This window comes from Ricinus communis, chromosome 10 (genome assembly GCF_019578655.1).
Source record: "Ricinus communis isolate WT05 ecotype wild-type chromosome 10, ASM1957865v1, whole genome shotgun sequence".
In the NCBI taxonomy this organism is placed as follows: Eukaryota; Viridiplantae; Streptophyta; class Magnoliopsida; order Malpighiales; family Euphorbiaceae; genus Ricinus; species Ricinus communis.
The window spans coordinates 1,675,262-1,747,350 of NC_063265.1; the positions used below are offsets into that span (position 1 = coordinate 1,675,262).

General features: G+C 32.8%; 5 protein-coding genes across 5 annotated transcripts in view; 2 read left to right on the forward strand and 3 right to left on the reverse strand.

Annotated features, from left to right (window-relative positions):
• Positions 1-24,021: 24,021 nt before the first annotated feature.
• On the forward strand, positions 24,022-32,942 carry LOC8270536 (protein PAT1 homolog 1). Its single transcript, XM_002520549.4, has 4 exons — positions 24,022-24,440; positions 24,880-24,936; positions 28,741-28,816; positions 30,347-32,942. The coding sequence occupies exons 1-4, from the start codon at positions 24,432-24,434 to the stop codon at positions 32,422-32,424; spliced, it is 2,220 nt and encodes a 739-aa protein (XP_002520595.1). The 5' UTR covers positions 24,022-24,431; the 3' UTR covers positions 32,425-32,942.
• Positions 32,943-34,523: 1,581 nt separating this feature from the next.
• LOC107261370 (secreted RxLR effector protein 161-like) lies at positions 34,524-35,108 on the reverse strand. The gene has a single exon (XM_015720070.2). The coding sequence runs from the start codon at positions 35,106-35,108 to the stop codon at positions 34,524-34,526; it is 585 nt and encodes a 194-aa protein (XP_015575556.2).
• Positions 35,109-46,760: 11,652 nt separating this feature from the next.
• On the reverse strand, positions 46,761-47,171 carry LOC107261371 (uncharacterized mitochondrial protein AtMg00810-like). The gene has a single exon (XM_015720071.2). The coding sequence runs from the start codon at positions 47,169-47,171 to the stop codon at positions 46,761-46,763; it is 411 nt and encodes a 136-aa protein (XP_015575557.2).
• An 11,953-nt stretch (positions 47,172-59,124) lies between these two features.
• Positions 59,125-61,007, reverse strand: LOC8270538. The gene is made up of 2 exons (XM_002520551.4): positions 60,235-61,007; positions 59,125-59,911 (listed from the first exon to the last, which is right to left on the reverse strand). The coding sequence occupies exons 1-2, from the start codon at positions 60,817-60,819 to the stop codon at positions 59,561-59,563; spliced, it is 936 nt and encodes a 311-aa protein (XP_002520597.1). The 5' UTR covers positions 60,820-61,007; the 3' UTR covers positions 59,125-59,560.
• An 8,540-nt stretch (positions 61,008-69,547) lies between these two features.
• Positions 69,548-72,089, forward strand: part of LOC8270539 (heat shock 70 kDa protein 17) — a 13,368-nt gene continuing 10,826 nt past the window's right edge. Inside the window, exons 1-3 of the mRNA XM_002520552.4 lie at positions 69,548-70,417; positions 70,510-70,742; positions 70,831-70,990. Of these exons, the coding sequence (XP_002520598.1) occupies positions 69,647-70,417; positions 70,510-70,742; positions 70,831-70,990 (1,164 nt within the window). The 5' untranslated portion in view covers positions 69,548-69,646. The remainder of the gene's footprint in view (positions 70,418-70,509; positions 70,743-70,830; positions 70,991-72,089) is intronic.

Below are 72,089 nucleotides of genomic sequence, written 5' to 3' on the forward strand. Positions count from 1 at the left end.
CTTTAGAGGGGGTATTTGTATCTCCTTAAAGCCAAAGAGTCATTACAAATAGGGTATAGGCTACTATCTTGCTTACAGCTCCAGATTATATATTATATGCACTGTTAGAGCACAATCACAGTTGATACACCAAAATTGCTCTCGTAACTAGGATTTCGCAGTTGAGGCACCAGTATCATGGTCGCAATATTTAAAGGTACAATGGCTATGATCCACATGATACTCTGTAATTCACCGTGTTAAAGATAAACTATTGGTAGTCTTCCTAACATGTATGAACATCGAGATCGCAATGGCTGTGTTACAGTTATGATCTACCCAAATCAAGAGGTATGAGATAGCGAGTTCTATCGCAGTTGCGACAATGGTTGGTATGTTTACTGTCTTCATGTTTCTATTTCTCGCGGTCGTAATGTCCTTGCTCGAGGTTGGTCTTTACTACAACAACTATAGAAATATGAATGTCATGGTCACAATGTACTGATGATGATTTAGGAGGCAAGTATGGAAATGTACATTTTCTAAAGTAAAGACAATTCTTTCAAAATAAGCACTTAAGAGCCAACATTAAAACTACTCAATTTAATTGTTAAGATTAAAATTAGGAATTTTAAAGTCTTAAAAAGACTTAGGCTAACAGTTACTACAAAGGCTATCATATTTTTTTTCTATTGATTATAACACTTATTTATATGCGTAAAGGTTACATAGATAGAATTCTATTTACATAAGAAAATTTATCCATAGAGATAATGATAGACATCCAATATTAGCCAAACATTTAAATATTATCATAACATTCTCTCTTGGATGTCTATCACAATGAATATGTCTTGTTAAAAAACTTTACTAAGAAAAATCCTGTGAGGAAAAAATCTTAGTGCAGGAAAAGAGTACATTATTCATGTAAAAACTTGCACTATAATATTGCCTCATTAAAAACCTTACTTGAAAAATCTAATGGGATAAAACCTAAGCTAAGGAAAAAAGAGTACAATATATAAAATCTCTTCCTCATAACAATATGACTTTTAACAAAGATCCCTTAGTCGGCGCATGCCTATTTTATTCTCCAACTTCTCAAATGTTGTTATAGAGAGTGCTTTTGTAAACAAATATGTCAAATTATCAATAGATCGAATTTGATGAATGTCTAGAACTCCTTGCTTTTAAAGCTCGTATGTGAAAAAGAACTTTAGCAAAATGTGTTTGGTTATATCTCCTTTAATGTCTTCTCCTTTGAGTTTTGCAATACAAGCAATATTTCTTTATCAAATAGGAGATCACATATTTCTTTGATATGTTGGATCATATAGACCTCAACCATAAATATTCTCTACTAGCTTGGTGAATTGCCCATATTTCAGCATATGATTAGATGATATAGCAATAAGAGCTTGCTACAAGTAACTTGTTTCTAATCCAGCTTTATGTGGATCAAATAAATATTGAACATTTATATATTCAATTAATTCTAATTTCGAGCCTTGTGGATAAAATAAACTCATATATGTTATACTACATAAATGACATAATACTTATTTCATACCATTTCAATGTCTTTGAGTTGGTGAGGAACTATATATTGCTAGTAAACTCATAAAAAAAGCTATAACAGATATTGTATAATTAGCAAGATATATTAATGCTCTAATATCACTAAGATATGGTACGTCTGGACCAAATATTTCTTCACCATCTTCTAGAGGACGAAAAATGGTCCTTTTTCATACTAGGTGTCTAACAATCATGGGAGCACTCATTGGATGAGATTTATTCATATTAAAATATTTTAATATTTAAATATAAGTTGACTAATGAATAAAAATTTCTCCAAATAAAACCTCGATCTGCAAGCTGAGATAAAATCTTGTTCGTTCCAAATCTTTCATTTCAAATTCATTTTTTAAATAAGTTACAATTTCTATTAACTCTTCACGAGTCCCAATGATGTTTAAATCATCAACATAAATTGCAATTATAGTAAAACTCTTTATTTTTTTAACTAAAACATATGGATAATTTGAATTATTAGTATATTCTTCCTTCAAAAGATATTCACTAAGTCAGTTATATCATATTCATCCAGATTGTTTTAATCTATACAGGGATTTTTATCGCTTAATTGAATACATTTCTTGAGGTTTTAAGCTACATGCTTCAGGCATTTTTAGTCCTTCAAGAACTTTCATATAAATATCATTATCAAGTGATCCACATATATAAGTTATAACGACATCCATAAAATGCATATGAAATCCTTCTAAATTTGCCAGTCTAATTAAAAATCTAATGTAATTGCATCCACAATTAAAAATTAAATTTTTTCATAATCAATGTCAAGTCTTTGTGAGAACCCTCGTACTACAAGTCATGCTTTATATATCACAATTTTATTTTATTTTATTGCATTTACGCATAAAAATCCATTTCTAGCCTATTGGCTTATTACTTTTAAATGTTAAAACAATGAGCTTAAAGACTTGACAATTTTCTAATGAGTTTAACTCTGCCTGAATTGTGTCTTTCCATTTATGCCAATCATTTTATTGTCGATATTTAGTAACGGATTTAGGTTTAATGTCTTCACTTTCTTTTACAATATCAATTGCTATTGCATATGCAAATATATTATCGATAACAGTTTTATTTCAATCCTATCTCTTACTTGAAATGACATAGTTAATTGAGATCTTATTGTTTTCATCATCTTTAGGCACTTGAACCTCTTCTAGGGTTACTTATTCATCTATATGTCTTTTATTATAGGCTCTTCAAGATATCAATTTTGAAATTATCACTTTGTTTATTTTGTTCTCTTTTTTTCTTAGATTTTTATCATTGGAACCAACTAGCCTACCATGCCTTTGGCTTGTCATGGACTTATTTTGTCACGACCCCACCCGTAGGCCCGTGACCGGCACTAGGGAATGGGTAGGCTTAAGGCCACCGAAACCCGTAGTAAGCCTGACACTCACTGATTTAAACAAATCTCATATCAAATTAATATTATTAAAGCCACAATTTATCTTAACAGCATTCTACATAAATACTTGATTAAAACTAGGCGAGACCTGAAACTCAGAAAATTTACAACTGATACATCTACTATTACTACTGCGGAGAATCTAAGATTTACCAATTTACATACCAAATCAAATACATCACCCGATGATGAAGGAGTCGGGTTGAATAAGAGCCAGAGAACTAATAAATACAAAAAAATAAAAATGAGTCGAGAGTGAGTTAAAATCATATATCTAAAACAGTTTCAAACATTTCAATATCACATTCATTTAATTTTAAAAATAATTAATAAATCACGCGAACCATACGTGTCATGTTAAGACATATGTGTCATGCCATGCTTAAACAAAAATTATTCCACATGCAACGGGACGGAGTACTTTAGTATAACCCTAATCCCAACTCTAACATCTCGATATATTTCAACACTTATGTCTCAACTAACCTCAACTCTAACATCTCAAATCTCTCATTCCAACAGGACTGGCGCCCAGAGAGCAAAGCTCGACCAGGGACCTTACCTTCAGTCCGGTCACTTAACTCTCAGCCTTAGCCTTTCGGCTCTCTTATCCAATAAGACTGGCGCCCAGAGAGCATAGCTCGACCAGGGACCTTACCTCCAGTCTGGTCACTTAAATTTTCAAATAAGCCGGCGCCCAGAGAGCAATGCTCGACCAGGGACCTTTACTCCGGCAACCACACTCTACTAAGCCTAGAGAGCGATGCTCGACCAGGGCAGGTCCTAATCTTTCTTTCTCAAAATTTTTACCTCTTTACCCTTTTCCTATCTCTCTCATATTATATTGGAACACTCATCCAACTTCTATGTTCTCTAGTCCCATCCTGAGTCATCATGCAATATTAAAATTGGTGATAAAGGAAAAATATATTTAAATAGTAATTAAAAGCATCATGAAAATAATGATAATAATTAAATGAAAAATTAAAATTGCAAATGAATAATCACAGTAGCAAATCAAATTTTATGCATGACACGTGCATAAGCGATATATGACTTTAACTCACAGAATTGGGCGACCTCCTAACTCTGCTCCGGTGCCTCGGGTTGGAGGCCAGAGCATGATCATCTAATCACGGAAAACAATTTATCAAAACGCTGAAACAATCGATCATTAATCCTAGGTCTAGACTCCTAAGACTGACTGTCTAAGAATCTCGACTCGGGAATTCTACCGAAAATCCGGCAGAACCTCCCCTACAACACGAACATTACCCCCCGTAAAAACGGGTCCAGGACCTGCCAGAAAAACACTCCAAATATCCAACAATTTAAACAACGGGAGTCGGGTCCCCAAACTTCACTATTTCCGACCTCACACAAAGACAAAATACGAGGCAGGCAAACTGACAGACAATTATTTTTGACTCACAATATCATCAAATACACAATATAATCCAATAGACACAAATAAACCAAGAATTTCTAAAATTAACGGGCCAAAGAAAATTACCGAGACGCTCGGTCGCTCGGTCGACTAGCCTCCAGCCGCCAGAGTCCGATCGACGATCCGAACACACCATCGGACTCACAACGACGCGCTGATGACGATCCCAGCTTCCGATTTTCCGATCTGACACCCGATCGTCCGAAAAAATTTACGGACGATCACGGCCGTCGATTTGCAAACGGAGCCCGATCGCCACAAAACCGGTGCCATCGCGAAGCTTGAGCTGAGGAGAGTCGAGATACGTTCTCCGATCATCCATCCTCCGCCGGAGCTCATGGGAAAAACCGGAAAACACGCCACCACTTCACTGTGAACTCTTTCCTCCGGCCACCAAAACCGACGTTCTTTGCCGCCAAAAGGAAGCTCTCTCCAAGGGGAGGCCGATCGCCCACCGAGATTGGCCGAAAGGCCACCGGAACGGAATGGCGCCGCCGCTTACTTTGCGCTTCCGCCGACGCGGCGTGCGCTCCTTCCGACGTCAACGCCACCCCGGCCCTCCCACCATGGACGCCGACGCCCTCTCTCCTCCCTTTCTTCCTCTTCCTCTTCCCCGATTTTCTTTCCTTTCAATATCGACATTAGGCCTCCGAACTTTTCCTTATTACAATTTGGTCCCTCAACTTTCTTAATTACTTACAATTTCATCCCGCAGAATTCCAATTTAACCCCCAAACTTCTTTTTAGCCTTTCAATTAAGCCCCTAACTATTTAATTTGGGCCAAATCCGAATTATTGAAAATACACAATTATAAAAATACCCCTGACCGACATATTTATTTACAAAAATACCAAGCTCACAAATTTCCATTAAAACCCCATAAAAATAACATTATACTTTCAATCCTTATTCCCAAAATAAATTTTCAATTTAGTCCTAACACACAATTAAATTAAATAATCAATTTCCAACTTAAAATTTAATACTACTAATCAATTATAATACCAATTTTCCCAAAATTCTTTTATAAACATCCTTTACAATTCTACCATAATTTTCCAATATATAATTTTACTTATATAAATATGCATTTGGAAAAAAAAATTGAATAACCAAAATATAATCATTTCTCAAATAGTTTACTTAATTAACTCCTTAAAAATCAAACTAATTGGATATGGAAAATAACTCATTTATTTATCTAACATGAACATTCAAAATTTGTATTTAAATCATTCCAATTAAACCGAATAAAAATAAAGCTAAAATTAACTTAAATAAAAACTCACTATTAAATATATAAAAAAAAAAAATCCGGGTGTTACATATTTGCTATAATATTAACATATTGTTCTACTGGGACATCAATTCTAATTGAAGCATTTTCAGCTAGTATATGAGATTTAGCAACTCTTTTTAGATCACAAAATGCATCTAGCAATTAGTTTGTCGTGCTTTGCAAATGAATGATCCTTTGAACTTCTAGTTCACATTGTGTTTAATAAGGATCAAGATGATTTAATTATAGCTCATTTTAAACAATTTGTTTCTCTAATTTTTTTCTCTCGCACCCAACTTAGGAGATAAAGCCTCATTAAAACACAATCATTAAATCTCGCAGTAAACACATCCTTCGTTAATGGCTCAAGATATTTAATTATAGATGGAGATTCATATCCAATGTATATTCCTGATCTCCTTTGAAGTTCCATTTTTGTGGGAGGGGCCAACTGGGACATAAGCAGCACGTCAAAAAATTCTCAAATGGAAAATATTTGGCTCTTAGAGAAAAACAACTATAATGGTCAAAACTTATAATACCTAGTTGGCTTATATGAATAATAGTTGTTGCATATAAAATTACATGTCCCCAAGTAATTATTTGGAGGTTTATTTTCATAAGCGGTCTAACTATTAATTGGAGATATTTAATAAAAGATTATGCTAGACCATTTCAAGTATGAACATGAGCTATAGGATATTCAACAGTTATTCCAATTAACGTGTAATAATTATTAAAGGCCTTAAATTTAAATTCACCAGCATTATCAAGATGAATTATCTGATAACATGTTTTGAAAATTATGCTCCTAATCGAATTATTTGACCAAATAATCTAGCAAATGTCAGATTTTGAATTGATAATAAACATACATGTGACTATCTTGTTAATGCATGTATTAACATTATAAAACATTTGAATGGTCCACATGGTGGATGAGTTGGTCCACAAATATCACCTTGTATATATTCCAAAAAGGCTTAATTGCAAAAGAATTCTCGACCTTTGGCATTTTTCTCCATTTAATCACGTGTTTTTAATTGTAACAACGTCATGCGCGACCTTATCAATTTTATAAAATCGATACATAAATAAAATTTTCGGTGAAGTTTATTCTACATGGTTGTCGGTGCTCTGGTAACTTAAACACGTAAAAATGGTGCGTTTTAAAGCAAAAGCAGAAATGGTGCATTTTGGAGATGAGAAACGGTGCGTTTTTCACATCTTAAATAGAAACAAAAAAAAAAGCACGAAACGATAGCGTATATGGTGTAAGAAAACCCTAAATCCCCAAAATTGAAATACCCGTTATTTCTTACCGTTTGTGATTACTGAAACCATTTGAAGAATATAGTGAAAGTAAAAGAGAGTGAAAGTGAAGCCGCTTTGAAGAATCAAACACATTGTGGTCTCTTCAAGCAGCAAAGACACTGAAACCATCGAACATTGTGGTCCCTTGAAGTACCGACCACTGGAAAAGGACAAGTAAGTTATTACATTGTTAATGGCTTTTCTAAGAAACTTTTATATTAACGAGATGAGTGCGATATGTGTGGAGTAGAACATCAATCAATTTTTTTATTACCGCACTTTCGGGTTTCTCAAAATGTATTTGAGTTTGTCATTCTAGACTACTGTGATTTTCGTATTTATTTATTTGAGTTTTTCATGGTCTGTAGGGTCTTATTCATGTAATTATTATGTTTGTCTTGTTGAAATATTAACTCATACACTCTTTCAACAAAATGTCTGACAGCTTTTCTGTATATATAAACTATGGTGGGCGTTTTGCATCTGTTTATGGGAATGTGGTTTATGTAGGTGGAGATATTATGCCTAAATATGGATTAGACCCAGATAAGATAGGATATTTGGATATACTTGATGGAGCAGAAAAACTAGGGTATTATGGGGTAAAGGTTTCTTATAAGATTCTAGGAATGAGTTTGAATGATGGGTTAAGGGAAATGGTGGATGATAGAGGTTTAATGGATATGATTAAGTATATATATGAAGGCAATGGAGTATTATAAGTCTATGTCGAAGCAGAGAAAGGAAAAGTAGCATTGCCTGGTGGCACAAGTCAATCTAATCATGGAAAAGATGGTGGTGTTAGCTGTATTAGTGAAAATCCAGAAGGTGTACATTAAACTGAGGATGAGAGTGACAATTTAGATGAAACCGTGTTTGATGTCAGTGTTGAACATAGTGAGCAATTGCAGCAGGAAGTAGAATCAGAAGAGGATCCTGACTACTTACCAGCTGATGAGAGTAAGACTGATGATTTAGATGAAACTGAGGATGAGAGTGACAATTTAGATGATTTAGATGAAACTGTGTTTAATATCAGTGTTGAACATAGTGAGTAATTGCAACAGCAAATAGAATCAGAAGAGGATCCTAAGTACTTACCAATTGATAAGAGTAACATAGATGATGGACTAAATGATAATGAACTGTCAGATGATGATGAGTATGTGGAAGCAAGGAAAAGGATAGCAAAGTATAAGAATTATGTGCCTGTTGATGAGCTTGCTGCCAGATTACATGGCAACACTAGTTTGCAGTTTAAAAGATCATCTACTGATGGCACTACTGGGGAAAAAATGCTGGACATGAAGCATCTAGCTTTTTAAGTGAATACGAAGACTCTGATGAAGATGTGAATTCAGACAGTACTGATGAGGATGGCATTGAAGAGGCTTCAAGAAAGAGGAGAAAGAGGGTTGTATATGATCCCAGATGTGATCGTAAGTATTTACAACTAATTCTTGGAATGCGATTTGAAGATGCACATCAGTGTAAAGCTGTAGTTTGTAAATGGGCAATTATTAATGGTCACAATGTGCAGGTGATGAGAAGCAGCAAGTACCAACTTCAAATGAGATGTGACAAGGAATGCCTGTGGAAACTAAGCATGATTAAAAGAGAGCATACCTTTGCTATTAAGACATATGTTGGTGAGCATAGGTGCCCTAGGGAGATGAAAAATAAGCAAGCTACCTCTGAATGGACAGCTAAGGATTATATACATAGATTCAGAAGAAATGGCAATTGGAGTGTGAAGGACTTGGAGGCTGACTTACTTGATAAGTTCTGTGTTCAAGTGTCAAGAACAAAGTGTTATAGGATAAAATGGAAAGCACTTAATATGCTAAGAGGGTCTGCACAGGAACATTATGCTAAGTTAAGAGGCTATAAAGCTGAATTGCTTAGAGTGGATAAAGAAGGCAGATTTGATTTCCTCCTTGATGAAGACTACACTTTTAAAGGGTTCTTTATAGGCTTTAGTTACTTGAGGAAAGGGTTTTTGAAGGATTGCAGGCCCATTATTGGATTTGATGTGTGTTTTTTAAAATTTTTTAGGAGGGGCATTATTATGTGCAGTTGCTGAAGATGAGAACAATCAAATGTTCCCCATCTTTTGGGCTGTAGTTGAATGTGAAAATGAGTACTTTTGGACTTCGTTTTTAACCATTATTTTATAGGAGCTACAAATTACAGATGGTTTAAGGTGGACCTTTATATCAGACCAACAAAAGGTGATTTTTCTTAACTGTTTTAATTATTGTTTACTTTATATTTGTATTTGCTTAATAATTATATTTGCTTTATTGCACAGGGTCTTACTAATGCTATAAAGAACTTAGCACCTTTTGCTAAACATAGGAATTGTGCTAGGCATGTTTATTGTAATTGGAAGAAGGAGTTTAAGGGGCAAGTTTTAAAAAACATGTTTTGGGGTGCAGCTAGAAGTACTTATAAAGCTGCTTATAAGGAAGCCATTGATCAAATTAAAGTAGAGAATGAAGTTGCCTATAACAATTTTTTACAGAGGGATCCATCCAAATTTTTTAAGTCATTTATTTGTGAGCTTCCTAAGTGTGATATGATTGATAACAATGTTAGTGAAACCTTCAATGGTTACATTATGAAATTTAGGAGTATGACCATTATAGACAAGCTAGAAGAGATTAGATGTGCATTAATGGAGAGAATGCACAGTAAGTTGATGCATGCTAGTGGTTTAACTGACTCCATCAAACCTAGAATTAGAACTAAGCTTGAAGAAATCAAGTATAATAGCAGATTATGTACTTGCAAACCTGTTGTTGGTGGCAAGTTCCAAGTGAACATAAGAGAGGATAAGTTTGTGGTTGATATAAATATGCATACTTATACTTGTAGAGCATGGCAGATAACATGCATTCCTTGTATCCAGGCATGTTCTAGCATTCATTGGATGAACCAGGATAGTGCAACCTTTGTGGACAAGTACTATAGTGTAGAAACTTATATTGAAACCTACAAAAATGCTCTTGAGCCACTGAATGGCAAAAAAATATGGCCACAAGCTGATGGGCTTCCGATCAAGGCACCCAAATTTAAGAAAATGCCTGGCAGACCTAAGAAGAACAGGAAGAGAGATATCGTTGAAGATCCAAAGAATCCTAATAAGCTGTCTAGACAAGGAATTCAAATGACTTGTGCAGTTTGTGGAGGAGTTGGGTAGAACAAGAGGAATTGTAAGATGAAAAATGATCCATCTTTGAAGAGGCCTCCTAAACTGCCAATCAAGCGTGGCAGGCCACGAAAAGCAACTTCTGCACTTGGATCTACTGCAACTTCCCCAACAACTCAGTCTGATGTCCCTAGTTCAACTAGGCCAAGTCAATTTGCTGGCACACCTTAAAGTGGACCTCAATCTGGACCAACTCAATTTGTTGGCATACCTTTTCAAGTGGACCTCAAAGGTGGAAAAAAGAAACTGCATTAGTAAGTTATTTGAACACTTGTATTTGGTTTACATTTGAATACCTGTATTTGGTTTACATTTGAATAGTGGGAAGCAATTTGTATTCGTTATGGTTGTACAAACAAGTTAACCAAGATTATGGAGTTAGAATCTTTGAAGATTCTGGCAACATGTATTTGAGGGTAATTTCAATACAACATTTTAGTTCTTATTATTTTATGCCTAGTCTAATGGAACAATTGTATTTAGTTTCTAGATGCCTGAATCAAGGAGAGTGAAATTCATTTATGGTACAAAGGCAGCATCAGCAAAGGCAGCAGCAAGTAAGGGCAAATCAGTTCCCTCTTATGCCAGACCAACAATTGCAAGTTCAACAAACAATAGAGGTGGTACAAGTCATGGCAGAGGAGCTAAAAATGGTGGGAGAGGTGCTGCACCTATTGGAACCCAAGAGAGTCAAGCAATTTGAGTAGTACAATGCAATTGTGATTAAATGTAGAGCATATTTTTTCCTTTTCTAGGCAAATATTGTGTCTGTTATCTTGTTTGCAAACTTGTGCCTTTCTTCATAGCAGCCTTTATACTAATTTTTTGTAGGCAAATACTACTTTTGTACCCACACATATTAATAGAATGTTTTGAAGGCAGATATTGCCTTTATTTTCATCAATTCATACTCTTCTTAAACACTTGTATTCTCCATTTGTGATTTATACTAGTACCATTTATGCAAAAGGCATCCAACTTCAAGTTATATGGCCTATGTCAAAATGCTCAATAATCATAAATGAACGATTTCATTTATTCAATATTTTTGTTCAAATTACAATACAAACATTTATCCAACAGTTAAACTAAACTCATAGGCATTACAATACCAATACCAATGAGTAGTACAATACAAAACTTTCTCAAACCACATCAGGACACTCTCTTTGTAGCATTTTCTTCTCATAATTAAGCTTTCTACAGTCATCAAGTTGTCTGCAATAGTTTCCTGCAGTCATCAATATTTTTCTGCAGTAATTCAATACTTTCTCAACTGATGTGCGTAAAATACACACATCTAAATGGAGTTTTTAAGATCGATTTTATGGATATTTGGATGTGAATCGGTAACAACACTCACCCTATGCGTATGTTTTTGTGCATTAGGTCCAAAAGAAGTCAAAGAATGAAAAAGAAAAGAATTGGAGCATAATTGGACGTCAAAGCTGCCGAAACGAGCTAAGTACGAGCATGAGGAAGCTGAACATGGCTGTGTTGGTCTCAACACTGGCCGTGTTCTTAGCACGGTCACAAACACATGCCGTGTTACCAACACGGACGTGTTGGTCATCAAAGAAGAAGTAGATCTTATGGAGCACGGCCACAGAGAGTAACACGGCCAGGAACACCAGCCCGTGTCCTTAACACGGCCAGGGACACGGCCGTGTTTGAGGCGACAGGGGGTATTAATTAAAAGAACGAAGAGAGGAAAAAAAAGGAAGGGAGGCTAGGGTTAGAACGTCCCAAACCCTAATTTTTCTCTCCCTAAGGGTTTTCAGAGTTGAAACCAAGGGAAAATGAGACTTGGATCAAGGTTTCAATCAGATTTCCTTGAAGGATCGAAGATTGGGCGAGGTTCGTTGATTGATTTTCAAATCGAGCAAGAGGAACAAGAATCGATTCAATTAGAGCAAAAGGATTTAGGGTTGTTTACTCTCATCCAAAGGGCGTAATCGGGTTTTCTCTACCTTTGCTTATTGTTGTAATTGAATTCTTGTATATTTTGAGAATGAACATGATTAGCTAGATTGATTAAATCCATTGGGATTTCTTTACTATGTTGGCTTGATATTATATTGTTGGATTGTTTGAGTTGGTTTTGTATTCTTCTTATTTTCAGTATTAATAAGATTATGCATTATTCATTAGACGTTGTGAATTGTGATGTTTAGATTGCTTTATGAGATTGAGAAATCCGTTTGGCAATTGGAATTTTGAATAGCAAAAACTGGTTAATAATCACTTAGAGATAAGGATAATTAACTAACCGGATTAAGAATTAACAAAGCTTAATAGAGGCGGATTAAAGCTTAATGCTAATTTAAGAATCAATCGTTAGGAAGAGATTCCAACTTTAGGTTATTAGTTTTAGGAATTCGGTTATCGAGAGAGAGAAACCGAATTCGGTTAAGAATTCGTCCACGGGTAGCATAATTAGACTCACCAATCCTTTATCTTTTGTTTGATTGCTAACTAGTTTAGATTCCTTTTGGGTTTGTCTTCTTGTCTTGATTATTTCGTTTATCAATCACTCTTACATCTCTCTTAGGACTTAGTTTGTAGCTATTAGTTAGTTTAGAAATTATTTATCGCTAATTTTAGGTTAATATAACAAAGAACAAAGGAGTAACTCTAGGCTTTCACTTTTCCGAGGAATACGACCTTGATACTCGCCATTAGTGCTAGACTGCATCGATAGGTACACTGCCTTAGATTGTAGCTAACACGAGTAGCACCCATCATCAACCATCATTGACTTCATTACCATCTTTACTTTCATTACCTCTTCCAATACGTCCTTTCAGTCTTCAAATGATTCATTACCTCTTTCGTATAAGGAAGGCATTCCTGTGTCAGGGTGAAGCCATCGAACTACTGATCCAGTTCACAATTGAAGCATTACAGGATCAGAAGTTCCAAATGAATCTTTCAATCAACCTAATACAACACCATTACCTTTTCCATGCACGACCTTCAAACTAGCATACAAATGTCAATTTGGGGGCATATGAACCACGAGAATAAGAACAACTAGGGTTACAGATTGCATATGAATTTAGGAATTAGGGATTTGGGGCATATGAAGCACGATGCATTTGGGAACAAGGATCTTCAATTTAAGATGTGAAAAACACACCGTTTCTCATCTCCAAAATGCACCATTTCTGCTTTTACTTTAAAACGCACCGCTTCTACGTGTTTAAATTACCAGAGCACCGGCAGCTGCGTGGAATAAATTTCATTGGAAATTTCATTTATGTATCGATTTGACAAAATTGATAAGGTCACACAAGACATTGTTACAATTAAAAACACGTGATTAGATTGAGAAAAATGCCAAAGGTCGAGAATTTTTTTACAATTAAGCCTTCCAAAAATTTAGGTGATTCATTCTAAATTTTGCTTAGTAAAGGCCTAATAATCAACTTTCCTTAAGAGCATATCGAACATAAAAATTTATTAGATTGAAGAATCTTTTAATTCTTTAATGGATAACCATATGAGCTCTGAATATTTTTTTGTATCATTGTTGATCTAAGATGACCTAATCAATCATGCCAAATAAGGAAAATATTTGAGTTAGTAATTTTTTATTTACTATTAAATTTGTTTTAATAGTACACACATATATGTGTAATATAAGCTAGAGGAGAAAGCAAGTAATTTTTCTAATACACTTTTCTTGCCTATTGTGAGGGTTGTAATATATAAATATTCAATATTTTCTATATTTGTAGACTCAATATGATATCTATTCATTTTTCTTCAAGATTTTGAAGAGAAAAATATATTTTTAATAAAGGAATATCTACCACCAAGTAGTAATATATTTAATTTTCAGGAGCCTTTAATTATTTTTTTATTACCACATATCGTATTAACGTGAAATTTTTAGACATTTACATTGCCATCGCGATCAAATGATCAATTTTTTCTTTAGAATTCTCAAAGAAATTTGATACATCTAAATGTCTAAGATCAAAAACGTTATCACCAAAATCATCATCATTTTCTGCCAAATTTGCTTTTATATTTGTTTTTCTTCTTCAAGAACTCTTGATATAGATCAGTAAGATGCTTTTGTGTATGATAGGTACGAGACCAATTTCTTTTCATGCCACACCAATAGTATTAATTTTTTGAATTTTGCTTTGCACCATTGTTCTCTTCATGATTCTTTCACTTATTGTGGAAAAGATGCATATTATTTCTAACATCACGATTACATTATTATAATTTCGACCATAGCCTTGGCCACATCATCGAACCAAGAGTATTCTTTCGTCATATTTCTCATCCATTTATGTGTTATCTTATTCGCTTCAGAGAATAGAGCAGAACCAGTTGGACAAAGTTTCATAATTTTTCAATAGAAGATTACTTATTTAGCAACAAGAAGACATGAAGTTAATTCATAATATTTCTTGAAATTTTTTTCTCGATATTATTACTGCATGAGCATATTCGAGCCATGAAAATGTCTTCTTTAACATATCACGGTCAGTAATCTTTTCTCTACATAATTATAATTTAGAACTAATTCTGAAAACTGCATAACTATATTCACTTAGAGTTTTAAAGTCTTGCAATCATAAATACATCCACTCATAACGAGCCTTTGAAATGATGACTAACTTATGATGGTCGTATCCTCTTTCAAATTTTTCTCAAAGAACTAATGGATATTTAATTGTCATATATTCTAGATCTAGTCCTTCATGAAGATGATCATAAAGAAAAAATCCTCCTTGAAGATAATGACAAAGAAAATCATTGCCTTGGCACAATTTTATAGATATTTTGGATTTTCATCTTTGATTATATTTTTAAGACCCATAGCATCTAGATATATTTTGACATCTAAATCTATTCAAAGAGTAATGTACTTAATTCTTCAAGAGTATAAACATTTTTTTTTTAATAAATTGAGATACTAGATTTTAAGATGCTTAGTTCTTCAAAAATTTAGGATCAAAACTTTTTCAGGAATTTATACTTTAGTTGTTTATTTAATTAGTTTTTCAAGAACTAAAACTAATACTAGTTCTTTAGGAACTAAAATTTATAATACAAGTTCTTCAGAAACTATATATAATACTATTTCTTCATGAACTAGAAATTAATTAACATTCACTAATATCAAATAATATAATCTATAAAATTTATTAAATTATATCGTGCACAATCATGTTTTGAAAAGCTACAATGGTAAAATATGACATTTGAATAAAAATCCTTTAAAAGCAAATTTATTTTGATAAAAAATAAAAAAAATAAAAAAAAATAAAATAAAACTATGATCTTATGAAATATGCAGATAAAATTATCATTGGAATAAAAATTAATATTTTATTTTTTGGCTTAAACAAAAAAAATTAATAGAAATCCAAAAGCTACAAAATCAAAATAAATAAAAATGTGTTCTATACTCATTAGGACTATCAAAATGAATCCTTATAAATTTAATAATGAATTCAATAAAAATTGAGTATAGCCTCATACGATTTTTAAAAAAATAAAAAAGGAAGAATAGTTTTACCTTGAATCTTGTGTTAAGCAATCGTGTTAATAACATGTTGTAAAATAAAGAGATAAGAGAGAGTAATTTTTTTTTTGTATCATTTCATTGATTCTAACATCTATTTATAGGCGTAAACGGTTATAAAGATAGAGTTCTATTTACATAAAAAAATACATATATAGAGATAATTATAGACATCCAACATTAACCAAATACTTTAATATTATCATAAAAAAATTTATGTACTTTTTAGTGAATGATTATTCCATATCATGTCTTTTTAAAGAAATATTGATGGTTGCTTTATTTTCTTTACAAACTTGTAGGTGCTTCAAAGGACAAAGGTAATCTTGCAAATGAAGAAAAGTATTTATATAAGTTTGAAGGTAAAAATATTATTAAAACCTTAAAAAAAAATTTATAAATAATCCAAGAAAATATCATTCATATCCATGCTTTAGTTGGGATTTCGTATACAATCATAGAATTCCTTATTAGCTTTGAGGGATTAGTTTTGACCAAATTTAGGGCTTATTTAATTTGGCTCATGAATGCAATTGGTTACTGATGGTTAATAGGTGATAACTGATATAACTGATAGATTAAACCGTTTGAGAAAATTTTCTAGCGGTCACTTTTAGTATGTTGAATGACCATTGAAGATATTTTATTTTATTCTACTATTTTTAATGATACAAATTAATAAAATAGCTTATAATAATTAAAAATACTATAGTTAATTTTCTCTAGCTCAATTATATTTATTATTAAAACTATTTATAAAAGTTATTCTAAAAGTAGTATTATAATTTAAATTCCATTAATAAAAATTTATGATTTAGAATATAATAATTATTTAACTATTAAATATAACTTTAAAATAATAATTATTTATCATAACATGATATCGACTTAAAGTAAGTTATTATTAATAAGTTTTAATAAGAATAATATTGTCTGAATAAAAAAAATCAAACCAGCTATCAGTTGATGAGAAAAAAACTCTAAAATAAATATAACACTTATATCTAAGGAATAATAATAATAACAATAATCTCAAAATATAGGTTAAAATATAATAATAATAATAAAATAATAATAATAATAATAATAATAATGATAATGAATAATAAATTAATTAATGTGTTAAATTAAAGTAACAAATTGTATTTTAAAAACTCTAGATGAAATATAAGAGATCATTGTCGAGTCTTAAATTTAAAGAGGATTTTAATGTTGCATTAAAATAAAAAGATTTATTAACCTATATTTAATTAGTTTAGTTAAATAGCAAATTAGATAAGTGATTTATATAAAAGGTAAATTATTTCTCTAGACATGTCACCCAAATTTTCCTCAGTATGAATATATATTTTAAAATATTATAATTGGAGGCTATAAAAAATATTTTCTTGAGGAATTTATTTGGAAAAAGGTAAATTTTAATTAGCAAGATGATATTGGTTTAATTAGAAATATAAATAAATTTAATAATTAAGTTAATTTAGTATTAGGATTAAATTGAAATTTATATTTGAGATAAGTGCTAAAAGTATAATTAAATTAATATGGGGTTAAAATAGAAAGTATCGAGATTGGTATTTTTATAAATAAGTATATTGGTGGAGGTATTTTAGTAATTTCTCAATTAAAAGCAAGGATATATAAGTAACATTACATTTTTAATAATTTTAATTTGGCCCAAAAATAGTGGTTAGTGATTTAATTGAAATAACTTATATAAGCTTAAGGACTAAACATAAATTAGTCAAGACCAAATATAATAAAAAGAGAGACTAAATATGGATGTGGGTCGAGGAAGAAGAAAAAAAGAAAAGAAAGAAAGAAGAAGAAAAAGGAGGAGAGAGAGAGATAGAGCTTGGAACTGCCTTTAATCGAAGATAGAGGAGGAAAGCTTTTAAGGTGCGCTGGAGTTGGCCAAAGATGGAGGAGGCGTCAGCGACTACAACAGTAACGACGGTAGCAGCTCTAATGGCGGTGGATGGGGGGAAAACCTACAAGGGTCACAACAACTTCTTCGACGCTGTTGGGAGCATTTCCGAAGATGGTAACGACTACTTTTGGTGGCGATCCACTCATATGGGCATGGGAATTCATATGGGGGCCGCATTAGTGGCACTAGTGGCTAGAGAACTGAGATCTGGTGAAGAAAAAGTTGTGTAGGCAGTTCGATTTTTGGGCTTTTCCGGCCATTTCCAACGAGGTTAGGATGATCAGAGCTCACCAATGGACTCCCCTCGTCACAAGCTTCCTAATGACACCTGTTTCATGGTGATTGGACTCTATAGAAAAATTGACGGTTGGAAACTGCCGGGATGATTCAGGATGATCAGCGTCTAATTTGGTCAGAAGCTAGAATCATCATCTGCGCGTTATCTCGAGTCCGTAGGCGACTCTGATCGTCGATCAGACTCTGATGGCCGGATGCGAGTCAACTAATTTTAGCACGCGTCTGGATAATTCCTTAAGCTTAATGATTTTAAAAATTGTTAATTAAAACTATATTAGTTATTAATTGGAGAAAGATGATAGAAGATATATATATGTAAGTATCCTTGGAAAATTAAATATGTGTTATTGAAATTGAGTAACTCGAGCAATAGTATAATCTTATATAAGACTTTACATTTAGTTGCGTTATAAATACTAATAATGTGAAGCAAAATAATTAGAATAAATAATTTAATGGACCCTAGATCAATAGCCAGAAACTTCAATGATTTATTTAAATAATTACGATTGAGATTTTAATTAAGTGATTAGCCTATAATTAAATTTAATTGTGTTATTAGTTAATAATTGATATAATGATAGAAGAATATTAAATTTTATTGGAATAAATAAATTAAAAGTTTATATATAAATGATTAGAGAGAATTAGTAGAATTTATATTAGATGTATGATAAATAATATTGTTGGTATAAAATAATTTGTTTGGGTATGATACTTAAATTTGTGAGGCAGATTAGTTATTAATTTTTAATACTCAAAGTTAATTATAATAGCAAATAAATAAATATTAATGTCAGGAAATAAATAAATAAATAATCATAATGAAATTTAATGTGCTGGAAAAATAATTAGATAGAGTAAAAATAATTATCAGCGGTTATGATGATAAATTGCTTTGATCAGAAGGAGATTTAATTTAATAATATTTAATTTTGAGATCTCGGATGGAAATTTTTATGGATTGTGTGATTTTCTTGCAAGTCTTGGATCCATTTTTATGGAGGGAATTACTTCGTTTTATATGGAAGGTGCTGCCGAATTTTCGGTAAAATTAATTAATTGAACTAGATAGATCATTAATAGAATTATGTTAAAATAAGATTAGAAGTTAAAGAGTTAAAATATAGATTTTAGATATAGAATAATGAACGTTGGTTGAGGATTATGAGAAATAGATTTAAGATTAATTGTAAAGTATGTTTATGCGTGAAATTTTAGGATTGTGCGTTTGGATAGCAGTCTGGAGGAAAATTAGTAGAAAATTAAGTGAAGTTATAGTCGGTTGTGTCTTGCATACGAGGTGAGTGGATAAACTTATAATATTATATTTTTCAGTAATACATTATTTATATTTATTTTCTCATGATTTGTCGAAATAATGCTATTAAAGCATATGTTTTAAATGCAAATTTAGAAACTTGATATTTTCTATAGAAATTTAGAAACAAATAATGGTATTTTTGATTTTACTCTATATATGCGATTATGATTTTACTTAGCTAGAAAAATGAGTATACACTCATTTATGTGACCTATGAGATCACACCTTGGACGTTGGGTGTAAATAGATTATATTGTCTTTGGAACAATTCTTAGTATACACATCGCCTTTAGAGCATATACTAGATAGTGCCTTTTGGGGGCTTATAGTCTATGCGCGTATGACTAGGATTTGCACTTTGGGTTGCCAGGTGAGACGTCTTTGTGCCCAAAGTGCCAAGAATCAATAAGGTATATATATGAGTGTATATTGTTTTCGACTAAATTATTTATTTTATTGCTACTATTTTCTTATGATGATATTTAAGATTAAATTAGTAGTAGTAATTTTTTTGGATGGAATCAAGATTATGCAATTATTTAATTTCAGACTAGAAAAGGATTTGCAGTTTTAGATACATATGGAAGTGATTATTATTTATGTATTTTATTAAATTTCATTTGTCTAGATAGAATTATTTTATCTAATATTTATGTTTAAAGTGATAGTAATATTTTTCTCCACAGAAAATTCAAGAATAGTATAGTTTTATGTGAATTTATCTAAATCATTATCTGTTACCATTTATTATTTGTTTATCTTCTCACCGAGTTTTATTCACGCTTTATTTTTCTCCACCAGTGCTACGCAAGATGTTAAGAGTTAGATCATATTAAAAATTCTAGCAATTAGAGCTTCGAGTTGCTAGACTCCGCGGTTCAAAAAAGCGAAGATAGAAGATTATATAGTTAGGCCTAGTTTAGGCATGCCTGTTATAATAGACATGATACAATCTTCAACTGATTGATATTAAATTTGTAATACCTAAAATTTTTATATATTTAATAATAAGTTTCTATTTAAGTTAATTTTAGCTTTATTTTTATTTGGTTTAATTTGAAAAGATTTAATGGAAATTTTAATATTAGTCAATTGAATGAATTACTTTTTCTATACCCAATTAGTTGAAATTTTAAGAATTAATTAAGTAAATTATTTGAAGGGTAGAATATATTTTTGGTTATTCTAATTTTTCCCCAATGTATATGTATATGTATAAATAAAATTATATATTGAAAAGATTATGGTAGAAATTGTAAGGGATGTTTTTATAAAAGAATTTTGGGAAAATTGGTATTTTAATTGATTAGTGGTATTAAATTTTAAGTTGGAAATTTATTATTTAAATTAATTTTGTGTTAAGACTAAATTGGAAATTTATTTTAGAATAAGGATTGAAAGTATAATTTTATTTTTATGGGGTTTTAATGGAAATTTGTGAGTTTGGTATTTTATAAATAAATATGTCGGTCAGGGGTATTTTTGTAATTGTGTATTTTCAATAATTCTAATTTGGCCCAAATTAAATAGTTAGGGGCTTAATTGAAAGGCTAAAGGAAAGTTTAGGGGTTAAATTAAAATTTTGCTGGATGAAATTGTAAGTAATTAAGAAAGTTCAGAGGTCAAATGTCGATATAGAAGAAAGGAAGAGGAGAGAATTGTCGGGGAGAGAGAGTGAGGCGCGTCGGAAGAGAGAGAAAGGGGGCGCTGCAGGTGTCGGTGGCGGCGAGGGCGTGGGCGGCGCAATGGCGACTCCGGCGGGAGCGGAAGAGCGTGAAGAGGCGGCTTTTCGGCCATTTCAAGTGGGTGTAATCGGCTCCGATGCTTGTGGTGACCGGAATTGCGAGATCCGGCAAAATGAAGTTTGGAGGGCAACTGGCGTTTTTGGGTTTTTTGGGCGAGCTCCGGTGAGCTATGGATGATCAGAGGACATATCCCGACTCTCCTCAACTCAAGCTTCGCAATGGCATCGGTTTCGTGGCGATTGGGCTCCGTTTGCAAATCGACGACCGAGATCGTCTGCAAATCTCTCCAGATGATCGGGTGTCAGATTGAAAAATCAGAAGCAAGGATCGTCGTCAGCACGTCGTTTCGAGTCCGATGGTGAGTTCGAATCGTCGATCGGACTCCGGCGGCTGGAGACGAGTCGACCGAGCGATCAAGCGTCTCGGTAATTTTTCTCTAGCCCGTAATTTTAGAATTCTTGGTTTAATTGTGTGTCTAATGGTTTCTATTGAGTATTTGATGATATTTGTGAGTCAAAAATAATTGTCTGTCAGTTTGCCTGCCTCGTGTTTTGTATTGTGCGGCGGAGTCGGGAAAATAGTGAAGTTTGAGGACCCGACTCCCGTTGTTTGAATTGTTGGATATTTGAAGTGTTTTTCTGGCATGTCCTAAACCCGTTTTACAGGGGGTAAATGTCCGTGTTGTAGGGGAGGTTCTGCCGAATTTTCGGTAGAATTTATCCGAGTCGAGATTCTTAGACAATCAGTCCTAGGAGTCTAGACCTAAGATTAATGATCGATTGTTTCAGCGTTTTGATAAATTATTTTCCGTGACTAGATAGTCCGCTTGTTCGGCTCGCTCCAACCGAGGCACCGGAGTAGAGTTAGGAGGTCGCCAAATCTGTGAGTTAAAGTCATATATCGCTTATGCACGTGTCATGCATAAAATTTGATTTGCTACTGTGATTATTCATTTGCAAATTTCAGTTTTTATTTAATTATTATTATTATTATTTGCATGATATTTTTAATTACCATTTAAATATGTTTTTCCTTTATCACCAATTTTAATATTGCATGATGTCTCGGGATGGGACGGCAGAAGAACATAGGAGTTGGATGAGTGTTCCAGTATAAATCTGAGAGAGATGAAATAGAGAAAGGATAAATAGGTAAAGTTTTAAGAAAGAAAGATTAGAATCTGCCCTGGTCGAGCATCACACTCTGGGCTTAGTAGAGTGTGGTTGCCGGAGTAAAGGTCCCTGGTCGAGCATTGCTCTCTAGGCACCGGCTTATTTAGAAATTTAAGTGACCAGACTGGAGGTAAGGTCCCTGGTCGAGCTATGCTCTCTGGGCGCCAGTCTTATTGGATAAGAGAGCCGAAAGGCTAAGGCTGAGAGTTAAGTGACCAGACTGGAGGTAAGGTACCTGGTCGAGCTTTGCTCTCTGGGCGCTAGTCCTGTTGGAATGAGAGGTTCGAGATGTTAGAGTTGGGATTAGGATTCTACTGAAGTACTTCATCCCGTTGCATGTGGAATTATTTTTGTATAAGCATGGCATGACACGTATGGTTATCATGATTTATTAATTATTTTAAAAATTAAATAATGTGATATTGAGATGTTTGAAAACTGTTTTAGATATATGATTTTAGCTCACTCTCGAGACTGATAGTCTCCATTTACTGTTTTTCAGATTCGTGACTGTTAGTCTTCCTCGACTCTTACTCAGTAACCCGACTTCTTCATCATCGGGTGGTGTTTGATTTGGTATGTCAAATTGTAAAAATCTTAGATTCTCCGCAGTAGTAATAGTAGGGATATCAGTGGTAATTTTTTGTAGTTTCGGGTCTCGCCTAATTCTTCGAGCAGACCGATTTAATTGTGTAAAATTTAATGTTACTGTAAATTGTGATATTAATAATAGTAAAATTTGAATTGAGATTTGATTGAGTTAGTGAGTGTCAGGCTTACTACGGGATTCGGTGGCCTTACGCCTACCCATTCTCTACTGCCGGTCACGGGCCCATGGATGGGGTCGTGACAAAATTAATTATCAATTGTTAATTTTTAGAGAGTGTTTGGTTCAAAGGTTTGATGCAGGTGATAGTTGTTTCTTATTGAATAACTATATTAAAAAGTTTCGTAAATACTTAAGAAATAACAATTGATAAATAATTTAATCTTAATTAGTTGTGGATTGTATCAGCTATATTTTAGAGCTTTTTTTTGTAGATTGATAGCTGATTTGATTTTTATTTATTTATTTGGGCACTGTTACCCTTATTAAAACTTATTAATAACAACTTATTTTAAGTTGATGTAATATAATTAAATTTTATATTTTGTAATAACTAATTGTTATTTTAAAATTGTTCTTAGTAGTTAAGTAATTATAATATTTATAATTATGATATTTAAAATTAGAATTTTTTTGGTATAATTTAAATTTAAATTTTTATTTTTAAAATAATGTATAAATATTTCTAATTAAATATGATTGAATTAAAAAATTAATTATAAATATTTTTAATTATTATAAATTATTTTATTAATTTATATCATTGAATATAACATTATAAAATAAAAATATATATAACAATATATTATACTTTCAATAGTTAGTTAACGTACTAATAGAAACTGGTAAATAAAATTTTATTTGAGAATGTAATCTAATAGCTATGAGCCGCTAACTGTACTTAATATATCTTTAAATTTTACTAAATAATTTAATATAATTATTAAGTGAAAAATTATTATTAATTAGATAGTTGTTATTTTTAATCATATACCACAGTAACGGGTTATTCAAAATTTTATATTAAAATATGTATTCAGTATTTGTTATTCAAAATTTTATATTTTATATAATTTTTTAATATGATTTCTGAGATAAAAAATTATTTGTAATAAAAGATAATAGTGAGGGTACGTGCACGTGCAAAGGGCCGACTAGTGTAAATAAAATTAAAGAAAGAAAGAAACTCGAGTAAACATTGACTTGGGGTGTTGAGTGTAAGCGCAGAGACTTGCATTTAGAGTATCTAGGGGAAGAATTTCGGGGAACAACCATTGACAAAAAACAAAAAGAAAAAAGAAAAAAAAAAAAAAAGAAAAAACAGGCTCTCTTTTCTTTCTTTCTTCTCACTTTCTAACAGTACCATAAATCCTAAAATCCAAACTCTGTATTTCGGTGCCCAACAAATTGTTGCAACTCTGCTTCAGCTCATCTAACCCTAGAAATCATTCGATCCACTCCACTCCACTCTAATCCAACCTAATATTTCTGCTCTGTTAACCCTAAATTCCCAATTTTTATCAAATAAAAAGGGTAAATAGATCTCAAATCTACTCTTTCATTTGGAGTTATGGACAAGGTTCGTTATCTATGTTTGCCATTACTTTTCTTTTTTTGCTACATTTAATTGCGTAATACGACATAGTTTTCAACCTTTTTTACGGCTCTGCATTTTCTTCTGTTAACACCATCAAATTAGTGGAGCTCTTTAGATATTGGGGAGAAGAACTGATTTTAATGATTTAGCAATGAGCTGTTTTTAATTTGTGCAAATTTATTTACTAGCTTAATTGCACAGGTGAAACACAAGACTTGTTTTTTTTTTATTCTTTTTTATTTATTTATTTACTTTTTATGCTATCCAATTTCTTAGTACTGCTGGATTATTTTCCTTGTAACAGCAATAAGCTCCTTGTTAAACTTGTCCTTCGACTTCTAAAGTTGTGTGGGGTATCAGGCATTAAACACATTTTAATAGCTCTGATAATGTTTATGTATCTTTCTTTTTTTAATTCCAGGGTGTAGGCTTAGAAGCTTTATCAGATATGGATGATCTGGCAACCACATTTGCAAAGGTCAGATTTCTTTGCTTATATATAGAATTGTGCAGGTGAAATACTTTATAAGTTTTCCATGTGGGTTATCCCCATATTTTGCACGTTTAGTAATAATAAGTTTTTTACTCATTTTTGTGAAGTGTCCTCTTTTACGAAATTTGTTGCTTATGCAAGCCAATGTGCCGATACAACTACTCTACAAACTTGCAATAACTAGAATTTAGCAAGTAATGGTGGACCTCTACCCAATAGTGTAGCCCAACTGTTTGACTGCATAGGGCAAACAGGCCATATCTTATATTAGAGACTGATGGTAATAAAATTGACCGCAATGGGTGTGGAGCTTGGTTAACTGGATTTGTATTTGACCTTGCAGTGTATGTAAGAAAAAAAGAAAAGAAGAAGTAATCATTTGGTTAGTGTTCAATTATCTCTTGACACATCAAATGCATGGGAAAAAACAATCCAGGGTATAAAAAGATTACTCATGTTTAAATTTTTTAATTTTTTGGCTCTGAAATTAGATTATTTGATGTTATAGAGAACTTTGCTGGTTGCATAACGATAGGGAAATTAAATTGTTGTGAAATGGTATAGGGGGTTAGATAGGAGTTACAGGACGCTGGAGCGAGCTGTAGATTTTGTTTGAACTGGCCTATAGACGGAATTATTTGCACATGTGTATCTGAGATCTCAACTTTTGGGTTCAAACAGTTCAAAGGGCCCCTAGAGCTCCAAGTGACTTTTGGGGAATTAAACAAGATCAAACTTAGCTATACTCATCCAAGGAATTTCTGTAGAAGTGAACTTGTGAAATTGAAAACACACACACACTCTCTCTCTCTGTCTTTGAGGCTTGTGCTTGTGACCTCATTTTGATGAATTAATCATATTAAAAGTGTTGCAACCAGTAAAGAAGCCGTTTACATGCTATAATTTTTATAGTTCCAATTGCAGGCTAGAGCCCAGGGTTCTTTTATTTATATTGGTTTATAAATATGTGATGAAATTCAGCTATTTCTATTACCTGAAGGAGATTCATTAATTTTTGCAAGTCCGGCAGTTGAGAGTATGTCAGTAATTTAGTCTTCACATAGTCTTATGAAGTTCTCTTTGGTCTTAAGTTTGTTTTATGGTAATTTCCCAGTTAGTCATGGTTAAGTTGTTTGTGGTATGATGCTTTATATGTTCCCATCACAAAAAGGAAATGTAACTTTTGTAAAATCATGAGTGATTTTTTGTTTCGTCTGTCTTATAACTTATGAAAAGTGAGTTTAGGCTTTGGAATGTTTTCTATGGGAAGCATATTTTCTAGCCTGGTCTTTCTCTCATCTTTAATCTAACTTCAGGTGCAGTGATTTCCCTGCTGTGATTGGTCTGTTTTTAATCATTTTGGAATTCTGCTTTCTGTAGTTTTAGTCTTTGCAATAAAGTTAGACAATATGCTTTTAGGTACTTCTCTCCTATGATGTATAAGCAACTTACTGATCTGGCACTGTGGACAGCACCCATGAACAGTAACCAAAGAGCACTATCTATGTATAATAATGATGAATACTACCATAAATAAATAGAGTTTAAGCTTAACATACAAACACATGCATCATATCAGGTTCTATACCTTAAGGGAGTATTGCATCATGCAGTTCAAGAGGCAACAGTTGCAGGAATATTTTTTGTTTAGTGAAAACTGAATAATAAGCATTACAAACCCTTCATATAATGTGGATCATGGTTCAACTTACATTAAGTGTTTGATTTTGAGTTCCTTTTTTCTTGCCTACCTCATATAGTTAATCAATGTAACTTCAGATTGAGTATTGTAAGCATAGCATGTTTGCCAAATGCGCTCTTCTTCTGTCTAGTTATGTTTATTTTATCTATGCTTATTCTGCTTATGATTTTGGCATGTCATTTTTTCATTCTTTGGTATCCTTGCTGCCCAACAAATAGTGCTTTATCTTTTGATATCGCAACAGTAAAATTGCCTTCTAACTATATGCTCTGGTTTCTCAAGTATTCCTTGCATCAAGATATAAAGCAATGTAAACAACTGGAATTGAGGAGGTAGAAACAAGGATGATAAGAAGTTCTTGTATTAGTTTTAACAAACACTTTTAGTTGAATCAATTTATGCTCAAATATTTGGTGCTTGTTTCAGTAGTTGCTGAGGCATTGTCAATTTCAAATTTTTTAATAGATTAATCCATAATCTACATACACCCAGTTTGTGAATCCTGAATCTGTTATTTTATTTTTATCTTGCATAATAGTTTTTCTCAGCCAATCAGGATTCAAAGTTTTCCCTTTCCTTTTTTTTTTTTCTGGAAATTTTTGAGTTGTAGTATTAAAAAAAAAAATGTAATTTTGTTTTTAGTAAGTCTGCAGGTTAAAAAAATAAAAAATAGAATGATACTGTTCTATTAGGCTATATATAAATAGATAATGTTAACTTTTTGGATAAATCACTTCAGATTAATAATATTGCTAAATATGGGATGGTTATTGTTGATACAGAAGCCCCATGTTTGAGGATATATTTGATGTAGGTGAAAAATTTATTAGCCTTTTGATTTTTCTGGATAGATACCCATTAGAGCTAATTTCATTTGTATCTTCCCTTTCATTTTTTTCTTTCCCCCTTTTTGTTTTCTTTTCTTAAATTGGTTATCTATCATATTAGTTATCTTTGGGGTGATATGAAGTGGCCTGTCCTTTTCTCCTATACGAGTTTCTTAATTTTTCCTTCTATGCTGCAAAGCTGAAAAACTTTCCCTTGAGCCCAAGGGAAATATAAGAGTTAGGTCATTATCTCATTCTCTATATTGTTATCTGACATCTGATTTTATATGCAAGTTGCTTGATACCATGCCAATCAATTTTTATGATCAGTATCTGTTACAGTATTCCTAATGTTTTACTAGTCAATGTCCTATCTAGCTTTATAGGTGATTCTTAGGATTATTAATTGTCCTTAATTGTTTTTCTTAATATTTTGCTAGTTAATTTTCTATTTACTTATTATAGATAATTCTTAGGGCCTCGTTATATAAGTTTTCCTTAATTGTTTGTCCTTAATTATGGCAAGTGGGTTTAAGGGTTAGGGGCCAGCCTACCCTCTCTTGTAACTATTTAAACGCTATTTTCTTATGGAATAAAATAAGCATAAAATTCTTCAGGGTTGCGAACTCCTAAAGTTCAGAGATCATAGGGTTCTCTCTAATGAGCCCTTAATTCAACATAGGTCAAAAAGGTATAAATTCCCAGAAAACACTCTTTCCCTTTTTTCGACCAGATAGGTCAGGAACGCGTCGGTTGGTGGCTGCTTAGTCTCATCCAAGAGTCTAATCTCTTTGTACTGTTTTTTTTCTTTGAAAAAAAAAAAAGGAAGGGGGTCGATTTAGGCTCCTTCCCCATGGTGAATCATAGACCCATCTGATCCCAAATGCAGGGCCATAACAGTTTCACAAGAAATTTTCAATATTATTAATATTTTAATTCTTAATGGATTGGACAGCTCTTTTTTGTAGATTTCAATCAATTTTTGTATAGATATACTTTTATAAAATACTAACAACTTCTGATGCTGGACATGGTGAACATGTATATATTAATAACATGACTGACCAAATAAATATTTTCTTGGATGTCAATGTTGCTGTTGTTCTCGCTCATGTTACTGCTTCTGTGTTTTTATGCTTGACAATTCTCATTGCAGATGCCCTTTTCTTTTCTCACTTTTCAATCTTAAAATTTTTGGATGCTTGATAATGCTATCTTAATTGTTTCTTTTTTTTTTGAAATTTATGTTCTCCTGCACAGTTGAACAGAGTTGTTACTGGACCAAGACATCCAGGTGTTATTGGTGATAGAGGATCTGGATCTTTTTCAAGAGAAAGTGAGTTAAATCTATTTGTATTATTATTCTTAAATTAATAATTGTAGAGTTAAAATTATTTGTATGATTATTCTAAAATGACAGTTAAGAGTTAAAACTATTTGTATGGTTATTATTAAAATGACAGTTCATGCTATCTTGTGCTTGCAAATTGAGAATTTCTCTAGGTTGCTTTTTCTGTGAATTCTTTTTGTCTTGTTGAATAGGATAGCCTCGAGCATTCTTACCTCTATCACTAGTTCTCAATTCCAAAATAGCTTCTAGTCAACTAAATTTAGATATACATATAGAGGTTACATCCTTGTAGAGAAAGAACGTCGAAAATTTCTCTGATCCTTTATAGACATAGTTGTTAAAGGTGCACCTGAGGCGTAAGGCGCATATGGAAACTTATGTACGTGTATATATTATGAAGGTGGTGGCATAAATTTCTGCTATTACTGATTCTATCAAGTACCCTATGTTCTTAGATTCAAATTTGTTTCTTATTCGACCAAAACCTATAAAGACTATATCCACATATATATAGAACACTGAAAATTACCACAGAACAGAAACAAATTTCTAGGGACTGTAGGGCAGGTGAACAATTCAGAATCCTTGGTAGAAGCAATAAATCTTGCAAAATAGGATCACGACCAGCAATTTGACATAGAAATTAAATTTAAAATAAGTTTGAAGAGGAAGAAGAAGAGCTTGAAGTGAATATTAGCTAGATTGTGCATAAAATAAACTTGTGTCATGAATGATTATTTAGTTGGTGGAGCCAAATGCAGTAGGAAGTATCCTGGCCAGAAATTCATTTTCTGTGTAGAAGCCTGGTGCTAATTATTAGTGCCAAATTATGAAGGCCGGCCAACCCCATTGATATATTCAATCAAGTTATTGTTGTAAATGTGATATTTGGATTTGTATTATTATTAACAGAGGTGGGAGATCCAATTTTGTTGGGATAAATTTCAAATTCTAAAAGCCTAGACCATGCATCAGTAAATAGCTATTTTTTTATTTACTAAATGGTCAGATTATGGGAAAGCTTATGAATTGTTATTCTTGTTAATAAGCTTGTGAATTGATTCTTTTCTATCATGATGTTCTGTGCCAAAGCATTGGATGATTTAGTTTCTGTTTTTACATAACGGATTGACTTCACCCGATGCTTGTAGTTATTCATTTTGAGATTCTTTCTTCTATTTATCAAAAACTTTTAGCTTTTATTTAGCAAGTCAAGAGTCTTGTGGGTTAATCCTACAGAATTTACATTGATGTTATAGTATTTGCTTATTGGAATGAAGGAAAAGAATAATTCCTGCTTCTAGTGGTTAACTGTACTATTTTATGAATTAAAATATGTTTTTAGGACTTTAAGTTTTTAACGCCTTTTAGTAATTTCGAGTTTCCTAACTTGCATCTTCTCCCAGATTAATTCTGATTTGCAAGTTTAGGGAATTTTTGTTTTCTTCAAGAGGAAGGGGATGACTACTTTCAATTACTTTAATCGTTACGCATCTAACAGCATGTTGTTTTCAGGTTCATCTGCCACTGATTGGGCACAAGATGAAGAACTCGCTAGTTGGTTAGATCAGCAGATGTTTGATATTGAAAATACTCAGGAAGGCAAGAGATGGTCATCACAACCCCAGCCTTTGTCAGGCCGGTTTTCAGAATCAAAACCTTTGTACAGAACTTCCTCGTATCCCCAGCAGCAACCACAGCTGCATCGCTATTCAAGTGAACCAATTCTTGTACCTAAATCAAATTTCACTTCATTCCCTCCTCCTGGTGTCAGAAATCAACAGATCTCACCAGATCTCTTTAATAACCATTCTCTTGTTAGTGGACCACAGCCATTTTCTTCTTCAAATCTTTCTCCTTTGTCCAACTCTAGTCTTCATTTGGCTGGCATACATCATGATTTAAATTACCGTGGAAATATGTCCCCAATAACCTCTTCTGGCCTTTCTTTTAATAACAGGCCACTAAATCATTGGGTTAACCATGCTGGCCTATTACAAGTAGATCAGTCTAGCCTCCTGCAGAGTATATTGCAGCAACAATTATCCCAGAAAAATGGCCTAATGTCTGCACAGTTGATGCCACCGCAAAAACAGAGACTGCATAGTTCAGGCCAACCATCTTTGGCTCATTTTGCAGCGATGCAGTCTCATCTTTATAATTCCCATCCTTCATCAGCACATAAAATGATGCTTGGTTTATCAGATATTAGGGATCAAAAACACAAATCATCGCATAAGGGCAGACACAATGCACGTCTTCCTAAACAGGGCTCTGATGTTAGCAGTCAGAAAAGTGATAGTGGCTGGTTGCAATTCAGATCCAAGTATATGATAGCTGAGGAGATAGAAAGTATTCTGAAAATGCAGCATGCTGCCACACACGGCAATGACCCATACATAGATGATTATTACCACCAAGCCAGTCTTGCCAAAAGATCAGATGGATCAAGAGTAAAGAAACCTTTCTGCCCATCGCATATGAAGGAACCCCCTTCTCGAAGTCGTAACAGCACAGACCAGCAGTCTCATCTCCATGTTAATGCCCTGGGGAAGACTCCCCTAACTTCCATACGTATTCCGCAGCCTCTCCTTGATGTTGATCCGCCCCCCGGTTATGGTGATGGAAACTCTGAACAGATCTCTGAAAGGCCTTTGGAACAGGAACCTATGCTTGCAGCTAGGATTGCTGTCGAAGATGGCCTATGGCTTCTTCTGGAGGTGGACGACATTGATCGATTTCTACAGTTCAATCAGCCCCAAGATGGAGGGGCTCACCTTAGGCGTAAGCGTCAGACTATGCTTGAAGGATTAGCAGCATCTCTTCAGCTTGTTGATCCTCTTGGCCAGAGCGGGAATACAGCTGGGATGTCCTCTAAGGATGACCTTGTGTTTCTGCGAATTGTTTCTCTTCCCAAGGGTCGAAAGCTTATTTCTAGGTTCGTTCAGCTTCTTTTCCCTGGTAGCGAACTCACCCGAATTGTCTGCATGGCTATATTCCGTCACTTGAGGTTTTTGTTTGGTGGAATTCCTTCTGATTCAGGAGCAGCTGAGACAACTATGAATCTCGTGGAGACTGTTTCTGCATGTGTTAACAGCATGGATCTTCATGCCCTGGGTGCTTGCCTTGTTGCAGTTGTTTGTTCTTTGGAGCAGCCACCATTTCGGCCTCTTGGTAGTCCTTCTGGGGATGGGGCCTCTGTTATTTTGAAGTCTCTTCTTGAGAGGGCAAGTAAACTATTAAATGATCCTCAGACAGCAGCCAGCCGTGCTGTGCCCAATTTTGCCCTCTGGCAGGCATCTTTTGATGAATTTTTTGATCTTCTTACAAAGTATTGCCTGATCAAGTATGAGACAATACTCCAATCAGTCTATGCAAAGGACTCCTCTTGCCCAGAAGGTATTGAATTAGAGGTGCGAGCAGCTACAAAACGGGAAATGCCTGTTGAGCTTTTACGTGCATGCCTTCCTCATACAAATGAACGCCAGATGGAGCTTTTAAGGCACTTTGGGCAGCAACGTAGTCCTATTACAGGGTTCAATGCACATTCAGGGAGTAATAACCACATGAATTCTGAATCAGTGAGGAGTTGATAGAGGAAAAGAAAACAAAACTATGGATATAGAGTGGCTCTCTGATCTCTCTCTTTGATACTTTGGTGGAATGAAGTTGCTTTATTACTGGGAGTGGACATGCGCCGCTTTATTGGGGAAATCAATCCAAGGCTTAACTGCATAATTATGTTTCCTTGAGAAGATTACAAAGGATGGTCTTCAACATTGTGTATTATGATCAAAGGTGATTCCTGGGAGTTTTTGACTGGAAGTTTCAGAATTGACTATTTTGGTTGTAGCTGCAGGAAAAATTACAAGCACAGGGGATAGGTTGTACAGGGTGGTCTTAGAGGACCATCAAAAGTCCTTTTCATCTACCATAACAATTTGAAGACAATTGTGTTTCAAAAGGTAAGATGTACTTGCAGAGGGCTGTAATAATCAAGGAGAAAAAGAAAAAAAAAACTCGTTGGGGTTGTAAGAGATAAAGTGTTAGATTAAGGGAATTGATGATCCTGAATTATATTAGTTAATTACTTCTTCCTAAATTGCTCTTATTACACTGTAATTGTCTTGGAATTTTCTGTAATTTCTTGTGATTCCTTCCTCTATTTATGCTCAGCATATCATGTAGACGTGTGTATACATTAGGCAAGGACAAAGGGTCAATTTGCCCCTTCAACTCGTGTCAAGGGGGTCAAATAAATCAAATGCTCAGCATGTCATATAGCCTTGTGTATACATTAGGCAAGGACAAAGGGTCAATTTTGCCCCTTTAACTTGTGTCAAGGGGTCAGAATTTTAACTTTTCCAGTAAATAGGGTCATAACTTTCTAGTTTACCCAAATTGATCCAAAATTTAATGTACACAGCGCAATTCAAATTTGTTGATTTTTAGTGTTGAAAATAGTTTGTAAAAAAATATTATTATTATAGAACTCCTTTAATTTCATCTACCACCACACACTCCTTTGTGCTTGCCGCCATCACCAGCTCACGCAAGCCACCGGCACCACCACGCCTACTATTTCATTGAAGCCACTATCTCACTTTTATAACAAAATTGATTATCATCATTTTTATAAATTTCAAAATGAGATCCCCCCACAAAATGTAAGGTATTCAAAACTTCTAGAAAATATTAACCCGTTTAAAATAACTTAAAACACATCAATGATTGCCTTGAATTTCAGAAAACCATGATAGTAAGAGCGCACTGTGTGGCCATCTTCCAGTAATAATTGTAACCCGAAGCAATGTATAACCTTCTGGGTTCTGAAAACTGCAATACAAAATATACATCGTTTAGTAACAGGGATTTATAAGGTAATAGATGTTCGACCTTCTCCACAGTTAATCTCAAGCGTTCCACTTGCAAAGAAATAAGCAAATTATAAGATTGTAAAGAAAAAGGTGAATTGAACTTCCACGTAGTTTATGGATGTGCAAAGTTATCAAGCATAGCCACCAGTTCAAAGACAACATCAATCATTGCTGGAAAATAGAGTTTTGCTTTTTAGAATCTATATTCAAAACATACCCATCACTTAAATTAGCGAGCTAGCTTCTTCTAATTAATGATGTTGGGGGATCTTCTACAGCTTTATGCAAAGTATTAAGAAATACTGCAGAAAATACAAAACAATTGAATACAGGAGAATTGTTTATTGAAAAGAAAGCTAGACTTTTATAAAGCCATTATAAAACAGAAAAACCAAAATATCAGTTACCAACTAAGACTAACAAATTAGCTAAAATTACTCTTAACAAACCGTAGAAAGAGGTCAACTAGGAGACTCCTAACAATCCTTCTCTTGAACTCATTACCTGAGTAATTAGTTTAAATCTATAACAGTACACATACCAAGTCTTTCATGAAACTTTTCAAAAACATCTAATTTGAGAGGCTTAGTCATTAAGTCTGCAAGCTGATTTTCAGAGCTACAGAAGACTAGCTCAATTACTCCATCCTTGGTAAGATCTCGGAGAAAATAAAATCTTACCCGTATGTGCTTGCAACATCCATGTAGAACTGGATTCTTCGACAGCTTTATGGTTGAAGTATTATTACACATTATTGTGTTACAATCAGCCTGCATATGACCAATATCTTTTAAAATTCTGCTCATCTAAATGGCTTAAAAAGCACATGCAGCTGCTGCTACAAATTCTGTTTCAGTGGTTGACAAAGTGACAATGGGCTGCTTTTTAGATGACCAAGCTACTGCTCCACACATCATGAACACGTAACCTGAAGTGCTCTTGCTATCCTCCTTATCTCCAGCATAATCACTATCTGCATAAGCCACCAATTCACTTGTTCCTATCCTTTTGTAAAATATACCATAATCTATAGTTCCCTTTAAGTACCTTAAGACCCTTTTTGCTACTGCAAAATGTAGTTTTGTAGGATTTGCCATGAAACGACTAATAAAATTTACAATAAATATGAGATCGGTTCGAGTAGCTGTAAGATACATCAAACTTCCTACCATTTGCTTGAATTGAGTTACATTCACTTTGACTCCTTCATCTGCATCAATCTTTTGGCCAGGAACAATGGGATAGCGAACAAAATTGTTTTCTTCCATGCTAAAACGACTTAGAATTTCAGCTGCATATTTTCCTTGGCATATAAAGACACCATCAGCTCTTTGCAACACCTCAATTCCAAGAAATAACCTCATTTTCCCTAAATCTGTCATGTCAAACTGCTTCTTCATGGAATTTTTAAATTCACACAGCAACACTTCATCATCACTAGTATATAACAAATCATCTACATAAATACTGACAATTAAAAGTTTACCTCTTTTCCTTTTAAAGAAAAGTGTGTTCAATCCAACTAAACCAAGTTCTAGGTGCTTGTTTTAATTCGTAAAGAGCCTTTTGTAGTTTATAAACTATATGTTCACTTTTTTTCTTCTCATATCCTCTTGGCTGTTCAACAAACACATCTTCCTTCAATTCTCCATGCAAGAACGCATATTTGACATCTAACTGGTAGAGATTCCATCCCCTTTGTGCAGCAAGAGCAATAATCATTCTCACCGTGTCCAACCTAGCTACAGGTGTATATATTTTCGTATAATTATTCCATGCTACTGGGAGTAACCTTTTACCACTAATCTCACTTTGTATTTATCAACTGATAGGTCGTAAATAGTTATATTTATTGTATTTAATTTCCTTGCGATTTGGTTGAATAATGTACTTAATTGTAAAATTCTGTTTATTCTGACTTAGGTGATGAAATATCAAAGATTGAGCAAAATTCAGCCTGAAGACATGTTTTAAGTCATCTTTCGTCAAAAACCAAGTTTTTGGAGGAGGTGCAGAAATTTGCACAGAAGATCACTGTCGACAAGGCGTAACCACGCCTTACAGCCCATGAGCTCGGCAGAAATCTGTGCAGAAGACTACTGTCAACAAGGCGTGACCACGCCTTGCGTCCCATGAGCTGCTAAAAGATGTGAAAGAGAGCTTCAAAATTTTCAGAGATTAATTTGTGGTGGACCTATCCCTAGTTAATTTCCTTTACTTTTAGAAGTGTTAGATTAATAGAACTTTCTTCCATGTGTTTAGGGTTTTAATTTATTTAGATCACTTTTAATCTTATCATTCCTTATAAGGATAAGATTAAATAGGAAGCATATTTCTTTTTTATAAGGATTCTACTATTAGGGTTTAGGATTTTACTTCCTATATAAGGACGGCTAGATACTTTGAGCTAGGATTTCATATTCTTATTCTTCTTCTACTCTCTACAATTCTTGTGAATTCTTACTCCACCGTGAGTGGCTAAGTTCTTAGTTTCTAATTCAAGAGTGAATAAATTCCAATTATGATTTTGTGAGGCTTTGTGCTTAACAGAATTCTTCTTTAATTCAAGTATTCTTTATTTCTTGTTCTTATTATTTATGAATTATTGATATTGATTGAACTGACGATTCAACTTTGATATTAATTTTTCTATTGCTAAACTTTGAGTTTGTGATCCGTAATTGTCATGAACGATTGACACAAGTAGCAAGGAGCTGGCTTATGTGTGTGTGATTGCGGCTTATTCGAATTACATAGCTTGCATGATAGGCTCTAGGGAAATAAAGGAACAAGGTTATTTCAATTATTTCAATTAAATTAATGTTGGTTTAGTCATTCTCATTATTCTTAATGCTATCATTAAGTTGATATGGAACGTTATCGTGCCCAGTTGACTAATGATAAGTCTTGATTTGGATGTTGGGTTTGAGTCAATTGTATTAAGAGAATTACACTTATTGCGGCTTTTTCGAAAAAGTAGACTAAGTACTTGAATAAAAGAATTGATATTTTAGCCTATGATCATGATTACAATTGGATGGAATTAGTACTCTTGAATTGAAAATTTGTTAAGATTGATTTTTATTTACTTTAATATTCAACCTTCATTATTTTCTGCTTATTTATAATTTTGATTCAAACATTCAAGATCCCCCCTTTTATTTTACTTTGAGAAGCTATCCACATTGGTTCCCTTAGAATTCGACTTGGTTTCACTATTTCTACAAGTTAGTTTAGGAAAATCAGTAATTTATTTTGAAGGGCTTCGACAATCCGTTCACTTCACCAAGCTCGTTCAATTTAGTTTTATAAACCCACTTCACTCCTATCTTTTTGGCTCCAATTGGTAGCTTAACTAACTGTCAGGTCTTATTTTTCTCAATGGATTTGATTTTCTCATCCATAGCCAGCCTCCACTTTGAACTTTTAACTGCATCTTCAAAGCTTGTAGGATCAGATGACACCATAAGCACTATGCTTGTCATATTTACTTCATCATCTTCTGATAGTTCTTCATCAGATGTGTAATCCGTCATCCATATTGGTGGATGTCGAATTCTAAGCGTTATGCTTGTCATATTTACTTCATCATCTTCTGATAGTTCTTCACCAGATGTGTAATCCGTCATCCATATTGGTGGATGTCGAATTCTACCCTCCCTTGCTGTCAAATTCTCTTCAATAATTGGTTGTTCATTTACTGCTTCATTCTCATCGTCTACTATCTCTCCTTCATCTGTAATTGATTCAGAATTGTCTCCCTATTCTAAATCCTCATGTTCTTTTTGGTAATCTGCATCCCAATTCCACACACGGTCTTCTTCAAAAACCATATCATGGCTTACGATAATTTTTCTTGCAAATTGGATCATACATTTTGTACCCTTTAGATTCGCCACTCACTCCAAGTAGAACACAACTTGCACTTTTATCATCAAGCTTTGTTCTCTTTGCATCTGGTATGTGGATATGTCCCACACAACTAAATACTCGAAAGTGCTCCACTGAAGGTTTTTGTCAACTCCATGCTTCTTCTAGTGTCATATTCTTCACGGCTAAAGTAGGCGATCAATTTAAGATATAAATTACCCACCTCGCAGATTCTGCCCAAAAGGTTTTGGGTCCTTTCATTTTGCGCTCAGACATTCTGTTTTGTTGTGGAGTATAAGCTGTTGTCAACTGTCTCTTCACGCCTTGTTTTTTGCAAAAATCATTGAATTTCTGTAGAATTGAATTCTCCTCCTCTATCTGTTCTTAAACACTTAATAAATATTTCAGTTTCTGTTTCTACAAGAGTCTTGAAATGTTTAAAGTGATAAAAAGTTTTTGACTTTTCTAAAAAAAAAAAAGTCTTTCGAGAGAAATCATCGATGAAATTCAATAAGGACCTTTTATAGCTGCTAGAGCTGGTGTAATTGGGCTGCAAAGATCCGCATATACTAATTGTAATCTCTCGTTGCTCTCCAATGGCTCTTTTTAGGAATAAGAATTCAGTGTTGCTTGCCTTTCATATATGCATCACAGGTGATATTTGAATCTACAATTTTCGGCAAACCAACCACCATTTCCTTGCTTTATAAAGTATGCAGTCCTTTGTAGCTTAGGTGACCATAACGATGATGCCAGAGCTTGGATTGATCTGTGGTACTGATTTGCAGATATTTTTTCTTCCTTAGCTTTAATGGTAGAATCGGCAATTACTTTAAACATCCTGTTTGAACTCATGATGGATTCCGCTATTTTTCCTTTTGTTGGATGATAGATGCTATACACCCCATCTTTGAACAGTACTCCCCATCCTTTTTCTTGCAGCTGACCGACGCTCAAAAGATTATTTTTGAGTTCCGGCACACAGTACACGTCACCACTAACACAACTGGTAACTTTCAAAACCAACTTCACAACTCCCTTTCCAATCACCTTCATTTTGGTATTGTTTCCAAGTTTGACAGTACGAGAGAAAGTTGTATTTAAAGATGAAAATATACCTTGATTTCCACACATATGGTTTGAGCACCCTGAATCTAAAAATCACGCATCATGAATCTTGTCTTCGTGCAGCTCTTCATATGCCATTAACAGCAACTCGTCTTCATCTTCCTCTTCCACCTTTGCATAATTTGCCTCCTTATTCCAACTTGGACATTCATACTGAAAATGTCCTAAATTGTGACACTAATAACATTCAACAGTTGCCTTGTTGAATGTTGTTCTTCCTCTTCCTCGTCCCCTACCTCTAGGAGATGATCTTCTTCTACCTCTTATTCTAGATCCTGAATCAACCTTCAAGACTTGATCCTCATGCTCGCTGCTCACCCTTTGAAATTTTTGTTCGTGTACCACCAATGAACTTTGCAATTCATCAATGGACATACTATCTATATCCTTTGATTCTTCGATGGATACCATAACATACGTGAACTTCTCAGTTAAAGTTCGTAGGATTTTCTCAACAATCTTTGAGTCATGCATGTCTTCTCCATTGCTCCGCATCTTATTGAAGATCGTCATTACTCTTATAAAGTACTCGGTAATGCTTTCATCATTCTTCATCTCTAAAACCTCAAAATCTCTTCTTAGTGAGTTAAGAAGAGATCTCTTCACCTTGTCATTGCCTCCAAACTTTCGCTTCATTGAGTCCCAAACATTTTTAGCTGTACTTCGATCCAAAATTTGTTAAAAAATGGTACAATCAATGACCTAAAAGAGATAGTGCTTGACCTGATAATTCATGGTTCTGGCATCTTCCAATTGCGTTTTCTGGGTATCAGTGAGCACTGTCCTTGCTCTTGGCTCTGTAAAGCCATTCTCCACCAGACTCTACAGACCCTTTGCCCTTAGCAAGTTCTCCATCAGCTCACTCCAGTGATCATAGTGACCATCGAAGTGAGGGATTTTCGTAAGAGTCTTGTCATCACTCATTCTCTCAGTGTTAAAACACTCAAAGACTGCTGCTTCTTTTCTATAAGCCCAGTGGGGCTCTGATATCAAATGTAAAGTATTAAGAAATACTGCAGAAAATACAAAACAATTGAATACAGGAGAATTGCTTATTGAAGCAGGAGAATTGCTTATTGAAAGAAAAAGTTAGGCTTTTATAAAGCCATTACAAAACAGAAAAACCAAAATATCATCTAATAACCAAGACTAACAGATTAGCTAAAAATACTCTAACAAACTGTAGGAAAAGGTCAACTAGGAGACTCCTAACACTTTATGTGCTCAGGTTGTCGGAAAATCTTCTCAATCCTAAGTGCTTTTAGACTCATAATTTCTGAAAGAAAAACAAATAATGGTTTATGTTTGTGTTTGTTGGAGTAAGAAAGAAAGAAAGAAAGAAAAGAGGAAATGGAAGAAATTTAATGTAGGAAAACGAAGTAAGAAAGAGAGAAAAAGGAAGACTCATGAGGTGGAAGGACGATGTTGGTGGTGGAATAGGTGGCGTGAATGAGGTGATAGTAGCCGTGAACCAATGGCATATGGTGGTGGAGCAGTGGTTAGTTTAGTAATTTTTTTATTTGGTTTTTTTAATTAAGATTAAGATTTATATATTAAAAAAGAAGCATCAATTATATTATTTTATTAATAAAATAACCATTCATTTCATTTTTAGATGCGTGTCTTACAACCATTTGACTTGGTCAAGTTTCAAATTAATTTGACATGATATTGAAAAATTTAGAGTCTATTTGATGGAAAAGTTAAAACGTGACCTATTTGACCAATTGACATAAATTGAAATGGCAAACTGAGCCTTTATCCTATTTGGTAATGGGTGATTCTATGATAATAAATCTACTTATACTGAAAGTCATAGGTATATGAGGTTTTGGCAGATGAGGATTTCGCTACTCAAGATACTGCTGGACCCTAGAGGGTTAAGTTTAATTTAAATGCATTACATAAAATTTTTAGTTTTTTCTTTAAAAAAAAATAATTCGTTTTCTATTTTATATGCTCTTCCTCTTCTTATTCTTTACCATTTTAATAAGTTAATTTATGTTATATAATATCAATTAGAAAACTGAATATATCGATTAAAAAACAAAAGAAAACAAAAGCATGTCTTTTTTTGTCCAAAGATAAAAGAAAATTATAGGGAGAAGGAGTAACACTGCTTCGTTGTGATATGAGCCAAAGCTATTGAAACATTGAGGGACAAAATGAAAAATAAAATTTAAAAAAGAAATACTATTAGTAGTAATATCAAGCTAAATTTAAAGCATTGAAATTATTGAGGAATAACATTTGAGGAAGAAATGCTATTCGTAGTAATATCAAGGAAAAATATTAGCAACTAACGTTGGAGTCGTGGCTTGATTATTCGCACATTCAATCACTCCAGTACCATCTCCTTCAAACACTACTTGCTGCCAACCCTTAAGCCCATATAACACCATCACGAAGAGCAAGGCCCTTCAAAGTGAAAGGTACATACACTTTAGATGAAGATGCCAGTAAAATCCCCTGATGATTATGACTCACTAAGCTAATCCCTTCAGAAGATGATATATTACAGGTGACAGTATCAAAGTTGACTTTGATCCAGCCTTCTGCAATAGCGTGAGGCACAACTTGAGCATAAACATCTTATAAAGGAGCCGCATTTGGTACTTGAGTTGCTCTATTGTAATTCTCAACATCCTTATTTACCTAAGTACTTCTAGTGGAGAACAAGAATAGAAACTACTGATCTTGAGGGATCCAAACTCCTCATATTGTCAATTAAGACATTCCAACACTCTTTAACATCTAAACCAATAAAACTTTGAGATAAAAGACCTAGAAGTGATAACCTCCAAACCGCCTCGGCAAAATTGTAATGAAAATAGAGATGCATAAGTCTCAGATTGCTCATAACGATGACAAAAATCCGACTTACCCATCTGCGAGCCAATAGAGATCCAACCGGAAAGAGCATTGCCAAGGTGTTTTCAAATGAAGACCTTAAGCTTGTTTGAAATACACATTTTCCACAAATGCTTTAATTTAGCTTCCCCAATAGATCTAGAAGTAAAAAGTAAAAGATGACTGTGAGGCTCATCAATAGAGAATCAGTTCCAGACAAAATAGCCTGATCTTACAATATACATGTTTGAACGATTATAGTGCCATAATGTTTTATCATCCACATTTGACATTAAAATTGGGAATTGGAGGATTGCTTAGCATGAGCGGGAACAAAGCTCCTTCGAATAAGGTTAATTTTTTAATGATGACAGTTTAAGTCAATATAGCAGCTAATCTTGTGGTTTTTCCCTAATGCCCTTAGTCACGAATCTCTTCCTATTAAGAGATTACACCAAGCGCAAGATGAGGACATGCGCCAAAAGAGACTGAGGTCGAGTAAACACCTTCCATACCTTCTTGGCTAGCAAACGAACATTGAACTCGTGAAGGTCTTTGATAAACACCGCCCAACATATTTATTATAGGGATAATCCGGACTTCTAATGCATTTTGAACTCATTTTTAGCCCTACCAGTAATTTGCTAGAATGTTGTTTATTTCTTGGCATACTCTAATAGGAATTAGGAAACAACTAATTAGAAGACCGGAATGGCATAGGCCATCGCCTTAATCAGGATTTCGTTACTAGTAAAAAAGAGCAATTTCGCTTTCCAACCCATAACTTTTTTTGTTAACCTTGACAATCAAGGCGGGAAATGTTTACCTTTTGGATCGACTGATTAGAGCAGGAAGCCATAAGTAATGATCTTGAGCTCTTATGTGGATAACCTTTGAATGCGAGCTAGATGAAGTTGAATAAGCAGAGGAGTACTGGGACTCAAAAAACATTGTAGATTTTGAAAAATTAGTTGACTGGCACTGGCATTAGAATAGTCATGCAGAGTTGACTGGACACAAATAACTTCAGCTTGCTTGGCAACATAAAAGAAACGAGAATCATCAACCAATAAAAGATGATCAATTGTTGTACTTCATCGAGCACTTTTTATTCCTTTGCAAAATCCCAATTGTCTAAGCTTTAGCACGCAAGTGAGATAAGTCTTCTGCACATAATAGAAACATATAGGAGATAAAGAATCATCTTGACGTAATACTCTGGAAGGTTTAATGAAACCTGTAAGATGACCGTTAATATTAATCAAATATGAAACTGAGGTAATGTATCTCATGATCCAACTAATATAAATTGAAGAGAAACGCATGACTTGGACAATATGTTGCAGATAAGACCATTCAATTCTATCATAGGTTTTTGGCATATCAACTTTTAATGCAAGACCTCCAACACTGCTTTAACTTTTACCCTTCAAATAGTGCTTGATTTCATGGCTAGTCAGAATATTATCAGCTATTGAATGACCTTTGGTGAAAGCCCTTTTGATTGTGGCTAATGAGCAGAGGTATGTACAATTGAAGTCTTCTAATTACATCATGGAAATAATTTTGTAAAACACTATACACATGCTAATTAGCTTCCAGTTAAGCATTGTCCTCATATTTTGTTGCTTAAGAATCAATATGATGATTGTTTGGTTAAAGCTTCTTAACAATATGGCCACATTCAAATATTTTGGTAATAGCATTACATATATCATACTGAATAACCTCCCAATAAATTTGAAAGAATCTGCCTATGGATTTGTCCCAACTCGGAGCTTTATCTGGATGGATGCTAAACACTGCTGCTTTGATTTCCTTTGGGCTAATCAACTGGATAAGTATTTGATTCATTATGTCATCCACTCAAGGTTGCATTCCTTTAGGTACTCTAATAAAAGAATGTACACATGTTAATTGGCCTCCAGTTAAGCATTATCATGGGATTCTACTGTTTAAGAATCAATGTGATGATTGTTTGGTTAAAACTTTTTAAATATAACCACCTTCAAACAATTTGGTAATAGATGAATACTAAATGATATCTCAAACTTAATATTAAAAAATGCACAAACTAAATAATAGTAAAGCGGCAAAAACACTTCGAAGTTGATCTTTTAAAGAATTTATAGCAAACTCATTATAAAAACTAATTATTGAACAAACTAACTTAAAAATATATCTAAATGCTTTCATCCAAGATTTTCTGAAAATAGTATTCATTAAATAATAACCGAACAATGAAAATAAATATAAAATATAAATGCTATGATTTTAGAAATTATATGATAAAAATAATATTTTGTTTCGCCAACTAAGTATTACCCTTGTTAAAACAATAAGTATAAAATAATGGATGAGAGGTGATATTTCTTTTTCTTTTAATTACTTAAATTAATGAAATAACTAAAATTTTTAAACTAAGCAAATATGATATTTCTAATACAACAACCTAAATGATTTCCTAATAAGCATAACCATTAATTTGATATGATGGTCAAATTATAATTATAATTGAAACTAATAAAAGTAAGTTGATAAAGAAATTCATTCATTAAATATAAACTAACAAGATCCATACAAAAATAGAAAAATTGAACTAAATACTTAAGAAGAATTAGCCTAACATCTTTAATCCCATTATCATGGTGATTAAATAATTAAGCATAATAAAATGACAAAAAGATAAAATTCCGTCAAGATTCAGAATATCTTCAAGGATGGAGATAATTGATCTACACTCTTCAATTCTGAAAAGCTTTCTTGATTTTTAAAGAAAAAGTAAAAATAATTAATAATTAATTTTCTAAATTATTCATAAAGAAGATTTGTAGAAAAAATCACAGAGAAAGGAATGGTCGATAATTGCATATGAGAGATGATAAATATAAAGAGAGATGGATTATGATATGTCTCTACAGATAAGTATCTAGATATTTTTATCTTCACCATTTATTATCCCAAAATAATAATTCTAATATAAATCCTAATAAAGATATAAATGATTAAAACATCTCTAGGTAATTAATGAAAATCAGGGCTAGCATAGTAAACAAGTGAATCCACGTGTTTCAATCTCGGGTCTTGATAGCAAAACGTCTTATTAAGTTCTTTTCTGCATATTTTGCTCCATAAATTCCTTTCTTGATTAATATCATCTAAAAATTGGACAATTAAGCTTAAGTGAAATATATATATATATATATATATATATATATATATATATATATATATATATATATATCAAATTATACATAGAAAATATATCATTAAAACTTCAAAACTTCATAATATCCTAAATTACTATGTATAATTTAGATATAAAAAATACCCCACACTTAAATCTTTACTTGTCCTCGAGTAAATAGCAGCTGAAAATAATCTTTGCAAAAATTCATGAAAAATTAATCATACTCGGCTTCAAGATACTACTCAAAAGAATCTCACAAATGCACTAATCATGACAATCTAAGAATAACTTGAATCATAATTTTTTTAAAATGTAAACTCGACCATTGTTAATAAAAGATTCAAGTATCCAATCCCAATACACATGTTTCATAATAAATAACCTAACTCATTTTCAAAAGGTACAACTATAATGCACAATCTAAATCATTGTTACCCTATTCAAAAGGCAAACTATCATTCAACACAAAAGAGTAATATGCATTTCTTCACAATACTTGCTTTTAAAGCTCTTTTTATTTTTCTTTTTTGTTACACACCCTTAATGTCAAACTTGATATTTGGGGTGTTTGCTCTTATGAACCTAGAACGTGAGTTGAATTGGTGAATTGTAGAATGTTTGAGAATTAAAAAGTTTGAAGATAGAAAGGAAAGAAGTAGATAAGAAAGAATAATAAAGATTTATAGTGATTCAGGTATTAACCAACCCTATGTTCACTCTCCAATTTCCAATTTGGTATTCATTATACACTCAATCAATTACAAATGAGTTTCCACAAGCTCACTCCAGACTTAGTGTTTTGGGCTCACACTAAACTTTTTACACTTGTGCTTTATTGCTCACACATAACCCTTATAAGAGTTTTACCTAAGCCAACTCTCAAATCTAGTCTCAAGTGTTTAGGCTAACGCTTAAACCTCACAAGAGAATTCAAACTCTTACAACCAAAGATTGTAAAATTGATTGCAAAAAGAAAAAAAAAACTAATGCACAATAAGTGTAGACTTTTGGAGGTTGTTAATAAATCATTTAAGGCCTTTATAGGTTATCTTTATAGCATACAAATCTCAAAGAGCCGTTACAAGTATATCCCCTAAAACACACAATCTTTTGCTTTAAGATAATGTATTAAATGCATTGTTAGACTGCAAGTCATTCGCACTTCTTGCATCACGATCGCGAATCTAAAAAAGTCTCCACTGTCAAAATTAACAAATGAATTGTCGAGCACAAAAAGAAAAAAACCTCTATAATTTCATAGTTTGATGCAGCAATATATACCACATCTAATTACACACAAACTGCCTCCTAATTACTCAGTCCACTATGCTTAACTATGGCTACAAATGGGCTAACAGCTTTGACAAACTTAGCCTAAATGACAGCAAATTAAAAGACTGGAAATACAGGACTGACTCGATCAACATGTCATATACATGACTTAGGGAATTATAAATAAATATAAACCTAACAAATTCTCCCCTAAACTCAACATATTTAAGTTGAGTTTAAATACCAGCAACTCCCACAGCTTTCTCATTCTTCATGACTCCAAGCTGAGTTCTGAGCTGTTCAAAAACTTCAAGCCCCAACGCCTTGGTCATAATATCAACTATTTGCACCTTGGTACCACAGTAGGCCAGCTCCATAACTCCATCTTTGACCAAATCCTTGAGAAAATGGAACCGAACGTCGACGTGCTTACTCCGTCCATGCAGTACAGGGTTTTTGGACAATTTAATGGTGGAATTATTGTCACAGAACACAGTAGTTGCCCCTGCAACACTCTCGCCCCATCCCATCTGCTCAAGGACTCGCTTTAGCCATATACACTGTGCAGCACATGAAGCAACGGCAACAAACTCGGCTTCGGTTTTTTACAAAGTTACAACCGACTGTTTCTTTGACGCCTATGAAATTGCTCCTCCCGCCAACAAAAACACATAACTCCTGGTGCTCTTCCTATCATCTTTATCTCCGGCAAAGTCACTATCAGTATATCCAATTAAGCGCCCTACATGCCAAACTCCGCGGTCCCCTTTATATACCTTAGCACACGTTTTGCAGACATCATGTGTAGCCTTGTAGGTTTTGCCATATACCTGCTCAAGATACACACCACAAACATGATGTCCGGTCGCATCAACTGTTTGTATTGAGTTTCATCCACAAGCACACCATCTCCCTCAATACTCAGCTTTGTCCCTGGCACAATAGGATTTCTCACCGGGTTACTGTCTAGCATTCCAAATTTATCAAGGAGCTCATTCGTGTACTTCCTCTGACATATGAAAACTCCTTGATCACCTTGACTGACTTCTACACCCAAAAAATACTTTATTTGGCCTAAGTCAGACATTTCAAACTTGGATTGCATAGATACCTTAAATTCTCTCACAAGCCTTTCACTGCTACTTGTAAACATGATGTCATCCACGTAGAGACTCACAAGAAGTACATTTGATTCGTGGGCATAAATGAACAGAGTGTGTTCATATGGACATCTGGTGAAGCCTTCACTCAAGAAGTAATTTTCTATCTTACTAAACCAGGCTCTCGGCGCTTGTTTCAAGCCATAAAGCGCCTTCTTGAGCTTATATACTTTATACTATTCTCCTTGAACCACGAAGCCTGGGGGTTGTACAACAAAGACTTCCTCTGAGAGCTCCCCATGGAGGAAAGCACTTTTCACGTCAAGCTGATGAATTTTCCATCCATGGTGCCCAGCAAGAGCCAATAAAGATCTAATCGTATCCCACTTGGCTACCGGGGCGAAGATTTTATTATAGTATATGCCATGTTTTTTAGCATAACCCTTCACTACGAGTCTAGCCTTATACTTATCTACTTTCCCGTGCTCATTGAGTTTAGTTTTATAAACCCACTTCACTCCAATTAGGCTGACTTGAGATGGCAAGCACACCAACTCCCATGTGTCATTTCTGTTGATTGCTTCCATCTCAACCTCCATGACTTTCCTCCACTTCTCCTCTTGTCTGGCCTCCTCATAACTACTTAGATCGGCTCCATCTACAAATAATGCAAGTTGTTCATAGAAGTTGCCCATCACATATTCATTATGCCATGCCGGTCTATTTCTGATCCTTGGCCCCAGCTCAGCTTGTGGAGTATTTTCAGCCTCAGATTCCTCTTCCTTTTTTGTTTCTGCTTGTGTACTCTCAGACGAAATAAATTCATTGCCATCATCAACTGCAATTACAATATTCTGGTCATCTGTTGCAATTACTGTACTTTTAGATTCTGCTTCATCCTCCGATTCCCAAACTTCCTCTTCACTGCCATTCCATCTGAGTTGTGTAGACTCACCCACACTTTCATTGCAGTCTTGCCACCCCTTAGATTCATCGAATACAACATTCCTACTCACCATAATCTTTTTTGTTTGAAGATTATATAATCTGTATGCCTTGGATTCTGGTGACACTCCCAAGAAAATGCACTTAGTACTTTTGCCATCCAACTTCTTGCGTTGTTGGTCAGCTACATGAGCATAACATAGGCTTCCAAAAACTTTAAGATGATCCACAGATGGCGGTGAACCACTCCAAAGTTCTTGAGGGGTTTTATCTGCATTGATCGAGGTTGGACATCTATTTAAGATGTGAGTAGCCCAAGCCACTGCTTCTGGCCATATTTTGCTTGGTACTTGACTCTCCTTCAACATACACCTAACCATATTCATAATGGTTCAGTTTTTTCATTCAGCTACTCCGTTCTGCTGTGGAGTGAAAGCCGCCGTAACTGCCTTTTGATGCCGTCTTTGTCACAAAACTCCTTGAATTCGGTAGACAAGAACTCGACTCCTTTATCCGTCCTTAAACAAGCTATCTCCTTCCCTGATTCCTTTTCAATGAACACCTTGAATTTTTAAAATACCCTAAAAGCCTCAGATTTCGCCACAAGGAAATAAGTCCATAACTTCCTGCTGTAGTCATCTGTCAACGTAAACAAGTATCTCTTACCCCCATTAGAATCTGGTGTTATAGGCCCGCACAAATCTGCATGGATCAACTGCAATTTCTCTATTGCTCGCCATGAGCTTTTTTGTGCAAATGGTCTCCTATGTTACTTTCCAAGAAGACAGATAGAGCACACATCATAGTTACTGCTTCCCTTCAACTGTGGCAGCCCTTGAACCATGGATTTCTGGTGGAGCTTGATTAAACCTTGGTAGTTCAAGTGCCCAAAGCGTCTATGCCAGAGCTCGAGGTTCTCCTTTTCAGCCTTTGAGACCATCAAACACTGCCCTTGCTCAGTCACCTTACTGCCTAATGACAAAGCTTGAAGAACAAACATCTTGTTTGCTTTCATAGATGTTTCAAACAACAAGCCTTTTCTTTCATGGAACACTTTGCAAGTTCCCTGCTTGATCAGAAAAATTAGAGATTTCTCTTGCATTTGTCCCATGCTCAATAGGTTATTCTGTAATCCAGGGACATAATAGACATCCTGTATCACAGCAACAGTACCATCAATCTTCACCTTTATGCTTCCTTTACCAAGAACCTCTAATTTCGTGCCATTTTCTAACTTGACATTGCAAGCAAAGGCATTGTCAAGCTGTGTAAACCAGTGTTTGCTGCCCGTCATATGGTTGCTACAGCCCGAGTCCAAGAACCACAAGCCCTCATACTGCTCATCTGAGTTCTCCAAAGCCATTAACAACATATCTTCACTGAATTCACTTGTATAATGCGCCTGTTGAGTCCACTCAGGGCATTCGTTCCTGTAATGGCCTAATTTATGGCAATGGAAACACTCAATTGTTTCCCTACTTCTTAAACTACTGCATCCTCTACCTCTTCCCTGATAATTACCACGGCCTCTGCTTCTTCCTCTACCATACCCAACTCCAACCCTTAAAGCTTGATTATTTGCAACTGTTTTCTTGACCAACTTCTGTTCGTGCACCAGTAAAGAGCTTTGTAGCTCATCAACAGTCAATTCATCCAGATTCTTAGACTCTTCTATCGAACACACCACATAATTAAACTTGTCCGTTAGAGTCCTAAGTATTTTCTCAACAATCTTCACCTCTTCAACCAGTTCTCCACAATTTCTCATGGGATTAGAAATGATCATGACTCTGCCAAAGTAGTCGTTAATCGTCTCTCCTTCCTTCATCTCCAACACCTCAAACTCTCTCCTTAAAGCCTAAAGTTGAGCTCTCTTAACCCTAGCGCTGCCTTAGAATTTGGTTTTGATGGATTCCCAAAGTTCCTTGGCAGTTCTCTTCTTTGTAATTGTCTTAAGGATAGTTTTATCTATGCTACTAAATAGGTAATTCTTAGCCTTAAAATCCTTTAACCTTATTTCCTCCAAAGCTTTAATTTGTTCTACGGTTAATGTTGATCCTGCGGCTGGTTCTGTGAAGCCCTCATCTACTACCTTCCAATACCCCTTGGAACGCAGCAAGTTCTCCATCAAGAGACTCCAATGGTCATAGTCTCCATCATAGGTCGGAATGCAAGCCTTCACAAAACTTACATCACCCATTCTCAGTTCTTCTGGAACACACTCACTCGAATCGCTCTCTTTGTGTTTACCCTACCTAGAGATCCTCCCTTGATTACTCTCTTTGTGTTTCCCGTCCCAATCACCAGATTGCTGTCAGTGTTTATATAATTGCTCTGATACCATTTGTCAAAATTAACAAATGAATTTCCGAGCACAAAAAGAAAAAAACCTCTATAATTTCATAGTTTGGTGCAGCAATATATACCACATCTAATTACACACAAACTGCCTCCTAATTACTCGGTCCACTATGCTTAACTATGGCTGCAAATGGGCTAACAGCTTTGACAAACTTAGCCTAAATGACAGCAAATTAAAAGACTGGAAATACAGGACCGACTCAATCAACATGTCATATACATGACTTAGGGAATTATAAATAAATATAAACCTAACGTCCACAATTATTTGACATGGCATATATGCAATGGCTGCTTTAAATGTAATTGTTGGCGGTTTACAACAATCATATAACCCTTCTTGAATTTTAGGATCGGGCCTTTAAGGATATAGCAGTCACGATTTTTAACTTCAGAAAGCTAATAGTCTTTGCCTCATAAGTCTTGATTTTCACTATCGCACTTCCATGGGTGCGGTCGCGACTCTAATCCATAAATCTTTAATAGCTTATGTCCTCAAACTTAAGCTTTTCACGATTGTGCTTTGAGAGGTGTGCTCGTGATTTTTAAATAAATTTGAATTTTGAACCATGATCTAGCTACACAAACAACACTTAAAAGTTTATTAGATTAAAACTCAATTGGAGTATCAAGATTAAAATTAGAGACTTTAGCCTTAAGATAAATCATCTTGGTTAACAATATTCTTCTTTTTTCATTTTGACAAATAAGAAGATAAAAGACATGATTTAAGATAAATATAATAATCACTGGACTTATATATCTCCCCTTTTGACCTTTAAACTCCCTTCCTTTCTCTTTTAATTTTTACCTTTTGTCTTTAATTTTTTAGGAGATGTATTTTGACTCCCCCATAATTCTTCCACAACCTTTAATTAACATTTTAATTTTACAAGGCTCTATTATTTTCCCTCTATTATCTTTTTCTCATTGTCAATATAAAAAGAAAATAAAAAAATAATTGAGATAAGATAAAGAGTAAGGCATGAAATAAGAAATAATAACTTTATTAAAAAGACAATGTAGAATAACAATCATAAGGGGCCAAAAAAGAAACTTTTAAAAAAGGAATGTATGAAAGAAAACATGAAATGTAAGTATAAATGAATGGCTTTAGATGTTTTGAGAACCACTAGACTCCTCTTCACTCTCTTCTTTCTCTTCTTCATCACTATTTTCATCATCGGTAACCTCCAAGAGTCCGGATAACAAAGAGGGATGACATGGTGCTTTTAAATCTCAATGAGATCCTCATGGACATGTTTAAGAAATCTATAGAATTTCTCAATTCTTTTAACCTGTTTTATCATGAGGATCATCATCTTATCCCTTAAGGTAATCTTTCCTTAAGGAATGTCTATTTCTTGCTTCGCCCTCTCTTCTTTACTCGGGGTTTCATCAACTTCTTCTTTCTTTTAGCCCTTAATGTTTAATATTTTTCTCTTCTTTTTCTGTTGCTTGCTCCATAGTGGAGATATCTCTAACACTTAAAATTGCTTCATAAGAATCATCACCCATCTTCTTGATGACTTTAGAGCGAATGGAGTACTAGAGGGTAATGTAGTTGATGCTTATGGATAGATGGTACTTTAAGTAGGCTAGATTGGAAGATTATGGCCCTCGAAATCTTAAAAACTCTTTTTATTATCATTATTATTTATTAGCTTTAGTAAAAAGGAAATAAAAGAGAGCTCGAAATTTTTAAGCCTTATAAAGATAAGCTAGCACAAGGATAGGGTGACCATATGCAAGCTCACCTGAGCAAGTGTGGAGACCTGACCTCGCACTTGTTTAAAGTGAGCACACACCCACCCAAGTTGTGCCGACGCGAGTCAGCCAGCAGCCACATAAGGCAAGCACTAACTGGTACCATGGGCCTTTAGCCTTAACCTCGCACCTGTTCACCTTGAGCATGCGTAAGCTTAGACTGACCTTGCACGAGCACAAGGCAAGACCTCGCCCTGACCTCGCACATGTTCAATCTGAATAGAAGTTAACTAAGTGTGACGTGTCACTCATCTATTGGATATATTTTTGGATGGGATTTTTCCCTTTAATGGCCTCTTGGCACCTATCAAACCCTCACCATAAATAGTTGACATGGTGAATTGGATCAAGGGTTAGCAAAAATCAATTATTTAGAAAAATTGAAATTTAGTTGTTAAGAAAAAATAAAAGAGAGCTTTTAGGTTTTCTTTCAAATTTAATCATTTAAAAAAAAAAGGAGGGCCGCACTTTTCTCTATTGTCTTGAGGTCCGGGCTTTATTTTAGTTTCCATTTTTCATATATTTTTTCCATGTTTACAGTGCTTGTTTTAAATTTATTTATATTTTAAGTTTTTAAGCTTCGTTTGTTTTATACGAATATTTGTTGTCTTTGTTCTTGAACATCTTTTAGGTTGTTTGAACTCGTGCAAGTTGACCATGTACTCGGGCAAGGTCAACCTTTATTCCACAGATTTGTTTCTTTTTCTACCGTTTTAAATATAATATAGTATGTTTTGGTTGAAACAATATCGTCTTAAGGCCATAAGGGACCTAAACTACTAAGATTGCATAAGGAGCCCGAGACCTTAACACGACATCATCTAACTCTCAACTCTATGTTTGGCACATTCTAGGCCCTTGAACCCTAAGCTTGTGCGAGGTTACCCTCTTCTTGCATGGGTCCAAGTGCCACATGAACCCAAACGACAACCTTTTAAGTGAAAAGACAATATGTCTTATGTTGCTTAGGTTTTAGAGTTAACCTCGCGCAAGCTCGGTCTCTGTCTTATAGAAGCTAAAGGCTAGTGCCTCAAACGACGCCATGAGCCTCTTATGTTCTGAGCAAACTAACCTCGTGCAAGTTCACCTTATACGCGCGCAAGGTTAGCCTCGATGCTGCACGAAACAAAAAATATTTTATGTGTTTTGAATTTTATTTAATTTCTCATCTTATATTAATTCTATCTTATTTTAATCCTGCTAGTTTTACTTCTTGTCATGCATAATTAATTCATCACATTGTTTATTATTTAGTCACTAACCTTAGTGCATAGTAAATAGTTTCTAGAGATTCGCCCTCCGAGGAGGATCGATTATTATTACTTGATTAATTATTGTTATATGTTAATTTGTAATTAAAGTCACTAAGGCTACTTGCATGTGTAGGTCCCCCCGGTTGATCCCCAATTTTCTTATTCCCCTTCTAGTTCTATCCTCCTCCTCGTTTCTTTGTATGTTTAATTATTGCATAGGACATTACCTAACATGTAAATAAAAGGATAAAATTGGAGTTGGCAATTCTTTTTTTTACCACCTTACATGCAAAGATAATAAAATTGAAGCTTACCAAAGTAACCTCCCATGTCTCACATATATTCACCCTAAATGTTAAGGCTGAAATGAATTCGACATCTAGATTAGGGTTAATAAAAATTACAAATGATGTGAACACTGTGGCATGTCAAGATAAAATCTAAAACACCAAAGTGCCTCCCGATTAGGACTAAGTAAGGTACCAATGTACCCCGCCTAGGTTAGTCTCTCGATTTCTCACCCTACGTGCTAAATAATGCTAAAAAAGGATTGATGTGCAAAATGAATATAGGATAAAAATAGGCTAAGACAATGTTAATAGAATAGGTAAAAACTCGTCTACTCTGATGGAGGCTAGGCATCACCGCCTAGGCGAATAGGGGTACTTTTATAAACTTTCCTTATCCGTACCTAACTTTCCGAACTTAAAATCTCTGATTTTAGAAAGGAAAAACTTAGGTCTCTGCAAAGGATATAAAACCATCTTCCTCATTCCCAAACCTGTCCTAATCTCATAATATGGCGATTCCTTTCCTGATTGGTCTTAAGGACATTCATAATCCCTTAGGCCTTTCAATCGAATGACTCATTTTGAAATTGGCTTAGTACAGAGAGTGGATCCTGAACGCAATGATTTCAGTTGCTCACTAACACACTCTCTATTTTTTAAATATAAAGTAGAGAGTGGATTTGGCTCTCTACATTTGGAGAGCCAAGTTCACTCTTTATTCTTATTATAATTAATACATTACAAGTTTTTATACATTTTATTAATTGATATATACTATTTTTTGCCTTTTTTCTTTAAACTTTTTTCTCTAAGAAATTTAAAATATTAATACTTATTGGATAAAATAAAAAAATATAAAAATAAAGAGATAATTGAATTCAAAAAACTTTCTACTCTTTATAAGTAAAGATGCTTTTTATTAAATAAAAAATACTTTTTAAAATAAAAAAAAAAGTAGTATTTGAGATGTTTTAAGATTCTTTTCTTTAATATTAGAAACATGAAAGAGATCTAAATTAAAAGAAAAGTTATGTATTAACATTTTTACTTTTTTTCTCTTAATTTATTTCACTTGAAATCAAATGCGCGCCTAGCCCGCTCTTCAAAATTTAGGTGTGATTGGCAATAAATGCAAGTGTAATATCAAATATAAAATCTTTAATTTTTTAGTTCTATTTTATTAAATTTTCAATTTTTAAATTTAATTTAGTCTTTATTTTTTATTTTGATTAAAAGTCTGATAATTCTCAATTGAAGTAAAAGTAAAAAATATAAAAGCTCAATAAAATAAATATAAATATCATAAAGTTTCTTAATTAAATTAAGAATAAAATATTAAGACTTACAAAAATAAAAAAAATCTAAAAACTCAAAAATAAACTAAAATCTTAGATTTCTGAATCTTTTTTGTAAATGAAAATCTAGGTATAGAAAAGTCAATAAGTTGATTTTAGAACAATTTTTATGTTAAAAAGTTAATTAAACTGAGATTAAAATTATAATGTTTACTAAATATAAGAAAAATTAGAAGACTAGGTAAAATAAAATTAAAAGATTAGAGCTTTAATAATAAATATAAATTATAAATGCAAAAATTTGGTGTAGAAAGGCCAATAAGTTAACTTTGTGGCAATTTGAACCTAGTTAGAAAATTGAGGGAGGCAAATAGAAAAAGAAAAGGAAAAAGAAAAAGGAATGAGATAAGAGAAGGCATGTGAAAGCAGTCAAAGAAGGAGGCCACATTTTTGCCCTCTTTTTTATTTTTATGTTTTTCTGTTTTTCAATGAAGTTCTGGAGAAGCAAGTTGCAAAGATAGGCACTTATTTATTACTCGAACAGTCATAGGTGGTAGTTGGCAACTGGGTAAATTCAAAGAGAAAGGGGATCTATAAAAATGGGGAATTGCACAGGCATAAGGTAAGAAGGAAGAGAAGAGAAGAGAGAGAGGGAAAAAAATGAAGAAGAAAATAGTAGCAGCGTTGATAGTGTGTTGTATTATCTTTGTCCATCTTCAAATGGTTGAGCCTTCTGCTGCTGATTGCTACGACGGTTGCATCACTGCTTGTGTCCAGCCAAATTGTATGTGTATATAATTTCTCTTTCTTTTTTTTCTTTTGTTCTTTTTTTTCTCTTCTTCTTTCGGAGGAGGTCCGTATCTGAAACCCAATTGATTACTTTTTCCTGAATCTAATGCAAATATAATTGACATGAATCAGAAGCTGCCCTCTTACCAATTAATTCTTAGAAATTGAAATAATTATATACGGCATATGGAATTCAATTGGTTGCCTGAAATGACTTAATTTATTATTATTGTTATTATTATTTTATTAATTTGAATTCTTTATATTATAATGATCGATCTCAGTAAGACTTATGCGACGCTGTGAGATCAAGTGCGGCATTCGGTGCGACGCAGGTATTTCTTTCTTGCTATACATAATTATTATTATTACAGATTTCTAAGTTGAGTTCACTGCATCTCGTTTATTTTTTTCCACTATTACATAAAAAATTGATATAAAAATATTCCTGCAATATATATATATAATTTTATTAATATATAGAAATAGTAATGGATTATAATTTTTGTATTTATTGTATACATAATTTATTAGTTAATAACGAATTGTTTAATCAGATAAAAATTTTGAAAATTGTAATATATTAATTAAAAAGTAGTTCTTTAATTATATAATAATTATAAATCTTAAAATTATAAGTTTAGTATTAATCATATTAAATCATAAATATTTTTAGTATGATTTATATTTATTGCATAGAAATCATAACGAATTTAATTAATAATCTAAAATACAATCAATTTTAAGATATTGAAAGTTCGATTAATTTATTTTCTAAAAATTTAAATATATTATTATTTTATTCGAACTTATGTATTTTTTAAATAGTATAGAACACACGTCCTTACTATCTGTGATTGAAAGATTTAAAAATAATAATCAGTAAAGTTGAAAAGTCCATTTGCATCAAAGTCGAGTTCGTGGGGCTAATTGCAAAAATAAGACAAGTTTAAGGTGTCATTATATATTTAGCTATTATTTTATATTTTAAATATATTATTATTTTATTTAAACTTATTAATTTCGAAATGATGTAAAATATACCTGCATAATGTTTACGATTGAAAAATTTAAAATTAATAACCTGTAAAATTGAGAAGTCTAATTAAATTAAAATTGAGATCATGCAACTAATTATAAAAACGAGACAAGTTCAGAGATCTATTTATATATTTAGCCATATTTTATTCGTATAAAATGACTTTCACTCAAAGAACGGCTACTAGACTATTCTATTATTATAATTAATTTATTAATGATTATTTTTTATTTATATATTCTATTTTTATTTTCAAATATAATTAAAGTCCAAATGAATAAGAAAATTTCAGAAAAATTATATTTAAAATTATATTACAAAATTTATAATTCTTAAATAATAAAATTTTTTATTTGTAAAATAATTCATAATTATTTATTTATTTTAATTAAAATATTAATACTTTTTCTTATATTAAAATGTCAATTTTATATTTTTATATAAATTTATAATTATCGAAATAATTTATTTTTAATAATACTTAATTTATATAAATATTTTATTTATATAAAATAATTTTCATTCAAAGAATGGGTATTAATAAAATATCTGGAAACATAAGGATGCGTAACTTTATCATATATTTGCCACATATACTTTTTTTCCTTTCAAAAGTTTTGGTGGTTCTTAAATATAAATCAACTAATAAATATTTTGGATGCAACTTTCATCTTTCTTATATTAATAGAATCCTAGAAAATTGAATATTTTATTAATGAAGTCATATAAGAAAAATTTAAAGTATTGTTATTTCTTAGAATATTAAAAAAATTGCAAATCTTTTTGTATTAATGTATTTTATGTTATTATTTATAAATGTCAAGATAATCAACTAGGGGTGCAAGCGAGCCGAGCTTTTTAATGTTCAAGACTCCACTTGTAGAAATTTGACTAAACTTAATGCCAGTTTGTTATAATTTTCATATGCTCGAGCCCGGTTCATAATTAATTCGATATTAAATATAAGCTGAACTCGAACTTATCTTGTTATTAGCTCGGTACTTATATAAACGAATGAAGCTCGAGCTCGATTCAATTTTAAGCTCGATTTTAACCTCGATTTCAAGTTCGTTAAACAAGCTCAATTTTACCAAATACGTAGCTGTTAATTTTGCAATTATAGATAAGTTATACATAAAAATAAAATATACATATAAACTCAAAAACTAAAATAATTAAATCAAATTCTTGATAAAAATAAAGAATTTAATAAATTTCATGAATACAACAAATAGAATTAGAATATAACATGTCAAAACACGAGATATAATGTAACATGTAATGATCTGAAACTTCTGAAAGCGCTAAAAATAATACAATATTATTTTTACAAAAAGCGCTAAAGATAATGATCATTATAATAGTTTTTACTCTATTTATAAGCTTCACATTAAGCATATTGCAAAAATATTTACCCATGCCTTGTTAATTTATAAATACATAGACTATAATTTTTTAAATATCTATAAGTGTTTAAATAATATATGTTTGTTCATTCAACACTAAGACTATGCAGTTTTAGCATAAGATAATGTAATTTAGGTTGATTTGAGTTACATATATCATACACCAAAACTATATTATTTTTATACATAGTTTTTATTTTATTGTTTTACTTTAATTAATTTAAAATAAAAAATAAATTAGTATACATTAATAATAATTAAATGTACATAATCAAATGCCAACTTAATTAATAATGTTATTAAACTAATACTTAAGTAACATTAAAATTATTCAATTAGAAAATTTACATTTAAAATCTAATTTGTTGATATATATTGTTAATTTAATATAATAAAAGTTAACTTTTTATGGTCTATTTATTTATTTTTTAAATTAGAATATAATATTTTTAATTATTTATTTATTTATTGAACTAATTAACGAGTCGGATTGTGAGTTCCTTTACGAGCCAGCGCGCGAGCTCCTTAATGAGCCAGCTCACGAATCCCTTTACGAGCCAGCTCACGAGCTCTTTAATGAGCCAGCTCGTAAACTCAAATAAGCCGAGCACTACTAAACTCGAGCTCGTCTTGTTTACTAGACGAGTTCGAAAATGAAACTCGAACTCCGAATAACTCGCGAGTGGCTCTGCTCATTTGCAGCCCTATAAACAACTAATGTTATTAGTTTTCACCTTATCCACATCTACATCTTATCACATATACATATTTTTGAACAGACATTATGAACTTAATTTTGGAAAGTAAAACAATACTCCGAAAAGTGAGTTGAAATTGTTGACTTACTAATTCTGCATTTGAGTTTTGCAGGTCCGCAAATGGAAGATCCTTCAGGCTAAAGTCACGTGAGAGGAGAATGAGACCCATCTATATTAATATACCAAAAATAAATAAATAAATGTATAAAATATGGGGGTTCATTTTCTATCAATGTTCTGTGCCTTTTATGATTGTATTTTGCTAATTAAATCTTGTTTTTAGTGGGTATGCTTTTCTCTTTTCTTCGTCTTGACTAGTGCTGTACGTCAATGATGTCAGCATCTGCCAAGTTAAAAGTGTGAATTGGATTAGTAGGAGAATTCACACACAAACTATGCTTATTAATGGATACAGTTGGCAAATAAGTTCTTGCTGTCAAATGACGGTACTTTGTGGAAATTTTCCCATTTCATAACAAGTTCAGAAAACATTAGAAGAACAACCTCACAACTTGCAGAAACCTACAACATATCTAGCCTCAGTTATATTGACCAGAAGTGCAGTTCCTTGCCCAGTGCCCAGGCGTACCGCATTTGTAACAAGTACTAGAGGCAGCAGCAGTCCTGGCTTCAGCATCAGCAGGAAAACAAGAGGCTGCTGTTCTTGCTCTAGAATCAGCAGGAACACGAGATTGGGGTGATGAATGGGAGGGGCAATCTTCTGCCCAGTGTCCTTCATTGCCACATTTGAAGCAGGATGAAGCAGTTCTTACGCTGTTGCTTTTCTTGCTCAAGTCATTGGTGCTGCTTACATTTAAAACACTTGCTGGCTGAGCACCTGCTGCTATGACAGTGTCATTGCACCACTTGAAGAAGCTGCAAGAGCTTCCCTATACATGCAGCAAAGCAAAGACAGCCATACGCCTATCAGGTTATATAACATTAAAAGTTGCTAAGTGCTAATTCTGCAAATTCTATTTTCTGTTTGTCTCCAACTCCTAAGGACAACGAGAAACAGCAATAGCCCGCCCATAATTGAGTTTCAAATATATAATTCATTAGATAAAGCCGTCTGTATCAATGTTTTTGAAAGCTCAAAGAGCTCCTAATTTCAAATGAAACTAACATAATCATCCCACAAGCGACATTAATTCCAAAACAAAACCTTAATTCGGGGGAGAGAAAGAGAGAGAATTGAATTATAACTCAGTACCTGATTTGCTGGACATCGATAGAATTGTTGGCCAATATTTTTCCCAGTTTTAGCAGTGAGAATGAGACAAAATCCGGCACCACAGGGACACGGAACATCCGATGCATATATTCGATTTGCTTTGGAATTAGAAGCACCGTCACACCATTCAAAGAACCCACAACCCCCATTTTCTTGTCTAAAAGGGCATCTATAGAACTTGCGCCCCTGATTTCTCTCAGTATTGGCAGTTAGAACAACACAATTACCTAACCCGCAAGGACAACTCTTCTCATCCAAGTCTACGCCACCGCCACCGTGGAATGGGGATTCATTGTTATTATATTGAGGAAGAGGATCAAAAGGCTTGACATTACATCTTTTTGAAGAATTAGCATTACTGAGCTGTTGCCAGCGAAGACTATTGCTTCCTCTTAGGGCAGCCATGTACACACCTTCACTGACCTCTTCGTGTTTCCTCTTCTTCTCCTCGCCATTTGCTGAATCAATGGAATTGACGCGGCGCCACTTATTGGAGAGAGCCTTGGCTTCAGCTTCTGCTACCTGAGACAGAAATATATCATCGTCTTCTTCGATTTCTATCATGGATTTTGTGAAAAGCTTGCTCCTTTTTACGTTTTCAACTCTCTCAAATTCAATTTCGATCCTTTGATCTATTATCTAATCGGCCCCGCTCTTTCCTTTGTTTTTTCCCGCTAAAATTTTTAGATTTAATTCAAACCTAGCCGTACACCTGCTCAAACAAACGCAGCCTCCTTGTACTTAGTGTCGTGCCTTGTGTACGAATGGATTGTTTATAAATACCCTTTTCTACAATAATAATTATTATTATAAAAAAATCTAATCACATTAAAATTTTAATATTTGTCTCTTTTTTTAAATTTGATCCATCCTTTAAATTTTTATCCATCCTTTAAATTTTTACTTAAATGTTCCGATGGATAATTGATTGTAATTATAGTTGAATTAAAATTCCGATCAAAATTAGATGTTATCCTCTTAACTCTAAATATTAATTTATTTTTACTTTACTAATATTGTTTGTCTCTTCAAATAAAATACATAAAAGTCATGGCAGAAGTAAGGAAAAAAATAACTTTACATTTCATTCTTCTTCTTGATTTATAATTTTCATTTGTTATTCATTTTCTTATTCATCTATAACTTGACATTAATAACTCGTGTATGATATATAAATATATATGCCAGTGATATGTAAATTGTTGATAATGACAGTCATCTTATTTTGACCGAAATTTTAATTTGACCATAATTGCAATCAATTAGTCAAATCGGCCAATTTAAATAAAAATTAAAAAAATAGAACAAATTCACAATTGGACAAAAATGTTTAAATTTTTTTGTGTCATTAGACATTATAAAATTCCCTTTTTAGATGAAATATTTTAGGGTAATTACTTACCTTCAGAGTTTTACTTTAATATACGAATTGTGTCTGTGTTAGTTTTATTATATTAAATCTTTTTGTGTTTGTATAAAACTAACTATTACTTTCTTTCATCTAGAGTCAATGTAAAGAAATGATTAGATTTATAAATAAAATTATAATTTAATTATTAAACTTATTATCAAGTATTAAAATCGTTCAACATTGATTTTTTATTATCAAATTCTAGTAAATTTTTAACATAGTTTAGTTCTAATGTTTATCAAAACAATAATAAAATAAATGTTTTTGACTATAGATAAGTATTCTATTTTAGTAATTCAAATTAAATTACATACTAATTTGATAATGTTGCTTTTTATATTAATATATTTAAAATATTTAAACTTTCAGAATTAGATTGCTATAAAATTTAAAGTAATTAAATATGATAGTATATTAATTATGTTAAATACTAAAATTAACTTATTGTAAAAATAACTATTACTTTCACTAAAATTAGTAATTTCATTCTAACATGATAACATAAATTAATTTTAGATGAATTTACATTTGATATAAGTTTAAGGATTAAGTTATAATTTAATTTTTACTTGTATTAACTTTGGATATATAGTTAGTTTTATAAGAATATAAGAAAAACTTCATATAATCAAATTGACATATGAGGCAGCTCATCAACCAATTAAAACTCTAAATCAGCCTAGAAAATTTAAATTTGCATGCTTATGATCAATTAACAAATTATGCAACCATTATAACTAAATTAATCAATCGAGGCTCTGATACCACTATTGAAAATTAAAATTAAAACATAAGGAAAGGTACAATGAAAGCAATTTAAAAAAATTCTTAATTTCCACTGGGATCTCATTGATTTAGATAATCATAATACACAAAACAAGCAAAAGATGGAGAAGGCTTATAAAGGGTGTATGCTGCCTATTCCAAGTAGTGCATTTTGCTTTGTTGACTCTTGATTCTTCAAGGATAATTGATGCACTTTAAAGCTACTTAAATGACTTGCCTCTATTGGTAATCCACACAAGCTTCAAAGTTGGAATCTCCTATGAACAATCCTTCGTAAGAGAAAGAGTGGAGATGATGAGGAGTAAATGCTAGTTCCAATCTAGGTTGAGTCTTAATTAATCTAATTAATTAAGTGTTGATGGCATCATTCTCCTTCACACATACACATACATGCCCCCCGTCGCCCATCATACTCCATATATATACATGGAATTTAACCTAGTTTTATAACAAGCAAGGCCTTACTTACTCTTATGTTGGGCCTTAATTGGGCTTGTTTAGACTAAGTTAACTTAATTAATATATAAGCATAGTTATATAGCCCTTATAGCCTTACATTATAGCCCAATATGTATAAACTAATTAACTTTTAATTAAATATAATGTATATAAGCTTAAGCCTAAACTTATGCCTCATTTTAATCTCAATTTTAATGCGTGTGACCCAAAAGATTCCTAACATGTTGGCAATGAATTATGAATTAAACCATTTTAATCAATGTTAATTCTCTAGTTAACTCAATTCATATTTCATATATCAAGATTGGCATCTAGTAATGCATCATGACCACCAAAATGTGAGGAAGGATTAAAGTACTTTAATCAACTTTTACAGTGAACAATCTCATAATGTAATTCAATCTTTTTATTGTACTCTTATCTCAATCAACTTTATAATTGAATCAATCATATCTAGCCTTGAACTCGCGTTTGTACACCCTGAGCCCCTGCAAGCCTAGACTAACCTCATGTGAGTACAGGACGAGATCCCATCCTAACCTAGCGCACGTTTAGTCTGAGCAGGAGTCAACTCAAGGCAACGTGTCACTCATCCATTGGACGAAGCTTTAGGCAGGAATTTTCCCTCCAATGGCCTCTTAGCACTTGTCAAACACCATAAATATATGACTTGGTGCACTAGGTCACAGGCTAGCAAAAATTATTCATTGAGATAATTTAAAAATTAATAGTTAGGAAAAAACAAAAGGGAGCTTTTAGGTTTCTTTTGAAAGTTATTGTGTTTTTTCAGAAAATGGCCATTTTTCTCTTTTCTTCTTTCCTTTTCTTTCAAAATCCAAACTTGTTTATTCAACGATTTGTAAGGTAGCCTCTTAGGGGCCGAATCTATTTTAGATTCTCACATTTAAAGTGCTTATTTTAAATATATTTTTACTCGCATTTCGAGTTTTTGAGTTTTGTTTATTTTTTGCACATTTTTTTATCACTATTCTTGAACATTTCGCGGGTTAATTGAGCTCATGTGAGATCAACCTTTATTCTAAAAATTTCTTTATTTTTCCTATAGTTTTAATATGATATGTTTTGTTTCAACATAAACGGTGTTGTCTTAAGGCTGTTAGGGACCTGAACCACTAAGCTCGTGCGAGGTCAGGGAGCCCGAGGTTTTAATATGACGACGTCTAGCTCCAAAACTGTGCATTTGGCACGTTCTAGGCCCTGAGACCTTAAGCTCACGTGAGGTTACCCTCTACTTACAGGAGTCTAGGTGCCACACAAGCCTAAACGATAACTTTTTGAGTAAAACAATACCGTGCTTCATGCTTTCTGAATTTTGGAATTGACCTTGCGCGAGGTGAGCCTGTGATCGCGCCCTCTATAAATTAAAGGCTAGCATCTCAAAGGATGCCAGGATCCTTTTATATCATGAGGGGACTAACCTCACACAAGTTTACCCTATACGTGCGCGAGGTCAACCTCTGTGATGAAGAAAAAAGTATTTTTATGCATTTCTTTATGTTATTTCATTTCTTACCTTATTTTTTTTAATTCTGTCCCATTTTAATTTTATTTCTCTTTTTACATACTTTGATTCACCATGTATATCCTATTACTTGTTTCATGTTGAACCACTAATCCAATATGCAGAGTGAATAGTTTTTGAAGATCCATCCCTCGAGGAGCATCACTTATTATTTTTTTATTATTTTTTAATTTGTATTAAGGCCACTAGGGCCATTTGCATGTGTAGATTCCCCCATGATTAATCCCCAATTTCCTTACTCCCTCTTTGATTCTATTCTCCTCCTCCTTTCTATGTATGTTTAATTGTTGCTTAGGACATCACCTCAAATGTAAATAAATAGATAAAATTGCACTTAGTAATTGTTTTTATCCCCCACATGCAAAGATGATAAAGTTAAAACTTACCAAAGTAAGCCCCTACGTCTCACATGTATTTAGCCTAAATGCTAAGGCTAAAATAAATCTTACATCTATATTAGGGTTAATAAAAATTGCAGATGATGTGAACACCATGACATGTTAAGATAAAAACTAAAGCACCAAAGTGTCTCCCAATTAGGACTAGTAAGGGCATCACCGTGCCTTCCATTTAGGACTAGCTAAGATACTGAAGTACCTCCTTCTTAGATTAATCCCTCAGTTCCTCACCTCACATGCTAATAAAATAAAAAAGGTTGATATGAAAAAAGAATATAGGGTAAAGAATATACTAAGAGAATGTTATTAGAATAGTCAAAAGCTCGTCCGCTCTAGTGGAGGCTAGGATTCACTGCCTAGGCTAATAGGGTGCTTTTGTAAAACTTTCCTATCCGTACCTAACTTTTCGAACATAGAATTTCTGATTTTAGGGAAGGGAAAACTTAGGCTCTCGGCGAGGAGAATAAAGATGTCATCCTCACTCTCAAACCTGTCCCGATCTTATTAGGTGGCGACTCCTTCTCTGGTTGTTTTTAAGCTCATTCGTAATCCCTTAGGGCCCTTAACCAAATGACTCATCGAAATGGAAGAGCGGACCCCGGATCTGTAGTGATCCCGGTTACTCACAAACACCATGGAGTGTAAACACAAAGTAAGATAAATTATAAAGTGATTTTATAATGATGAGATTCTCATTACATACGTTCCTAAACTTTGCTCATAGTTAATATTTGATCAAGAATTAGATATTGATCATTAGATATTGATCAAACGCTTGATACTACCATAATATGTTATCACTTACTTATGTAGTAAGCAATCTGTTTCATAAGGTTGAGGAATAGGATTTCGAGATAAACATATAAGTGGTTGTTACAAGAACAAGTTCATTAAACACGACCTTACTGAGTAGTCAGTATGAAATTTACCCCAAATATATATGGACAATATTTTTATGATAATAATATAAGATGTGATCCTTAGACTTAAGATAACAAGATATTATCTTATATGAGGATTACTATATTTTGATACTATCTTATGTTCTTCTATCCATGAAGCGCTCAAGCGCATATGAAAATAATAAGTTATTAATAAAAAATTCATTGCCCAATGTAATATGTCATGTGACCTTATCCTACTAATTCTTAATATGCTTTAACATAGAAATCCTTGGCCAAGGTTGTATGAATGAAGATTATGAAAAGTGTTTCATAAATCTTAATCAAAATGTTATATACAATTATCAAGTATAAATATGATTGGTTCAGTTTTAGAGTTGAAACTTGCATCTATACTCTATGAATCAATTGAGATAAAAATACAATCAAAGGATTAAATCACACTATAAGATTGTTAACTGTGTGATTAAAGCACTTTAATCATTCCTTTATATTTGGGTGGTCATGATGCATTGCTAGATGTCAATCTTGATATATGAATATGGATTAAACTAAATTATAGAATTTATTTAATTAAAAGAGTTTAATTCATAATTCATATTCATTGCCAACATGTTAGGAACCTTTTATGTCACACATTAATAGAAGCGAGGATTAAAATGAGGCTTTAAATATTGAGCTTAAGCTCATATATATTGGGCCTAATTAAAAGTTAATTAATTAAGAGCTAATGGGTCTTGTATAATAGGCATATGATGAGTTTATTATCTATGGATAATATCTTTAATTAATCAAATTTCGATTAGAAAAATAAAAGCCCAACTTAATATAAGCTAAGATTTTGTAGTAATCCTAAAGCTTTGAGGACATTGAATAAAATACCATATATATAGAAAGAGATGCATGAAACAACTAGGATTGATGTTTTTATTAAGAGAAGTATTTTAATGAGAATAATACCCTAGGTGAATCAATTAATAAAATTAATTGATTCATCCCCCTTGCTTGCAACTAGCATTCTATCTCCTACATCTTTTCTCAATCTCTTAAAAGTTGTTTAAGAGATATTTGTTTAGAAGCTTGTGCGAATCACCAAAAGAGGCTGGTCATCTGAGCAGCTTTAAAGTGAATCAATCATCTTTAAAGAATTAAGAATCAACAAAGCAAGAAGCACCCATTGGATTCACTGAAAACTCCATTTGTAACTCTACTCCATCTTTTGCTTGTTTATTATGTTATGAGTACTTTACGTTAATGAGATCCTTGATGGAAATTGAAATTTTTTTGTTTTGCTTTCATTGCACATTTTCTTATGTTTTAATATCAATTCTCAATAAAGAATAAATAAAAGCTCTCAATGGCTAAAGGTAAAACCGCAAGAAATTAAAGTAAAGAACTAACCAGTTGAATCGCATGTATAAAGACCTCTGCTAGCAAAGAAAATATCGGTGTTGGATAAGGAAGAAAATAACAAGAGCAATCCATAATTGAGTTCCATTGCCTTTATTCCTTCCAAAATATAGCATTCTCGCTTCAATGCCATTTTTTAAAACCTAAAATTTAGATGATTAAAAGCGATCAGGAGAATTAGTGAGGAAAAAAAAGAAAATTTAATACATTGTGTTATGCAACAGATAATGATAATAAAAAGTGTAAGACTGTAGAAGTGTTAAAAGAAGGAGAAGTGATGAGATGTGGAATAAATGGAGAGGAAAGCATTTAAATGTTTGTCTTATTATAAATAAAGAGATAGAGGTTTAGCTAATAAAAATCTAACTTTTAATAGGCTTATTATAATTGTTTATTATTTTATAAATTTTTTTTACATATAAAAATATAAACATATATTTTATAGAAAGATAATAAAATTTATTATTAATTTATAGTAACTATAATAATTATTATACTATATAATAATCTTATATTTAAATAAATCATAAATACTATTATTAACATTTAAAATTATATTTAATTTGTTTATAAAAGTTTATGAGTTAATATTTGTCGTCACCCTCTTTTGGCAGTAGCTTGTTGGAGGCTGATGATGTAAAAAGTTTTTTTTTTTTTTTATATATAAAAAAGAGAGTTGAGGAAATTTCCGTGGAGGATTCTTTAACCGCAAGCAAACCCAACTTAATGATGGCCGTACCATGAGATCGCACGAGACCGCTTCTATTTTGAGTAGCGGGATGCGAGCATAACGATCCTTTTTATGTGTGCTTTATGTTATTTTCTCATTGAAAAACAATATAACATGACTTCATAAAATTCTACCAAATTAAATTTTATGGAAAAATCTAGCCTTCTTTATGTATATAATAACACTTTACTCATGTTATTGTATGATTATTTTATTTATATTATATTTCAAAATTTTATTTTATATGTCATATAGTCAAGTTTATAATTATATTAATACAAAATTAAGTTTTATTTTTATTTTATAATATTTTTGTTTATATTTATATTAATTTTTTTATGAAAATCATATAATACATTCTTATGAAAATTTTATATTTTTACATGCTAAGGTAAATAAATATGAGAAGTATATATACTTATATTTTGTTATTTTATTTATTTTATTGCACTAATAAGTTTTTATACATCTAAATAATAATTACTTTTAATAAATAAAATAATCAGAATTTTTACTATTTATTTTATTTTTATTATTTTTGATATCATATATATATAGATTAATTTTTTTTCTATTTATTATATTGGACTAATAAATTCTTCAATATGTCAAGAATTTCTTTTAACTATTTTTACGATTCAAATTTAAAATGTCTACTCTCTTACCTATATATATATATATATATATAGAAAATAATAAAATTTATTATTAATTTGTAGTAGCTACAATAATTATTATACTATATAATAATTTTATATTTAAATAAATTATAAATATTATATTCATTATTGATATTTAAGATTATATTTAATTTTTTTATAAAAAATTTATAGTTAATATTTCATGAACGTGTCACATGTCATTTTTTTATCAGAAAATAATATAAGATGATTTCATAAAATTTAATTAGAAATTTTTTTTATACACATATATATATATTATAATTATATCAATATAGAATAAATTTTATTTTTATTTTATAATATTATTTTTTTATTTATATTAGTCTTTTATAAAAACCATATGGTTCATTTTTATGAAATCTTTATATTTTTTATATACTGAAGTAAATAAATATGAGAAAATATATATTTATTAATTTTATTTTTTATGTATTTTATTACGTTAATAAATTTTTATATATCAAAATAATAAGTACCTTTAATAAATAAAATTATTAGAGTTTTTGCTATTTATTTTTTATTATTTCTTGATATCATATATCCAAAATTAAATATTTTATTTATTTATTATATTAGACTAATAAATTTTTTAATATGTCACAAATTTATTTTAATTACTTTTATGATTTACATTTAAAATTTCTTCTTTTCTACTATTTTATTAGTTTTTATACTATATAAATATAAATATAACTTATATTCTATAGAAAAATAATAATTTTTTTTTTCTTTATATATAGATTATAGATTATAAGCGTGAATAGAAAACTTGAAAAACAAATAAATAAAATAAGAAATTTCGGTAACTATAATAAATAAGCCGCACTGTAAATTGATCGTCGTCTGCACGACGGCAGCTGACGTCTCACGTATCGCCACGTGTAGTTATTCCATCGTGGCAGAATCTTATTAGCTAGCGTTTCTCACACTCGATCCACGTCGACACACACAACGTAAAGCAGTTTTAAGTATTGCACAAAATTCCACAGGTTTCAGGCTAAACCAAAAGGAAAAGAAGCAGAAAGAAAAACGTGAACAATTGTTTGGAGTTGGTTGTGTGTGATCGAGGATGATGAAGAAATTAGTAGGACTGAAATTAGGGTTATTGGTGTGGTTATTTTTAAACTTAAATATAATTCCGTCGGAATCAGCTGTGTCAAGTATAGATCTAGGATCAGAATGGGTAAAAGTAGCAGTTGTAAACCTAAAACCAGGCCAAACCCCAATTTCAATCGCAATAAACGAAATGTCCAAGCGAAAATCCCCTGCTTTAGTTGCATTCCACTCCGGGACCCGCCTTCTTGGTGAAGAAGCCGCTGGGATCACAGCCCGTTACCCTGAGAAAGTCTATTCCCACCTCCGAGACTTGATAGGGAAATCTTATTCCCACGTTAAGTCCTTTCTGGATTCAATGTATTTGCCATTTGATATTGTGGAAGATTCTAGAGGGGCTATAGCTGTTCAAATTGATGATAATCTTACCGTCTTTTCGGTTGAGGAATTGGTGGCTATGATATTGAGTTATGCCATGAATCTTGCGGAGTTTCATTCCAAGGTGGTTGTCAAGGATGCGGTCATAAGTGTGCCTCCGTATTTTGGACAGGCGGAGAGAAGGGGATTGGTTCAGGCGGCGCAATTGGCTGGGATTAATGTGCTTTCCTTGATAAATGAACATTCTGGTGCTGCTTTGCAATATGGGATTGATAAGGATTTTTCTAATGCGTCTAGGTACGTTATCTTTTATGATATGGGGTCAAGTACTACTTATGCTGCTCTTGTTTATTACTCAGCTTATAATGCCAAGGAGTTCGGAAAGACTGTCTCCATTAATCAATTTCAGGTATTATATTTTCTTAAAAAAAGAAAATTATAAATGGTTCTGAAGTTGTATAGCAATATAACTTTATTATCCTTTTATCATTGTTTGTCCAGGTTAAGGATGTTAGATGGGACGCAGAACTGGGAGGGCAATATATGGAAGCAAGGTTGGTGGAATACTTCGCAGATGAGTTTAATAAACAAGTTGGAAATGGGGTTGATGTGAGAACGTCTCCTAAGGCTATGGCTAAATTGAAGAAACAGGTTAAACGTACAAAAGAAATCTTGAGTGCGAACTCAATGGCTCCAATATCAGTTGAGTCTCTCTATGATGATCGGGACTTTAGGTATTATATACTTTACTACTGTGCTTGATAAGTCAATCGGGACATATATTCTATTTCAGTTGTATATTAATTGTTCTTCTTTTTGCAGGAGTACTATAACACGTGATAAGTTTGAAGAACTGTGTGAAGATTTGTGGGATAGATCTCTTTCACCTCTCAAAGATGTGCTTAAGCATTCAGGTCTCAAAGTGGATGAATTGCATGCTATAGAGCTTATAGGAGGTGCTACCAGAGTGCCAAAGTTGAAGGTTGGTACTGTAACTATCATTCTCAGCATGCTTGAAAAGCTGATTTCTTCTTATCAGTAATTCACTATTGAACTCAAGTTTATGATTAGATTTTTAAACATGGTAGTAGTCTCGCCTATTAATTACTGTGGGGGAAAACAAAATATCTACTGTCCTTATTGTGCATTGCCTCTAGTTTGCCTTTTTAGTTGGTTTTGAGTCATTTCGCTGCAGAAATGGAATTTCAGCCAGCAATAAATCAGTTTTTCCTTATTCCAGATTTATCATTCCAATTGTGTCTTTTCCCTTTTGTTACTTTTTCTATGTAGCAGAGGTTAATTACTTGAGAGTCAAAATTCAACCCCTTATTAATTTTCTGAAAGGATCTTAAAAGAAGATAATAATTTTTATAATGTGTGACATAGATTGGATGCTGCTCTGGTAAGAAGTGGACAAGAGGGTAATGGTCTTTTTTTTTTTTTTCTTTTCCTTAAATGAGGTCAATCATCTATCGTTTTGAAGCAGCTCTTTTATGTCTTTCTGTTTTGAGTTAATCATAGTGCAAGCATTACATAACTTATACTGCAAATTCCTCCACTTCTTGGAATTTTATTCTATATATATTATTTGTGATTTGTGCGTAGTAATTGATTTTAGAAATAATGTAGTAAATTCTGTGAGGATATAACATAGGTAGCTGATAATTAGTAGGTGATTAGAGCAAAGCTAGACTCTGTGATGCCTCAGAATCTTCTGTTTCAATATATTCCAATGAGAAAAACAGGTTTTAGAGCTCATGCTACATGGATGATGATTTCAAATTAACTTATTAGCTTTTAGCAGCTGATCTCTCTTGTTTGCGATATTGTTGGAAAAGTATCACTTTCCCTTTTGGAGTTTCTTATGATTAATTACGTTTCTACATCGAACTTTCATATGTTGAAATGCTTGTTCCAGGCCTTTCTTAATTTTCTTTAGAGCTTCTATTTGGGTTAAATCATTGTATATTGGTAAACTTTCATATCTGGTCTACTGAAAAATGTTTATGGATTCTTCTCGATTTTTTCAGATAACTGGATAATAATCTGGCAGTTCATCCTTTTAGCGATTATAATTGTTC

Bases quoted from the DNA above. Each gene is read 5' to 3' on its own strand.
- LOC8270536 (XM_002520549.4), top strand. The intron at 24,937-28,740 runs GTCAGATTTCTT...TCTCCTGCACAG, and splicing joins TGGCAACCACATTTGCAAAG to TTGAACAGAGTTGTTACTGG. The intron at 28,817-30,346 runs GTGAGTTAAATC...TGTTGTTTTCAG, and splicing joins TGGATCTTTTTCAAGAGAAA to GTTCATCTGCCACTGATTGG.
- LOC107261370 (XM_015720070.2), bottom strand. From the start codon at position 35,108: ATGAAGAAGCAGTTTGACATGACAGATTTAGGGAAAATGAGGTTATTT.
- LOC107261371 (XM_015720071.2), bottom strand. From the start codon at position 47,171: ATGTTTACAAGTAGCAGTGAAAGGCTTGTGAGAGAATTTAAGGTATCT.
- LOC8270538 (XM_002520551.4), bottom strand. From the start codon at position 60,819: ATGATAGAAATCGAAGAAGACGATGATATATTTCTGTCTCAGGTAGCA. The intron at 59,912-60,234 runs GTACTGAGTTAT...CTGCATGTATAG, and splicing joins ATCGATGTCCAGCAAATCAG to GGAAGCTCTTGCAGCTTCTT.